General features: G+C 38.2%; 2 protein-coding genes across 3 annotated transcripts; both read right to left on the reverse strand.

Moving 5' to 3' along the window:
* Positions 1-14,010: 14,010 nt before the first annotated feature.
* Positions 14,011-42,866, reverse strand: SAMD9 (sterile alpha motif domain containing 9). Of its 2 annotated transcripts, XM_058525596.1 has the most exons (3): positions 42,687-42,866; positions 39,908-39,995; positions 14,011-21,784 (listed from the first exon to the last, which is right to left on the reverse strand). In XM_058525596.1, exon 3 carries the CDS (start codon positions 21,774-21,776, stop codon positions 17,010-17,012), a length of 4,767 nt encoding a protein of 1,588 aa, XP_058381579.1. In that variant the 5' UTR covers positions 21,777-21,784; positions 39,908-39,995; positions 42,687-42,866; the 3' UTR covers positions 14,011-17,009. The 2 variants fall into 2 exon arrangements, with proteins under 2 accessions (XP_058381579.1, XP_058381571.1); XM_058525588.1 differs by lacking the exons at positions 39,908-39,995; positions 42,687-42,866 and adding an exon at positions 29,407-29,562.
* Positions 42,867-51,880: 9,014 nt separating this feature from the next.
* SAMD9L (sterile alpha motif domain containing 9 like) lies at positions 51,881-67,663 on the reverse strand. The gene is made up of 3 exons (XM_058525608.1): positions 67,514-67,663; positions 64,169-64,358; positions 51,881-56,978 (listed from the first exon to the last, which is right to left on the reverse strand). The coding sequence occupies exon 3, from the start codon at positions 56,954-56,956 to the stop codon at positions 52,193-52,195; it is 4,764 nt and encodes a 1,587-aa protein (XP_058381591.1). The 5' UTR covers positions 56,957-56,978; positions 64,169-64,358; positions 67,514-67,663; the 3' UTR covers positions 51,881-52,192.
* Positions 67,664-72,089: the final 4,426 nt, after the last annotated feature.

Below are 72,089 nucleotides of genomic sequence, written 5' to 3' on the forward strand. Positions count from 1 at the left end.
CAACCTACCAAAACTTAAGCGTGAAGAAATAAAGAATCTGAGCAGACCAATAATGAGTAAGGAGATTGAGTCAGTAATCAAAAACCTCCCAACAAAGAAACGCCCAGGACCAGATGGCTTCACTGGTGAATTCTACCAAACATCTATAGAAGAATTAATGCCGATCCTTCTCAAACTCTTCCAAAAAATTGAGGAAGAGAGGACACTCCCAGACTCATTTTATGAAGCTAGTATTACCCTGATACCAAAGCCAGATAAGAACACTACAGGTCAATATTTCTGACGAGTATAGATGCAAAAATTCTCCACAAAATACTAGCAAACAAATTCAACAGCACACTAAACGAATTATACACCATGATCAAGTGAGAGTTATCCCTGGGATGCAAGGACGGTTCAACATACACAAATCAATAATGGAATACAGCACAATAATAGAAGGAAAGCTAAAAATCAATGACCATCTCAATAGATACAGAAAAACATTTGACAAAATTCAACATCCTTTCATGATGAATACTCTCAACTAATTGTGTGTGGAATGAATGTACCTCAATATATAGTAAAGGCCATATATGACAAGCTTACAGCTAACATCGTACTCAGTGGCGACAGTTTTCCCTCTAAGATCAGGAACAAGGCAAGGGGGCCCACTCGCACCACTCTTATTCAACATAGAACTGGAAGTCGTAGCTAGAGCAATCAGGGAAAGAAAAGAAATAAAAGGCATTGATTATTCTTTTTCTCTCCTATGTCTTTGGATATCCTTCCTACATGCATTTAAATGTTTTCAAGCTTGTAAATCATATTCCCCACTAGAATATAATTTCCATAAGGGACATGTCTTCATCACTACTTTATCCTTAGGGCCTAGAATAATGTCTGGCACGTAGAAAGTGCTCAGTTATATTTGATGGAAGAGTTAATGAGTGAAGAGGTAGCATGACCTAGCAGAAAGTATACAGGTTTTGATCTGGAATCAAATCTCTGCTAAGCCACTTACTAACTGTGTGACCCTTGCAAAGTACTTAACCTCTCTGAGTGCTGTTTGTCTCATCTGTATAATAGAAAAAGTGTATCCACCTTGTGAGATTTGAAGTTAGATACAAATATAGGACAGGAGATACCTGACTTTTTAAGAGTTCCTGTGAGGGGCCGGCCCGGTGGCTTAGCGGTTAAGTGTGCACATTCTGCTCGCTACTGGCGGCTCTGGTTCAGATCTCGGGTGCGCACCGTCGCACCACTTCTCCGGCCATGCTGAGGCCGCGTCCCACATACAGCAACTAGAAGGAGGTGCAACTATGACATACAACTATCTACTGGGGCTTTGGGGGGGAAAAAAAAGGAGGAGGATTGGCAATAGATGTTAGCTCGGAGCTGGTCTTCCTCAGCAAAAAGAGGAGGATTAGCATGGATGTTAGCTCAGGGCTGATCTTCCTCACAAATAAATAAATAAATAAATAAAGACTATTTAAAAAAAAAGAATTCATGTGAAAAAGATGGGATGTTGTAATTGATTCAATATCAGTCAGGATGATGGTGTGTAGTGACTGCTAAAAAAGAAGGCAGGTGTAGTCTTGGGGGCATTTATCAGTTTAATGTCTTTAGCAAGGTAGTCAGTGGGTTCAACTGGTCAGAACATTGGTCTCCTGAATTGCGTTCTATATGGAGCATGAATTTTAAGAATGAAGTGAAAACTGGAACACAGCCAGGAAAGGGCTACAAGCATGGTGAGGGGTCTGGAAGCTATCAAATGTCCTCAATGGAATAGTTTTAGATCTGGTGGTAAGGAGGATTTTTGTGGAGAAACTAAGTGAAGACATGATTACTGGTGGCTAATATTTGAACTGTCCTGTAAATAGGAAGGGACCTGTTCTTTGTTCCAGAAGGAATGCTTGGCACTAGCTCGGGTCATGCACAGAGACATGTATTTTGATTTAATATATCGGAAAACTCTATTACAGGTGGAGTGCCTGACAAAATAAGGGCTTACCTGTTACCTGAAAGCATTCAGGTGTTTGAATGATGACTTGTCAGGGAAATTAGAACAGGGCTTCTAGCAGGAAAGGGATATTGGGCCAAGTGACCTTGACAACCCCTTCCAACTCCAAGTTTCTGTGGTTCCATTACTCACAAACTGGAAGCCACTAATTAATACCAGATGGTAACTGCTGAAGGCTGATTACCACTTGGCCTGAGAGGGGTTCCTAGAGGAAGATAAAAATAATTAGATAAAAATTGACTCAGCTGGAGATTGGGATTTGCAGATATCCAAGGAGGCATCCGTGTTGACAAAGAAACAGATCTTCAGAGGTTTGTGGCTGTTCATAATAAGCAGCCCCTTATGGGGCATAATTTGAAATACTTTGGGCTGGAATAACCCAACTCTAAAACTCGACACTGTTACCAGTTCTATTTCTACTGTTACCTGAAGTTCTACCATTAGAGGTTTCATTTTGAATCTTAAAGAGTTTTGATTTGTCAGTGGTTACCTATTAAAGTGAATTAAACCAGTGCTTAACAATTTTTAAATTGGTGGAATGAAACATTTTTTCAAATAAAATTCTATATGAGATGATAGCATATAAATTTAAAAAAATGAAAAGTGTTCTGGATGAAATGGGGGCCAGAAAGCTCCCCCTGCTGATGCTGTCTTCATTTTTGCTACACTTTGTTCCCCAAAGGCCCTCCACCAAAATTTTGGGTTCTTCAGGGCAAAGTTTACAAAACAATCCACAAAATTACTATTGGCAGTCAGTTAAAGGAGGGTTATCCACAATGTCTGACCTGAGGGGAGGGGAAGAGGAAAAGGGCCAAATGCAAATTCTTCCTGTTCCCTTATTTTGGTGAGCCTGAGGCTCTAGGTTTCCTAATACCAAGAATGAGACTTTTCTTCAAAGTTTGCATCCCTTCTGGAATTGGCTACAGTCATTCTAAATTAATTACATCCAGCCACTAGGTGATGCTTCAGGGCAAAGTATAGAATATACACGCATCAGTCGGGTCCCAGCAGGAAATAGATGACACATGCAAATTAGGATAGTTTAAGGGAGATTATTAAAGGGAACATATACAAAGGTCTGAGTATAGGGAAACCATAAGCACTGTCCTGGAGTTAGCGGCAGCAGAGCTGTTCCCCTTGAGTTCCAAAGAGATGAAGACAGGGAGAGGTTTTGGAGCCCAAAAGGAGAGAGAGTTTTGTCAAGCATGCTCCCTAGAAAGAAACAGTTACTTTTAGTCAGAAACACAGTCAGAAAGGTGATTTTGCAAAGAGGAAGCCAGGGTAATAAATATTTTTACTCTTCTCCTTCCCCCCAGTTTCTTATTGAGACATCCTTAAGGGCCAAACTGGAAGCCAGAGAGGAAGAGGAGTCCTGTTGACGTGATCCGCATAGGTGAGCATCTTGGGCAGAGAGGAGGGTGGCGAAGAGTGCAGAGTTGACCTATGGGGCAATTGGAAGCTATCAGAACAATAAAAACACTTGGAGAGTATAATCTACCAACAAATAAATATGTTTCAAATGCTGGCTAATGCAAAATAATGCACTAGATACAGAGTAGAAAAGGAAACGATTCTTCGTTTTTCTAAAACCTTCAGCAATGATTCAGATTAGAGAATTGCTTGGCCTTGGGGTGATGGACAGTGGAATTCAGCTTATATGACTCTACTATGACTTGAGCGTGTCATTCTCTCTTCATTGCATCAATAGAGCCTAGCAACCACCAACTAATTCTGCAAGCTTCACAGTTACTGTTTTCAAGTGCCAGGGGTATTACACAGGTGCATCTCCTTCCCACTGTATCCCATCCAAATGTACCACAGATGAAAGTCTTAGTACTGCGGTGCTATGGCATGCCAGGGGCTATTAACAGTTGTTATTTTAATCATGTATATTATTTATACATATATTTCATGTATATTATATTTATGTTATACACATATATTATGTGCATATACTTATACATTTATTCATTTACTCAAGTTTACTTAAGTTATAGAAAACTTACAAAATTGACTAAAAAAAAGTAAGGTTGAAAAGTCCTATTACTATTAAGGAAATTGAAACCACGGTTTTAAACCTTCCTGTAAAGACAACATAAGCCAAACAGATCTATATACAATTTCAGGAAACTATAAATAATATATATATATATGAACAAATTCATATATATGAATAAATGCATATATATGTGAATAAATTTGTAAATGCAAATTCATATATACGAATTTATTAATTTACTTATTTTCAAAGTTGTTGGTATAAATTATTGGTAGTATTCTCCTACTAACTTTTTTAATTAAAAAACTTTGGAGGGGAAGATTGTAGATTCAAATGCAGTTGTAGGAAATAATACAGAGAGACCCAGTGTATCCTTTGCCTAGGTTCCCCCACTGGTAACATCTTGGAAAGCTACAGTATGAAATCACAAGCAGGATATTGACATTGATATAGTCAAGATACAGATGATACCATACCTACCAGGATCACTTTTATCACCCTTTTATAACTACATCCTTCTTTCTCTCTACTTCCCCAGACCCGGACTTAACTCCTGGCGACCAATAATCTGTTCTCCATTTCTATAATTTTGTCATTTCAAGAATGTTATATGAATGGAATCACTCAGTATGTAAACTTTTGGGATTGGATTTTTTTTTCTACTCGGCCAATTCTCCAAACATATATCCAAATTGTTGAGTGTATTAATAGTTTGTTTCATTTTATTGCTGAGTAATATTTTATAGTATGGAGGTTCCATAGTTTGTTTAGCTATTTACCTGTTGAAGGATATCTGGGTTGTTTCCAGTTTTGGGATATAGTGAATAAAGCTGTTTTAAAAATTTATGTACAAGTTTTTGGGTAAACATAAGTTTTCATTTCTCTGGGATAAATGCCCATCTGTGCAAATGCTGGATCGTATAATAGTGGCATGGTTAGATTTTTAAGAAATTGACAAATTATCTTCCAGAGTGGCTATATCATTTTATATACCATCTGCAATGCTTGAGTTTCTTTGCTTGCTGCCAAAATTTGGTATTGGTACTATTTTTTAATGTTAGCCACCACGATAAATGTGTAGTGATATCACATTGTGGTTCCAGTCTGCATGTCCCTAATGGCTAGTGATGTTGAGTATCCTTTCACGTGCTTATTTGCCATCTGTATGTCTTCTTTGATGAAATGTCTCAATATCTTTTCATGTCCCTTACCCATTTCTAATTGGATTGGGTGTTTTTCTTCTTCAACGGTTGAGTTTTGAGGGTTTGTTTATATTCTGGATATTAGTCCTTTGTCAGATATGTGGTTTCAAATATTTTCTTTCATTCTGTATCTTGTCTTTTCATCCTCACAATAGGATCTTTCACAGAGCAAAAGTTTTTTAAGCTCAGTTTATCAATTTTTCTTTTTATGGGTGGTGCTTTTGGTGTCAAATTTAAGAATTCTTGGCCTAGCCCTAGATACCAAAGATTTTCTTCTATGTTTTGCTTTTCCTTTTTTTTTTTTGTGAGGAAGATCGGCCCTGAGCTAACATCCGTGCCCATCTTCCTCCACTTTATGTGGGACGCTGCCACAGCATGGCCTGATAAGCAGTGCATGGGTGTGCGCCTGGGATCTGAACTCAGGTCGCCAGCAGCGGAGCGCGCGCACTTAACCGCTATGCCACGGGGCCGGCCCCCCCTGTGTTTTTCTTAAAAGTTTTATAATTTCATACAATTAAAAGATTTTATAATTAAACCTAAGCCTGTGATCCATTTTTGAGTTAATTTTTGCATAAGGTGTGAGGTTTAGGTTTAGGTTCACTTTTGACCTATAGATGTACAATTGCTCCTGCACTTTGAAAAGACTATCCTTCTTTCATTGAATTACTTTTACAACTTTGTCAAAAATTAGTTGACCGTATTTATAGGTCTATTTATAAGTTCTCTATTCTGTCATATTGGTTTATGTGTCTCTCTCTCTGCCACACAGTCTTGATAATTGTGTAAGTCTTGAAATCAGGTAAGCTGATTCCTTCCATTTTATTCTTCTTTTTAAAAATTTTTAGCTATTCTATTTTCTTTGCCTTTCTGTATACATTTTACAATAATCTGTCTATATCTACAAAGAGTCTTGCTGGGATTTTGATAAAAATCGCACTAAAACTATCTATCAATTCGGGGAGAATGGATACCTTTACTATGCTGCATCTTCTAATTCATGAAGATGGTATGTATTTATTTAGATCTTTGGTTTCTTTCATCAGCATTTTGTAGTTTTCAGTATAAGGGTTGTGCATATGTTTTGTTAGACTTACATTTAAGTATTTCACTTTTTTTCTAGAGATTATAAATGGTATTGGTATTCTATTTTAGTGTCTATGTGTTGCTCGTATATAGAAAGACGATTGATTTTTGTATGTTTATTTTGTATCCTGTGACCTTGCTAAACTCACTTATTAGTGCTAGGTGGGTTTTTTGGTAGATTCCTTGGATTTTGTATGTAGAAAATGATGTCATTTTCAAATGGGGACAGTTTTATTTCTTCCTCTCTGATCCGTATGATTTCATTTCCTTTCTTGCCTTATTGTATTAGCTCAAACTTCCAGTACAAAGTTGAATAAAAATGATGAGAGCAGACATCTATGCCTCTTCTCAATCTTAGGGAAACATCATTCAGTCTTTTATCATTAAGTATAACGTTAACTGTAGGGTTTTTTTGTAGATGCTCATTGTTAAGTTGAGGAAGTCCTCTTCTATGTTTAGTTTTCTATGAGATTTTATCACATATGGATGTTGAATATGGTCACGTGTTTTTCTCTATCTGTTGATATGATTGTGTGGTTTTTGTACTTTAGCCTGTTAATATGGTAGTTGATTGATGTTTGAGTATTGAATCAGCCTTGTATTCCCTGGTATAAACCCCACTTGTGATGGTGTATAATTCTTTTATATATTGCTAAATTCGATTTGCTTGTATTTTTTTAAGGATCTTTGTGATTATTTTCATGAGGGATATTGGTCTCTCCCTACAAGAGAGAAGGCACTCTCTTGGTTTTGGCATCAGGGTAATTCTAGGTTCATAAAATGAGTTGGGAATTGTTCTTCTATTTTCTGGAAGAGATCGTATAGAATTGGTGTTAATTCTTTTTTAATTGCTTTGTAGAATTCTCCAGTGAAACTATCTGGGCCTGGAGACTTCATTTTTTGGAGTTTGAAAATTATACATTCAATTTCCTCAGGAGTTATAGGGTTATTCAAATGATTTATTTCACATTGGATGAGATATAGTAGTTTGTGCTTTTCCAAGAATTGATCAACTTCACCTAAGTTGTCAAAATTATGTGTGTAAAGTTGTTCAAGGTATTCCCTTATTATCCTTTTGATGTCTTCAGAATATGTAGTGATATCCCTGTTTCCTTCCTGATATTGGTAATTTGTTTCTTTTTTCTTTTTTTTCCTTTGTCAGTCTTGCTAGAGGTTTGTAAATTTTATTATCTTTTCTACTTACCAGCTTCTTAAAAGTTGATTTTCTCTATTGTTATTCTGAATTCTATTTCACTGAATTCTGCTCTTATCTTTGACAATAGTACATCTTGGTGTGGTTGTCTTTGGGTTTATTCAGTTGAGGTTTGCTTAGCTTTTTTTTTTTTCTCCATTACTTTATTGAGGTCTTAATGGTTTAAAACACTGTGTAATTTCAGGTGTACATGATTATATATCAGTTTCTGTATAGACTGCATTGTGCTCACCATCAATAGTCTAGTTTTTATCCATCACCATACATATATGCCCTTTTACACCTTTTGCCCACTCCCAGCCCCCTTCCCCTCCAGTAACCACTAATCTGTTCTCTTTATACATGTGTTTGTTTATCTTACACATATGAGTGAAATCATGCAGTGTTTGTCTTTCTCTGTCTGGTTTATTTTGCTTAACATAATACCCTCAATGTCCATCCATGTTGTCACAAATGGCTGGATTTCATCGTTTCTTATGGCTGAGTAGTATTCCATTGTGTATATATACCACATCTTCTTTATGCATTCGTCCCTTGATGGGCACTTAGGTTGCTTCCAAGTCTTGGCTATTGTGAATAACGCTGCAATGAACACAGGGGTGCATGTATCTTTATGCATTGGTGTTTTCAAGTTCTTTGGATAAATACCCAGCAGTGGAATAGCTGGATCATATGGTAGTTCTATCCTTGATTTTTTGAGGAATCTCCATACTGTTTTCCATAGTGGCTGCACCAGTTTGTGCTCCCACCAGCAGTGTATGAGAGTTCCCTTCTCTCCACATCCTCTCCAACACGTGTTGTTTCCTGTCTTGTTAATTATAGCCATTCTGACGGGCGTGAGGTGATATCTCATCGTAGTTTTGATTTGCATTTCCCTGATAGTTAATGATTTTGAACATCTTTTCATGTGTCTATTGGCTATCTGTATATCTTTGGAGAAATGTCTGTTCAGGTCTTTTGCCCATTTTTTAATTGGGTTGTTAGTTTTTTTGTTGTTGAGATGCATGAGTTCTTTATATATTTTGGAGATTAAGCCCTTATCAGATGTATGGTTTGCAAATATCTTCTCCCAATCGTTAGGTTGTCTTTTCATTTTGTTCATGGTTTCCTTTGCTGTGCAGAAGCTTTTTAGTTTGATGTAGTCCCATTTGTTTATTTTTTCTATTGTTTCTCTTGCCCAGTCAGACATGGTGCTTGAAAATATGTTGCTAAGACCGATGTCGAAGAGTGTACTGCCTATGTTTTCTTCTAGAAGTTTCATAGTTTGAGGTCTTACATTCAAGTCTTTAATCCATTTGGAGTTACTTTTTGTGTATGGTGTAAGGTAAGGGTCTACTTTCATTTTTTTGCATGTGACTATCCAGTTTTCCCAACACCATTTGTTGAAGAGACTTTCTTTTCCCCATTGTATGTTCTTGGCTCCTGTGTCAAAGATTAGCTGTCCATAGACGTGTGGGTTTATTTCTGGGCTTTCGATTCTATTCCATTGATCTGTGTGTCTGTTTTTGTGCCAGTACCATGCTGTTTTGGTTACTATAGCTTTGTAGTATATTTTGAAATCAGGGAGTGTGATACCTCCAGCTTTGTTCTTTTTTCTCAGGATTCCTTTAGCTATTCGGGGTCTTTTGTTGTTCCATATAAATTTTAGGATTCTTCGTTCTATTTCTGTGAAAAATGTTGTTGGAACTTTGATAGGGATTGCATTGAATCTATAGATTGCTTTAGGAAGTATGGACATCTTAACTATGTTAATTCTTCCAATCCAAGAGCACAGAATATCTTTCCATTTTTTTGTGTCTTCTTCAATTTCTTTCAGCAATGTTTTATAGTTTTCCTTGTACAGCTCTTTCACCTCTTTGGTTAAGTTTATTCCTAGGTATTTTATTCTTTTTGTTGCAATTGTAAATGGGACGGTATTCTTAATATTCCAATCTATTTCTTTGCCGAAACTTTCTATTTTTTCATTTGTTTTAAGTGTTTTTGTAGTTCCTTATTAAAGCATTTTAATTATAGCTGTTTTAAGTCTTTGTTAGAGCATTCTAATCTCTCTGTCATTTTTGTGTGGGCATCAATTAATTGTATTTTTTCATTCTTGTTGAGATTTTCCTGATTCTTGGTATGATGAGTGATTTTTTTAATGAAAATCTTGACATTTTGGGTATTATGTTTGAGGCTCTAAATCTTATTTAAACCTTCTGTTTTAATTTGCTTTTGTGATACCACTCTGTCACAGAAAGAAGGGGTGTCCCTTGCCTCATTACTCCCAGGTGGGGATAGAAATCAAGCTAACCCACTTAGTTTCCATTGAGTGGGGGCGTTACTACTGAACAAGGGTGACAGTTCTGGTTTCCCAATAGATGCTGATAACACCCGTCGTCATGTTGTTTCCTTGATCCCTAGGTCTCTAGTTAGTTTACCTTCCTTTCTCTATGTTTCAGAGCCATCTTTTGTACTTAGGGAAGGAATAGGGAAAGTAGGTTTACTCCATCTTCTCAAAAGAGGAAATCTATCTTTTTAACTTTGATTTTGTTTCTTTTTCCTTCGTTGTATCTTTAATTATGTTTTTGATCAGTCATGTGAGAAATTTGCCTATTTTATTTGTTTTTTTGAAGAACCAGTTTGTGCTTTATTGAGCTCTTCTGTTTTCTTCTTTTCTATATCATTATTTTCTGCTTTGATCTTTATTCTAATAATATTATAATCTATCTTTTATTTTTTTGACTTTATTCTATTTTTTCTAACTTCTTAAGCTTATACCTAATTGATGAAATTTCATTCTTTTTTATTATCTCGAATAAGCAATTAAGGCCATACATTTCTCTCCATGCAACACTTTTGCTGCATCTCACAAGTTTGGAAATGTAATGTTTTAATTTTTATTCAGTTATAAGCACTTAAAAATTTTCTTTTTGATTTTATCTTTAGCTTGTGAGTCATTTTTTGTTTTTAAATTTCCGAATATATAGGGGCATTTCTATTTAATTATTTTTATTATTCATTTCAAACTTCCTTGCATTATAGTCAGAGACTGTGAGTCTCTATTATGCTTATTACTTGAAGTTGATAAGACCTCCTCTCTAAACAATAAATTACCTCAAACTCAACCAAATAGTAGCCCTAATTGCAACTACCTTGACAGTTGCGGCATCTTTGCTAGAGAAGATTAAAATGACCACAGGTACATAGTATGAGGCCATTGTTTTAGCCAATGTTTTATATTCTAGCCCTATCAGAAAAAAGGATCAGAATGGACACCAGTATGCAATCATAGTTTTGTCCCAGGACTTGTAAACTCTGTCATGATACAATTACACGTATCTGGACATCCTGCAGAACATCACTGTGATCCCCTATGCTGATGACATCACGCTAATCAAGTCAGATGAGCCAGAAGTGACTAGCATATTGGAAGGCTTGGTAAGAAACAAATGCCCCAGAAGAGGAGAGAGAAACACAATGAAGATTCAGGGACCGGCCATATCAGTTAAAAGTGTCTGAGACTGTTTTCAGGAGAACACGAACTGCAACAGGGTTTATCATGAGCTCTAAAGATACTTGAACTATTGATGTAGTATTTAATGCAGGCTAAAGTAAATTAAAAGAACATTTTGCTACCTTTCTGCTTATTTTTCTATTGCTGATCCTGTGTTTGGATTTGTTTATAGAACCAATGAAATTCTAAAACCCTACTTCAGATTGCGGAATATTTCTAACACCACGTGGAACACACTATGAGAATGAAGTAAACAGCCCATTTCTGAGAATGGCTAATTTTTCTTCTTTTATATAATCCTTGTCACCCTATTTCTAGTCGTTAGCATGGGCCAGTGAACCTGAACTACGTGCAGATCAACTTCTTTCTTCCCCAATAAACTAGCTATATTACTTTTTTCCTGTATCATGATTTTGGATTAATGATAAAAAATTTTAAAACACTCAGCTCACTTAGAGTTTTCTATAGAGATAGTTATAGACACAATACATCTCTTTGCATAGACATTCAAAGACCAAATTGTCTTAGTTTAGTAAACATGTTCCATTTTTATCTAGAACTTGGAACTGTTTTAATTTTGTTTTATTTGTGTTTGATGCTTGTGCCAGCCAAGGGAATGCCCTTTGCCGGTCTCTAACTGCAGGGAGCTCAACTGACTGAGGCCCCTTGCTGCCGGGCTTTGAAATCCATTTGGTCCCTTGCGTCAAGGCAAATTCCACGAGCTTCTCCCAGCCGATGACTGATCACAACAAGGACACTAAGCGAGGCTGGTTTCTGGGAGATATGAGACTCCTCCGATGGCTTATTTTTGGTTCAAGGACTGTATTAGTCACAGCTCTCCAGAGAAAAAATACCAAGAGGATGTGTATATAAAAAAGTGTATACACACATATATAGAGAGTGTGGGTGCAGTGTGTGTGTATGTGTATGTATATATATACATATATATATATATATAGAGAGAGAGAGAGAGAGAGAGAGAGATTTATTTTAAGGAATTGGCTCATGTGATTGGGGGGCTGGGAAGTCCAAAATCTGCAGGGTAGGTCAGTAGGCTGGAGACCAAGGGAAGAATTGATGTTGTAGCTTGGGTCTCAAGGTAGTCTGAAGGCAGAATTCCTTCTTCCTCAGAGGACTTCAGTCTTTTTTCTCTTTTAAGGCCTTCAACTAATTGGATGAGGCTCACCCATATTATGGAGGATAACCTGCTTTACTCAAAGTCTACTGATTTAAATGTTAATCTCATCTAAAAAAATACCTTCACAGCAACATCTAGCGAGCTCTTTGATCAAATATCTGGGTACTGCAGCCTAGCCAAGTGACACATAAAACTAACCATCACAAGGACTCCCTGATGGAGTTGCTGTATCTTCCTTAGATTGCACAGTAGTCAAGGGTGCTTCTCCCTAAGCTTCCTTCCTTCTCTCCTTCATTTGGGGTCAGACTTGCATCACAATCTGATGGCTCAGCCTTACCAGATGCCATCCTCCCCACCCCCATTTTCTCTTATAGGCTTTCCCCCCAATAAAATCTTTGCACTTTCAAGCCTTCCTTATTGCTTCTTCACCTTTTGGCTAAGATCAAGTGTAATCCTTTCTTGGCATCTGTTTCTTGGGGGACCTGGTTTAACAGAGTTGTTTTTCTTTTAACCTAGTGAAAAGAGGAGATAAAGTGTTAACCTCGGAATTTTGTTATAGCATCTTCAAGGGAATGGGAAACTTTATCTATAAACTTAAAACAACAACAATAACAATAGCAAGCATTAGTGCAAAAAAGGCAGTTGACATACAAGAGATAGGACCTTTCTCCTCACTGACCACCTCAGTCAGTTTCTATACCATGTTCATACATGTCTGGAAACATGCCATGTGGTGCAAGGGATGATTGAAAGTAAAGGCTTTCCTTTGGAGCTTGAAGCTCTTCTGCAACATACAAAACTTCTATAAATTGGAAACAGGTAGGTGTTGGAAATGATACTTAAAAACAAAGACAAAATTAAATCCATTCCCAAGCATGTACCCATTAACTAATTCCACTTGAAGGCCCCTCAATTGCTTTATGGACAAACAGGAAGAGGATTAGATGAATGGGTGAACACCAGAACCAGTTTAGATATCACTGTCATCACTAAGGAGTAGTGAAAGAAATTTACTCTTTAAGGTGATGTGTCAATGATATTTAAGTTCCAAACATAAACAGGTATTAGAGATGGTTGTAGGAATTAAAGGGTTTCATGGACATGGTGCTGGTTGTCTTGTTTGTCCCTCTACTCTCTCCTCTTTTCCATACCCTGTTGACCATTATGGATTGTACCATTGGGATCCCTTGTCCTCTGGCTTCTGGTTGGATTTGGGCCAATGGGAAGCACAGGCAGGAGATTGGCGGGAGGAGGGGAGTGAGGTCAGGGTGTTTCCCAGGGCTCTCTCCTTGCTAGGTGCCTCAGGATGGCTGCATCCCTCTACTGAAGATTATCGCTCCTGGTCGGCAGTCTTCTCCATGTGGTGTGCTCTCTTCGTCTCCCTCTCAAGGTTCTGCTAACAGGTCCTCTTCTCTTACCCCTTCGAGTTTAGGAATAGTAGGCTCTCCTGATGTAATTAGCAAGCGGGTATTGCTTTTATCTCTACACCCCACTTACACTTTTGTAAATACTTCCTCTGTTAAACTCTCTTCAAATGACTCCTTTTGAATGTGCCTTCTGCTTTATGCTGGTACTTACACTTGTAGATTATTATTTTAAGTGAATCACTAAAATATGTGCTTAAACTATATTTCTTGCCACTAGGAAAAGATGATGACAGCATCTCGCTAAAAGGTAGATTTCTGGATTTCAAACTGAACAATTTCCTCCTTCCACTAATGAAAGGAAATGTACTTTTTGACTTACTTGGAATGTTTTCAGTGGTGACGCAGGGCGCTCAGAAGATAAAAGCTGCCTTAGAATTGGAAACTTGGCTACAATATTATGATGATAGTGTACATACATATTTAAGTTTTAAAAATACAGAAAGGAACAGAGAATAATAGTATACATATTTTAATTGGAGCTGGGATTCTTGACAATAGAGAAGGTGAAAAAATAAAATATTTCAGTGCATATGAACTCTTTTCTAGTATGTTCCAAGTTGTGCAGCAGGGAGACCTTTGGAGGAGCAAGGGTTATAAAAATAAGTGAGAAAATAAAGTAAAATTAAAAAAAAGAAATAAGTTAGTCTGTTTAATAAATGATCTTCCCTTTGGTATTACTTTCTGAGAGCTTTTTTGCTAATCCACATTCCAAATAGCCGGAAGCAGAATTTCATACAGTTTCCAAAGCTCATTTGTTCAGGCCACCATTTGTTTTGGGAGTGTTGATAAGCATTTTCTTTTGAACACTGAGTTGGGAAACTGCTGTATTACAATGATCTAATCAATGATTTTCAAGGGGACAGTTTTTAAAAATTCTGATTACTTTCTCATTCTAGGCTGTATCTGAATTGGGAGATACAATATACAACTTGGAAAGACCTCTTGGGGGGTTCTGTTCAATTGAGAACTGCTGGCCTATGGAAGAGTAAATTATTAATATTTAAATCTCACATTCCAAATTTCTGTTTTTGAAGACCAAATTCCATGGACCTAAGGAAAATATAAAGCTAAATAGGTAAAGAGAATTATGATAGATCAATGTTTGTCAAATTCATCCAGCATAATTTGGCTATATTTTTACCTGCAAAAGGAAAACTCACACACATTTATTACTCTGCCATTCCTTGGAAAAGTGGACCTGGATTATTATAAGATGAAAAATAGATTTTGTGTGTTAAAAGGTTGTTAAATTTTAACTTTAGTCCTAAAATGATAGAAATCAGATATCAAAATTAGGTGATAAACAAAAATGCATATTTCAAAGTAAATGTCCGTGAACCAATTAGACAATTAGTTCTTAAACAAAGACATAAAAGAGTTGACAGCATACAGCAAGGGTAGGCAAACTTTTTCTGTAAAAGGCCAGATAGTAAATATTTTAGGTTTGCGGGCTCTACGGTATCTGTTGCACCGACTCAACTCTGTTGTTGCAGTGCAAAAGCAGCCAAAGCCAATACTTAAACAAATGAGCATGGCTATGTTCCAACAAAACTTTATTTAAAAGACAGGCTGGATTTGGCCCACAGGCTGTAGTTTGTCCCCCACTGGCATTGAGAAAGAGTGGGTTTATGGAAAAGTTCTTTCGGCAAAATTTCTCCCAATGACCACGAGAACATCATCTCCAGGCTAGAGAGAGAGGGGCTTGAAGAGGACCACTTGGAGTGCCTGACCTGTGTCCTCCTGACGTTATAGGGCATGCTGTTCCCCAGACTGGAAATTAGCTGCAACGCCTACCAATGGTAGAACAAACATCCATCAGTGTTTCCCGTGCATCCTAGGAAGGTCATGGGAGAGAGAGCACCTATACAAGTTGGTCTAATTTGAGTTCAAAAGAATCACCTGGAAAGGCAAGAGGACTCCAACAGAGATAGTTCTGTATAAAGTAGACTGAAATCTGGGACAGAGTGGGAAGTGGCCCCAGAGAAAAGTGTGACTAGACACTCTCATTTGTAGATTGAGACTGTGTCACAGCATTTTTTTTAACCAAGAGTAAGCTGATAAGTTATGGAGCTGAACTTTCATGCAGGAGCCAGGGAAAAATCTCCCTCAGTGAAAAAATTTGAATGGAATTGTGAAGATACAAACAAACTGCACTTTTTGTTTTACAAATGTTTTATAACAGAAAATTTCAAAAACACAGTCCAAAGAAGAGAGAAAAGTATAATGAACTCCCACGCACTCATCATGCTGCAATTGTTAACTCAGCTATACTGCCCCTCCACTCTCCTTTCACCATCCCCATACCCCACACATGTAATTACTTTGAAACATATCCAACATCTGTATTTCCTTTAAATTGGAAGTAAGATCCAGAGCCTTGATCAGATTCAAGTTCAATTATCTCATGGGTGATGTGTGCACTCCTACAGCACTTCCAGGCCAGAAAGTCTGGCTCTCTCTCCGCAATGTTAATATTGATCAGGATTTAGGACAGTCTGATTCATCTGTTATAAAGTTCTTTATCAGCTTTTTATCAGTTTTGGCAACCATTGACAATTGCCCATATCCATAATTTCATTAGAGAAAATTACATTTTGATTACAGCTCACTGACTGTGCTTGTTCAACGCATATGGTTATATAGGTTGTATGTATACTTGCTAGTACGTAGGGATCTCCTGGACGGGGGACTCATTAGTCTTTTCAGAAGAGTCCTTTTTGTTCATTAACCTTGGAGTTCGGGTGTATTTTTGCTTGTTTGTAAGTCTATAAGCTCATTAGCTGTAGAGACAAATTTCACTTTTGCTCAACTGCCTCCTACTGCATGAAAAGGTAGTCTAATTCTCCAGCCTATTTTGGTAAGATCTGCTGACTTCTATGGATATGACCTTCAGAGAATTGGTTGGTCCTCTTCTTTGAAAGACTCTTGAGTGTCAATTACATGGTGCATTTCTGTTCTGCCTGGTAAGAATAAATGTTGCTTGGCAGTTGGAGAGGTTTTCACTTTTTTTGTGAAATAGTTTCTCAGATATTGTAATGTCTTGGAACGATAACTATTTTTTCCTATTCTGAAAAATTTTCACATTTGAGAAGAAAGTAGACAATCTTCCTCAATCTATGCCTTGGTTGGGTAATTGGGAGAAGTGGTGGGGTTCTGTGTGGCTGAATTATTACATTCTCCTCTCTTAATTCCATCTATATTCTTATCTTGTCATAAATGGTGTTATCCAAACCAAAGAAGATATTTGATACTTTCCAAATCTCTCACTCTTTCCTTTTTCACCACAGTCTGTGTAGGACTCATAACATGCTTAAGAGGAAATACAAATATTGTGTTACAGGGCTGAAAAGCCAGGGGCTGTACCTGTAAATTTGCCAATTTAAAGTATAGATCTTGGGTCTAAAAAAAATTAGGTGCTACTGAGACCACATTCTTGGAGGGAGATCAGGCTCTTAAATAATCTCAATGTCATAAGCAAGTGGGCCTCCAATGGAAAACCCCAAGTAAAAAGACACTTTCTCTATGCTTCTGCCACTTCTAAGTTGACCGAAGAAAGCAGGTGTGATGGGTATTGTGATATTTTCATTGATTCCATATTCTATGTATAAACAATTATTTTCAGCTCGTCCCTTTAAACGAAGCAAAAGCTCTTGAACTTTTTTCTCCTTCCATACATCTCCACTCTGCCACAAGGAATTAATATCAGGTGTCTTTCCAAAGCATTGATCAATTTTTCCTTTGTGAACAAGTCTGTTCATATTGTTACCTTTCCCAAGAAAAAAATATGCAATTGGCTGCTTTGTACGAAACAAATGTTTATATTGCCCCTTGAAAGAATTTTCCAATGACCGAGCATACTTTTCCATTTGTTTAGAATCTTGATCTAGTTGTTGGTTTTCTGGCCAGAATAAGAGGGAAGCTAGGAAATAAGGTTCTGAAAATCGATAAGTCAGTCCTGTTTGTTGCAAGACTTCTCGAAGGTGATCTTTCAGTTTTCTAATTGGTGTCACTATTTTGGAGGTAGGTTTAATACAGTAGAGAATGATATTAGCCAAGATGAAATTTTGCTTTTCTTTTGGCTGGATTTTGACAGTGCATTGTTCAGAGAGAAAAGTATATTTGTTCACTATATCTTCCATGGTCCTTATAACATCTTCTTGATTTTTGATAAGATTTTCCAAGAGCCCAGAAAACTTGTCTGCTTTTAAAACTTCTAGGCTTCTCCGACACAGTTCTACTTGAAGTGGGGAACTAAGCTTTGATCCGAGATCTTTCTTTTGTGTTTCAACTGAGGGACCAAATATATCTGCATACTTCTTAAAATATCCAGCCACCTTTCTCCGAGTTCTCGCCTCTTCATTTTGCTTAATGTTGTTCCTGGGTTTTAGAAGGACAAAATAATCATCAAAAAAATCAAAGGACTTTTTCAAAGAAAATTTCAAATTAGTCAAATAGGGAATAAAGTTCTTGAGGGCTAATTTAAATTCGTTGTTTGGATCCCCAGGAATATCACTACTTCCTGATATAAAATTGATCATATCTCTTTTAGACAATTCATTTTTACAGTCAAAAAAAGGAATGAGCTGAAGAATCTGGATTGTGTAGAGCCCAACTTCTATCTCTCCGTGATAACCAGCTAAGTTGTAAGTATCATACCGCCTTTTTGACGTCTGATAAAACCTTTCCTTCCCTTCATACTGTCTATCTTCACTTTGCTGTTGAGATTCTTTGAATGAATTTGCAGCATGTACTGCTAAATCCAATAGATCAGTTAGATTATCAGCTGAAATGTTCCGTTTTTTTCCATTATCCTCTATCCACCATCTTATTTTACTTTTGTAGACTTGGCCCAGTGTATCTGAGATATAAGAATTGTCTGGTTCTTTCTTTTTTGCTTCATTTGCCCATTTGAGAGCATTGCTAAAGTCCTTCTCTTTAAGGTAGAAATGTCTTGCTAACGCTTGGCAAATGAATGCATTTGAGCTGAACCGATGAATACCTTCAAGCAATACATCTTTAACTGCCACATTCCCTTCATCTCTATGTAACGCTTCAATGAAAGGGGAAAACAAAGTTCCTGTTTCACCTTCATGTTCATTGCGCTGTCTTGTGAGCAGCAGTGTTTGTATATCTTCTAAAAACTTGCTTTTTCCTATACCAGTTTCATAGAACAAATTTTCTGTTAGCATATCCAGTATAATTTGACTTTTATCCAAGTGATAGCTTATCCTCAATTCTTCCAGTGAGCGCATGGCAATCAAAGGGTGAATAATGCGCACTCCACAGTATTTCCCACATTCCACCACCTCTGTTCTTATCAGAATTGTAGAGTAGGTGCCCATCTTGTCCTCAAGTTTTTCTGGTCCCCAGAAAACCTTCTTGTTTGTGATTCCTAAGAAATTTTCACACTGTGATAGTGAAATGGTGGTATCAGGCACATATGAGTTAAGAAGAGCTAGAAAAGAAAAGAGCTTTGCTTCCTTGGTGGAAATATTTTGTCCTTTCAGGATATTCCTGACGACATTTTTTATGTACTCTTCATTAAAATTGGTTTTCATGATCATGAAGGAATAAAAATCTTTAAAGTTTTTATGTTGCTCTTCAATTTCTTTCAATTTAAGCTCAAAAGCTCTCTGCTCTTTGGGAGACAGTTTTTGTATTAGGGCGATACTGTCTGAAATCTTTGCACTTTTTTCAGGATTCTGTGATCTCATGCAATTTAGGATGATCACTAGAGGTTTCTCATATCGAATGTACTTATTAGCTATAGCTGTTTGAATAGAGACCTGCAGAAGATAGACATTTTCTTGTTCTGCAAAATCGTCAACAAGGAGCAGTACAGGTAAGTATTCCTGATGGTTTGTTGCTCCATAGGTGATTAAATTAGCCACTTGTTCTCCGATTTCAGAAAAATCCATTGTCTTGTTTTTCAGCACAGCACATCTGAATTTCTTTCTTAGTTCCCAGAGAATATGCATAGCCAAGGTAGTCCCACCACAGCCTGGATGATGATATAGATGAATAATTTTGACACATGTTGGTTTAGAAGAATCTGCCCAGTTTTGAATCATTGCTTCAAGTCTTTCATATTTATCCCTTTTGACAAAAGATGAAGAATAGTTTTCAGAAGAAAAGTAGAAGTTCCACCATGATACTTTACCACCTCGATAGAAGTCTTCCTCTTTTGATGCCTTGAATTCAAGTAATTTATTTTTGTCTTTCTCTAAGAGTGTACCTTCACATTCATTTTCACAGAGAATTTCCAGAGCAGTCATGATATCTTCTTCCTTTTTCAGAAGGACAGTAGATGAACCAACAGATGGCAAAAATCTCTTTGAAGATTGAGTCACAGATTTTAGTTTAAGAATAGTGCCATTTATCTCTTCAAGACTTAAAGCAGAAATACATTGGTTTGATAATTCATCTTGCTGTTTTGTTAATCTTGCTTCAAGTAGATCTTTCCATCCCTGACATATGTGTGAGTGTGCACAAATACACAATATATTTTCCATTCCTTTGAGATCTTGGTAGAAAGCACAGAAGGTCTCAATAAGGGGGTCTCTTGGGTCATCCACGGAGGAGAGTAATAGAAACACCACCAAAAACTTCCCTCTTGGCATTATGTCTTCCTGTGTAAGAAATGAAATCAGTTTCCTGACTTCAGATGCTTTTTCTCTTTGCCAGGAACTTGGATCTAGGGGTTTATATTTTTCACTGTCAAGGTCTACCCTGCCATTGCAGAAAATCCAGCTGGGTTGTTGATAAAGATTCAGACTAGCAATCTTCTCATTTGGTGTGGTTTTCCCCTCCATGTATAAACTTGGAAAGTGAAGGTTTGCCACTCGGTTTTCTTTGTAAGCTTTGACTACCCCCTTGCTCTCAGATTCAGGATCAAACTCCAACACAGCAAACCATTGAATTTCCTGTAGGAAATCTAAGTGTTTTGTTTGATTTGGATGGCATTTATTTGTTACAAGAATGTACCAGTCATAGGATGAATTATCTAGCAAATCCTGATTTCCTGTCAACAATTTAATGAGCTTTGGTCCCTCACTCTCTTTTTTGTTTGTTTTTACTCTGTATCTTTCTTCTGCCTCTCTTCTAGACTCTGCCAGTGTTTTTAAATCTAATTTAAATGATTTGAAATCTGCATTATTTTTCACTATGTCTTTGGAGCTGGCCCCATCTCGCACAAAGACTGAGAATTTTGAACTTTGTGTCCATGTTTTGTTGTTGTAATTTTGCATTTTAATCTGGAAATAATCATGTTCACATTCAGAGTATTTTGGAATGACATCCACTTCAATAACAAATCTATCAGATGGCGTACTGTTTGGCAGTAAAACTTCTACAAATCTTGGCTCTCGAATGCACTTCTTTGCTTTTTGGACCTGATGGTCTTCAAAATACTGGCAGATCATCAGATTGAAGTGGTCAATGAGGGTTTCCTTGGTCACACTGGTGACTTTCACGCCAACAATTTTTCCGTGGGGCTTGTCTTTGACTCCAAAATGAATGGTGCCATTGGTACGTGAATTCATACAAGCTGAAGCAAATCGGAAAACCTCATTGCTAAATTTCATCTTAACATCCTCTTCTGTGGCTCTTTCTGTATTCGTGAATGCTTTGAATTCATGTATTGGATCAATGAGATTGAGTGGTCCTGTTTCAGGCTGTAGACTAAAATTTAATTTGTAACGATACGGATCACTGAATTCATCAAAAGGGTATGAGATGCATGTTAGTTCTATGGATGGCTGCTTTTCCTTTGTGTCATCTATTTCATCTTCTGTGAACTCAGTTTTTAGTGACTTAGATTCTTTAGTAACTGTACTCTTTGTAGAGGCATTAGCCGTATCTGATTTCTCTTTATCCTTTTGTTTTTGCTTTGAAGTTTCCCCATTTTCCTCTTGCGTCACAGTTTGTGTTTTAGGAAAATTTTTACTGCCTTTTTTCTTCTTACCTGTCTGAAGAGAATCTTCAGAGGATGCTGCCTGCAATTCTTTGAATAGCTGTTCTATTTGGATAGCTGGTCCATGTGTTATGCCCATCTCAACAAGGTGATTTTTAGTTAACCACTTCAAAATTGCTCCACTCACATCTTGTGCAATCAAGATTTCTCTGTGTTTTTGGTCAATTTTATGACTTTCTAACCACCGATTTACATCCTCTTTTGTCCAGTCATCTGTATTTTTTGGCAGATTCAGTTCCACTGCCATTCTGATACCTATATATAGAAAAAGAAAAATGACTTAGTACTTTTATAAGTAAATTTTTAAAATAATTAGTTAATTCTTCAATAGATAATATATACGTGTCTTATAAAATTTAAAAAGTTCAAAAGGATATACCTACTATGTAATTATCCTCCTGAGAGGAAATTACCATTACTAGTTTCTTCTGTATTCTTCTAGAGAAATACTACCAAATACAAATACATAACATTTTCCCCCCACATGAAGGCAACATACTATACACAATTCTAGTCACCTTGCTTTATTTACTAACTGTATCTTAGGGATGCTTCCAGTCAATATATGAAGAGATGTTTCATCCTTTTTTTTTTTTTCTTGGTGAGGAAGATTAGCCCTGAGCTAACATCTATTGCCAATCTTCCTCTGTTTGCTGAGGAAGATTGGCCATGGACTAACATCCGTGCCCATCTTCCTCTACTTATATGTGGGATGCCTGCCACAGCATGGCTTGACAAGCAGTGCGTAGGTTTGTGCCTGGGATCCAAACCCGCAAATCCCGGGCCACTGAAGTGGAGCCCACAAACTTAATCACTACGCCACCGGACCGGCCCCTGTTTCACCAATCTTAATAGTTGTTTGCTATAATATGTATTACTTGTATTATTTAAAAATATCCAATTCTGCTATAGAAAATAAGAGAAACAAAGGAGGATATATAAAACTAAATAGAGAAAGATGTATGAAATAAGGAGGATATATGAAACTAAGCATAGAAGCAAATAGTTTGTGAAATATGATAGATGTTGCTAAAGTAAATAGAGCATCTGAGTGTTAAACATAGCTAGGAAGAGACAGAAGGGCCAAATAGATATTAAATATTCATGAGACATACTTGAAACACTTGATATTTTTGAGATCTTAATTGGTCACCCTTTGTGACACCCATTCTGATCCTTTGTGTCCTCTACTCAAGAAACATAAATAAAATCCAGAGTAGCTTATCAGGCTAATTGATGAGCCATAGCTGTGGTCAGGCATACGTGCCCCTCTGCATCTCTCTGATTAAAGCAAGTGTATGTCACTGACCCAGGGTGTCTTCTATCTGTTGATCCCAGTTAGACAGACCTTAACTCTGGGTTCTCAAAATTACACAATCAGTAGAGAATTCTGATATAGCAGAGCAGGAGAGAGAGGCTATATGAACTTGCATAACTCAAGTAATGAGATCTTTCTACCCATCTTGTACCTTATCCAAAATATGTTACCCATCTCTTTCCCTGTACTTTTTGTTGTGTATTTTAATTGATTTAATAAGGCATGTGCCTCAAGCATCTTAAATTGGTCTGTGAGCCATTCTGTTCCATGATTTCTGTGATAGCTTGCTGGGTAGTGAACTTGGAGGCTACTATTATATGAAAGTAATTTTTCATATAATAATTGATAATAGCTGATTCTTAGGCAGTAACAAATGGCATTACTTTTTGGTCTGCAAATGTGCAGACTACTATCTGGAAAATTAACGGCAATCTGGGTTATAGAAACATAGCAATGGTTAGAAAAAATAAAGTCCAAATAATAATAGTCAGCTTTAAGTACTATCCAAAAGTGGCTCCCAAAATATAAGCCATTCCAATGACTCCATCATGGGAAAAATCAAAATAACAGAGGAGATAAGCCTGGGGAATTGTGGCAAACAGCCTATATAGGCCCACTTCCATGAAATAATACACAGGAATATTGCCTCCCAGTGATAGATACAAATTTAAGATTAGGATTTACCCTCCCTTCCAGACATAGAGATGCCAGAGTGATGGTCTAAGGTTAAAACTATTATTTTTTTGGTTAGTAACTCCTATATGCATAGAAAGTGAATAAAAAACATACCTTACAGCTACATTAATATAAAAATAGGCAAAGATATGTAAAATTGGTGGAAACTGTACTCCTCTACAATACTACAACTATCAGAAACTTAGAGGACTTAATGCTTTCTAAAAAAAAGTTAATTAGATGAAGTTTCTTTCAGTAATTTTTCCTATAGAGATTACAAAGCTCAAACTTAAGCTGGGGAGGAAAAAAAAGAGTTGAGGGGGGGAAATTGCTTTAGGTTTACTAATATTTAAAGTAATCCCATTTTGTGGGACTATATCAAACTTAAAAATTGTGCATCAAAGGACACAATTAACAGAATGAAAAAGCAAGCTATGGAATGGAAGAAAATATTTGAAAATCATATTATGACTTAATATCCAGAATACATATAAAAAACTCCCACAACTCAACAACAACAACAAAACAAACAACCCAATCAAAAAATGGGCAAAGGACTTGAACAGACATTTCTTCAAAGATGATCTACAAATGACCAACAAGAACATGAAAAGATGCTCAACATCACTAATCATTAGAGAATTGCAAACCAAAACCGCAATGATATATCATTTCACAACCATCAAGATGACTACTATAAAAAAAAAAACACAGAAAATAACAAGTATTGGTAAGGCTGGGGAGAAATTGGAAAGAATCCTTGTGCACTATTGGTGGGAATGTAAAATGGTGCAACTTACCCTAAAGGAATTATTCAAGGAATTTCTCTAAACAGAAAGGAAATAATAAGAGAAGGAACCTTGGAACCTTGGGAAGTAAAAAAGAACGTGGTAAGCAAAAATATTGGTAAATATAATAGACTTTCTCCTCCTCAGTTTTCTAAATTATGTTTGATTATTGAAGCTCTGTCTGATATGGTTCTAAACGTATGTAGTAAAAATATTTAAGATCATTATATTATAAGTGGATAGAGTAAGGGGATATAAAAGGAAGTAATATTTCTACACTTCACTCAAACTGCTAAAATAACACCATTAGACTATTGTAAGTTATGTACATATAATCTAGAGCAACTACTAAAAAAAGTTACACAAAGTGGTACACCCCAAAACACTGTAATAAAAGTGGAATTGTAAAAAATTTTCAAGTAACCCACAGGAAGTCAGGAAAATAAGATAGAGAAATGAAAAACAGACAGAACAAACAGAAACAAAAAGTAAACTGATAGAGGTAACTCGTAAAATATCAATAATTACATTAAATATAAATGGCCTAAATACAGAAATTAAAAGACAGAATTGGTAGAATGGATTCAGAACATGATCCAACTATATCCTGTCCACAAAACACTTGCTTGAAATATAATGATATAGGTAGGTTGAAAGTAAAAGTATGAATAAAGGTACATAGCACAAATATTAATCAGTAAGGGCAGGAGTAGCTATATTAATATCAGATAAAGTAGACTTCAGAGCAAAGAAAATTACCAGAGACAGAGGGGTATTATATAATAATAAAAGGGTTAATCCAACAAGACAACATAGCAATCTTAAAAGTGTATGCACCAAACAAGAAAGTTGCAAAATGTTTGAAGCAAACACTGATAGAACTTTTCAGTTTTAGACAAGTCTACAATTATAGCTGGATATTTCAACATCTTTCTCTCAAAAGTTAATAGAACAACTAGACAGAATATTAGTGAGAACAAAGAAGAATTCAACACCATTAACCAACAGGTTCCAAACCACATCCAACATATCACTTCAAACCCTGTAGACATCAAAAGGACAATAAGGGAATACTATGAACAACTTTACACACATAACTTTGACAACTCAAATGAAATGGACCAATTCCTCAAAAAATACAAACTTCCACAACTCACTCAATATGAAATATATCATATAAATAGTCTCATAACTTCAAAGAAAACTGAATTTTTAATTTAAAAAAAATTTCCCCCAAAAGAAAATCTCTAGGCCCAGACAGATTCTCTGGAGAATTCTACCAAACATTTAAAGAATTATCACTGATTCTACACAATCTCTTCCAAACACAGTAAAAGAGGGACTACTTCCCAATTTACTTTATGAAGCTAGTATTATCCTGATAGCAAAGCCTCTGTGGACCACCCTTCAGGTGGGCTCCCATGGACCCCACTCCTGCCCTGCCCCAGTGTGAGGCCAGTCCCTGAGGCCCCAGGCTTCAGGCAGTCTCCTGCAGACCCAGGCTTTCACCTTACCCTGGTGCAGGGCCAGCTCCTGTGAACTCAGGTTCTCTGCTTGCTCCAGCACTGAGCAGGGCCCTATGGACCCATACTCCATATTGGCTCCTGCAGACCCAGGCTCTCGGCCTGCCTGTACCTCCAAGCTGGCTCCCAAGGACACAGGCACATGGCTTGCCTCAGCACCAGGCTGAATTCCAAGGACCCCAGCTCCGGGCCAGCCCCTGTGGCCCTAGGCTACAGGCTGACCATTGCAGTGCCAGGATCTAGGCCTGCCCATATGGACCCAGGTCTCAGGCCCACCACCATCACCTTAGGAGCCAAGACCACCCCATCAACCCAAGTGCCAGCCCACCTCTGTGGACCTAAGCACCAGGCCAGCCCACCTGCTGACCTAGGCACCATATCTGCCTGCTCGAGGACTCCAGCAACAAGCCCACCCTGAGACTCTACCAGACAGCTCACCAGAATCTCTGGACAAGCTAAGTGGTGAAAGGCTTTCCCTGCCTAAGCGAGTCTGTAAAGACCGAAGAGGTGCCTATTTCTTCAAATGTGCAGATAACAATGCAAAGACACAAGAATCATGAATAATCAAGGAAATATGACACCAAAAAAAGAAACTAATAAAGCTGTAATAAATGATCCTAAAGAAATGGAGATCTATGAACTGTCTGACAAAGAATTCAGAATAATCCTTTTAAAGAAATTTAGTGAAGTACAAGAAAATACAGATAGACAATTAAATGAAATTAGGAAAATAATGCATGAACAAAATGAGAAGTTTAACAAAGAAACAGAAACCATTAAAAAAAACAAACAGAAATCCTAGCATTGCAGAATACAATGGTTGAATTAAAGATTTCAACAGAGAGCTTCAATAGCAGACTCATCCATGCAGAAGAATCAGTGAACTTGAAGACAAGACAATTAAAATTCTCGATTCAATGGAGCAAAAAGAAAAAAGAATGAAAAAGAGTGGATAAAGCCTATATGAATTATGGGATACCATTAAAAGTAGCAATCTATACATTATTGGAGTCCCAGAAGGAGAAGAGAGGAAGAAAAGGACAGAAGGCTTATTTAAAGAAATAATGGCTGAGAACTTCCCAGATCTGGGGAGAGATTTGGACATCCAAGTTCATGAAGCTCATAAGTTCCCCAAAAGTTTCAACCCAAAAAGATCTTCTCCAAGACACATTATAATAAAACTATCTAAAATCAAAGACAAAGAGAGAATTTTAAAAGCAGCAAGAGGAAAAGAATTCTTCACATACAAGGGAACCCCTAGAAGGCTATGAACAGATTTCTTAGCAGAAGCCTTATAGGCCAGGAGAAAGGAAGATGATATACTTAAAGTGCTGAAAGATAACAACTGTCAACCATAAGTACTTTACCCTGAAAAGTTGTCCTTCAAAAATGAAGAGGAGATAAGGACTTCCCCAGACAAAAGTAAAGCTGTGGAAGTTCATCACTACTAGACCTGTCTTATAAGAAAAGCTAAAGGGAGTTCTTTGAGTTGTAATGAAAGTATGCTAACAAAATGAAAAAATATTAAAGTATAAGACATTGTAAGGGTAAGAATATAGTCAGATTCATAATACTTTAATACTGTAATGGTGGTACATAAATGACTTTTAACTCTGATATAAAAGTTAAAAGACAAAAGTATTAAAAATAACTGTAGGTAAAATCATGTGCTAATAGATACACCATATATAAAAGATGTAAATTATGACATTAATAACACAGAATGTGGTGAGACAAGTTAAGTTAAAGTGTAGAGTTTTTGTGGAAGTTGTTATCAGCTTAAAATAGACTGTTATATCTGTAAGATGATTAATGTAAGCCTCCTGGTAACCACAAATATAAAACCTGTAGGGGCTGGCCCTGTGGCATAGTGGTTAAGCGCACGTGCTCCGCTGTGGCGGCCTGGGGTTCGGATCCCATGTGTCGACCAACACACCACTTGTCAAGCCATGCTGTGGCAGCGTCCCACATAAAGTAGAGGAAGATGGGCAGGAATGTTAGCCCAGGGCCAGTCTTCATCAGCAAAAAGAGGAGGATTGGTGACAGATGTTAGCTCAGGGCTGATCTTCCTCACACAAAAAACAAACAAACAAACAAAAACCTGTAGTAGATATACAAAAGGTAAAGAGATAGGGCCAGCCCCATGGTCAAGTGGTTAGGGTTCCACGCACTCCATTTCGGTGGCCCAGGTTCGTGGGTTCGGATCCCAGGTGCAGACCTGCTCCACTCATTGGCCATGCTGTAGAGGCATCCCATATACAAATTAGAGGGAGACAGGCACAGATGTTAGCTCAGCTGGTCTTCCTCAAGCAAAAAAAGAGAAAAACTAGCAGTTCTCCTCACCAAAAAAAAAAAAAAAGGTAAATAGAAAGGTGCCAAAGTATAACACTACAAAAAAAAAAAAATCATCAAATCACAAAAGAAGACAGTAAGAGAAGAAAAAAGGAAGAAAGGAATTACAAAATGGCCAGAAAACAATGACAAAATGACAATAGCATATCCTTACCTAACAATAATTACTTTAAATGTAAAAGGATTAAATTCTCCAATCAAAAGGCATAGAGTGGCTGAATAGATAAAAAAATAAGATCCAACAACACGCTGCCTACAAGAAACTTGCTTTAGATTTAAGGACACACATACACTGAAAGTGAAGGGATGGAAAAAGATATTCCATGAAAATGGTAACCAAAAGATAGCAGGGGTGACTATATTTATATCAGACAAAATAAACTTCAAGTCAAAAACTGTCAAAAGAGGGGGCCAGCCCAATGGTGTAGCGGTTAAAGTTTGCATGAACCTGGGGTTCGCTGGTTCAGATCCTGGGTGCAGACCTACGCACCACTTATCAAGCCATACTGTGGTGGTGTCCCGTATAAAGTAGAGGAAGATGGGCATGGATGTTAGCCCAGGGCCAATCTTCCTCAGCAAAAAAGAGGAGGATTGGCAACAGATGTAGCTCAGGGCCGATCTTCCTCACACACATATGGAAAACTTTCAAAAGAGAGAAAGAAAGTTACTATATAATGATAAAGGGGTCAATTCATCAAGATGATATAACAGGAGGCGGAGTCAAGATGGCGGCGTAAGCAGACTCGGAACTCACCTCCTCCCGTGGACACAGCCAATTTACAACTACTCGTGGAAAAATTACCCCTGAGACAGAACTGAAAACTGGATAAGAGGAACTCCTGCAACAACGGACAATCCCAACTGAGGTAGAAGAGGCAGAGACTCCCTTCTGGAGAGGAAAAACGCCGCCTTTACAAGCCGCCAGCTTCACGGCCGCCGGGAGCAGCTCACAGGTACGCAGCCTCCCTGGAGGCGCTGGGCCCTGAGCCGGGGAGCGCCCCCGCTGTGGGCATTTTGTGGACCCAGCACAATCGAGACCAGTGGCATAATATCTGACTTTGCTTGCTACTAAAGCATTGGGGAGTACCACCAGAAAAGCTGGTTCACAAAGAAACTAAAACTGGCTCTTAAAGGGCCCGCGCGTAAACTCACCCATTTCAGAAAGCATCCTAAAATCACCAGAAAGAAAGGTGCATAGTGCTGTGGTGAAAAGAGACTCACCTAATAGGCCCTGAGTGCATCTCGGTGAGGGGTGAGACGTCTCCAGGGACTGGGACATTGGCGGCGGCCATTGTTGTGGCCTGGTGTGGGTGTGCTGACACAGACGCCATTGGAGTTCTCCCTGAGGCCTGCTAGCCCAGGGTCTGCCCCACCCGCTAGAGCACCGATTTAATCCAGCTCAGCCAGGGCAGGCAGCCCACCCTAGAGACTGGCCCCACCCAACAACAAGCCCTCAGGCAACTTGTGGGCCTGCATAGATTGGTGACTGGATTCTCTGCAGTCTGGCAACTGAGCCGACTTGAGTGGGGCAGGGTGTGCACAAGGAGCGGGTGGAGAGCGTGGGGCTGTGGCGGAGTGTGTGGGGCTCCCGCCGTGGAGAGACTGGGTCCGCTTGGGGAGGTCGGGGCGCTCACACGGGGCAGGACTGTGTTGACTGTGTGTGTGGACCTGTGGGCGGCAGGGTTTGTCAGCTGCAGAAGACTTGTGCTTCTCAAAGACCCACATAGGAGGTTTGCCCCACCTTCCAAAGCCTGAAACAATTGGGTGCTCCTGTGCCTGAGGCCAACCCCACCCAGCTGCAATCCTCAGAGAGCTGACAAGAGACCTAATAGGCTAGAGGCTTAGAGCAATTGTAAGGCCCTGAGCCTAACAACCTGCCACACTGGGGGCCTACTCACTTAAAAGAAATACTGCAACACAAATGTGGTATTAGAACTTGTAGCCAACTGTGCTGGGGCTTCCCACACCTGATAAAGAGACTGAAGGGCCCACAACAACTACAAGCAGCTGAGCATTACAACAGCTGACCAGGAGCATAACTCAGCCTCTCTGGGCACCTACAGGGAGAGCAAACAGGCCACAACAGAAGGACACACGTAGCCCACATAGGGGTCACCCCTGGAACATTGAGAACTGAGGAAAGCACACTGGAAGCCTGCTAAGGCATCACTTACATAAGGTCACCTATCCAAGAGCAGGAGACGTAGCTGACCTACCTAATACGTAGACACAAGCACAGGGAAAGAGGCAAAATGAGGAGGCAAAAGAATACATTCCAAGTAAGGGAACAGGACAAAACCCCAGAAAAGGAACTAAGTGAAACAGAAATGAGCAACCTACCCGACAGAGACTTCAAACTAAGAGTGTTAAGGATGCTTACTGATCTGGGGAGAAGAATAGATGAACTCAGTGAGAATGTCAACAAAGAAATGGAAGATATAAAAAAGAAACAATCAGAAATGAAGAATACAATACTGGAAATGAAAAATTCATTAGAGGGACTCAAAAGCAGAGTAGAGGATACAGAAGAATGGATCTGTGAGCTGGACGAAAGACTAGAAGAAATTACCCAAGGTGAACAGGTAAAAGAGAAAAGAATTAAAAAGAGTGAAGACAGTCTAAGGGACCTCTGGGACAACATCAAGCGCACTAACATCCGTGTTATAGGTGTCCCGGAAGGAGCAGAGTGAGACAAAGGGGCAGAAAATCTATTTCAAGAAATAATAGATGAAAACTTCCCTAACCTAAGGAAGGAAACAGACATCCAGGTACAGGAAGCACAGAGAGCCCCAAACAAGATAAACCCAAAGAGGCCCACACCAAGACACATCATAATCAAAATGTCCAGAATTAAAGATAAAGAGAGAATCCTAAAAGCTGCAAGAGAATGTCAAGTTACATACAAAGGAAACTCCATAAGGCTATCAGCTGACTTCTCAGCAGAAACCTTACAGGCTAGAAGAGAATGGCACGATATATTTAAAGTGCTAAAAGGAAAAAACTTACAGCCAAGAATACTCTACCCAGCAAGGTTATCATTCAAAATGGAAGGAGAGATCAAAATTTTCCCAGATAAGCAAAAATTAAAGGAGTTTGTCACCAAGAAACCAGTGCTACAAGAGATGTTAAAGGGACTGATTTAAGGGGAAAAGAGAAGACCACAAATAGGAAAAATTATCTATTTCCATGATTAGAACGTAATGGATACAAATACACAAAAAAGAGGTTAGATATGATATCAAAAACATAAAAGGACGGAGGAGGGGAATTAAGAGTACAGCTTCCAGACAGAGGTCAAACTAAAGTGACCATCAATTCTGTATAGAAGAAGAAAGGAACAGAGAAGGACTACTAAAACGCTGAGGAAAAAAAAAAGTTAAAAAATGGCAGTAAGTACATACTTATCAATAGCTACTTTAAATGTCAATGGACTAAATGCTCCAATTAAAAGGCATAGGGTCGCTGACTGGATAAAAAAACAAGACCCATATATATGCTGCATACAAGAGACACACTTCAGACCTAAAGACACTCACAAACTGAAAGTGAAGGGATGGAAAAAGATACTCCATGCAAATGGCAATGAAAAGAAAGCTGGGGTAGCAGTACTCATATAAGACAAAATAGACTTTAAAACAAAAACTGTAAAAAGAGACAAAGAAGGGCATTACATAATGATCAAGGGAACAATCCAACAAGAGGATATAACACTTGTAAATATCTACGCACCTAATGTAGGTGCACCTAAATATATAAAGCAATTATTAACAGACATAAAAAGAGAAATAGACAGTAAACACAATAATAGTAGGGGACTTTAACACTCCACTTACACCAACGGATAGATCATCCAAACAGAAGATCAATAAGGAAACATTGGCCTTAAATGACACACTAGAACGGATGGACCTAGTAGATATACACAGAGCATTCCATCCAAAAACCGAAGAATACACGTTCTTTTCAAATGCACTTGGAACATTCTCCAGGATTGATCACATATTAGGCCACAAAACAAGTCTCCATAAATTTACGAAGATTGAAATAATACCAAGCATCTTTTCTGACCACAACAGTATGAAACTAGAAATCAACTATAGGAAGAAAATCAGAAAAGCCACAAATAAATGGAGATTAAACAAAATGCTTCTGAACAATGACTGGGTTAACGAAGAAATCAAAGAAGAAATCAAAAAATACCTGGAGACAAATGAAAATGAAAATACGACATGCCAGAATTTATGGGATACAGCAAAAGCGGTTCTAAGAGGGAAGTTTATAGCGATACAGGCCTATCTCAACAAACAAGAAAAATCTCAAATAAACAATCTAACAATGTACCTAAAGGAACTGGAAAAAGAAGAACAAACCAAGCCCAAAATCAGTAGAAGAAGGGAAATAATAAAAATCAGAGCAGAAATAAATGAAATAGAGACCAAAAAAACAATAGAAAAAATTAATAAAACCAAGAATTGGTTCTTTGAAAAGGTCAACAAAATTGACAAATCTTTAGCTAGACTCACCAAGAAAAAAAGAGAGAAGGCACAAATAAGTAAAATCAGAAATGAAAGAGGAGAGGTTACAACAGACACCTTGGAAATACAAAAGATTATAAGAGAATACTATGAAAAGCTATATGCCAACCAATTCGACAATCTGGAAGAAATGGATAAATTCTTAGAATCATACAACCTTTCAAAACTGGATTAAGAAGAAGTAGAGAATTTGAATAGACCAATCACCAGTATGGAGATAGAAACAGTAATCACAAACCTCCCCAAAAATAAAAGTCCAGGACCAGACGGCTTCCCTGGTGAATTCTACCAAACATTCAAAGAAGACTTAATACCTATCCTTCTCAAACTCTTCCAAAAAATTGAGGAGCTGGGGAAGCTCCCTAACTCATTCTACGAAGCTGACATTACCCTGATACCAAAACCAGACAAGGACAACACAAAAAAAGAAAATTACAGGCCAATATCACTGATGAACATCGATGCAAAAATCCTCAACAAAATACTAGCAAATCGCATACAACAATATGTTAAAAAGATTATACACCATGATCAAGTGGGATTTATTCCAGGGATGCAGGGATGGTTTAACATTCGCAAATCAATCAACATAATACACCACATTAATAAAATGAAGAATAAAAATCATATGATCATCTCAATAGATGCAGAGAAAGCATTTGACAAGATACAGCATCCATTTATGATAAAAACTCTGAATAAAATGGGTATAGAAGGAAAGTATCTCAACATAATAAAGACCATATATGAGAAACCCACAGCTAATATCATCCTCAATGGTGAAAAACTGAAAGCCATCCCTCTAAGAACAGGAACCAGACAAGGATGCCCACTGTCACCACTCCTATTTAACATAGTGCTGGAAGTCCTAGCCAGAGCACTCTAGCAAGAGAAAGAAATAAAAGGGATCCAAATGGGAAAGGAAGAAGTGAAACTGTCACTATTTGCAGATGACATGATTTTATATATAGAAAACCCTAAAGAATCCACCAGAAAACTTTTAGAAGGAGTAAACGAATATGGTAAAGTTGCAGGATACAAAATCAACATACAAAAATCAGTTGCATTTCTGTACACTAACAACGAAGTAGCAAAAGAGAAATTAAGAATACCATCCAATTTACAATTGCAACAAAAAGAATAAAATACCTAGGAATAAACTTAACCAAAGAGGTGAAAGATCTGTACACCGAAAACTATAAAACATTTCTGAAAGAAATTGAAGAAGACACAAAGAAATGGAAAGATATTCCGTGCTCTTGGATTGGAAGAATTAACATAGTTAAGATGTCCATACTTCCTAAAGCCATCTATAGATTCATTGCAATCCCTATCAAAGTTCCAACAATATTTTTCACAGAAATAGAACAAAGAATCCTAAAATTTATATGGAACAACAAAAGACCCCGAATAGCTAAAGGAATCCTGAGGAAAAAGAACAAAGCTGGAGGTATCACACTTCCTGATTTCAAAATATACTACAAAGCTATAGTAACCAAAACAGCATGGTACTGGCACAAAAACAGACACACAGATCAATGGAATAGAATCGAAAGCCCAGAAATAAACCCACACATCTATGGACAGCTAATCTTTGACAAAGGAGCCAAGAACATACAATGGGGAAAAGAAAGTCTCTTCAACAAATGGTTGAAGAAAACTGGTTGGGAAAACTGGATAGCCATATGCAAAAAAATGAAAGTAGACCCTTACCTTACACCATACACAAAAATTAACTCCAAATGGATTAAAGACTTGAATGTAAGACCTGAAACTGTGAAACTTATAGAAGAAAACATAGGCAGTACGCTCTTCGACATCGGTCTTAGCAACATCTTTTCAAACACCACGTCTGACCGGGCAAGAGAAACAATAGAAAAAATAAACAAATGGGACTACATCAAACTAAAAAGCTTCTGCACAGCAAAGGAAACCATCAACAAAACGAAAAGACAACCTAACAATTGGGAGAAGATATTTGCAAACCATACTTCTGATAAGGGCTTAATCTCCAAAATATATAGAGAACTGATGCATCTCAACAACAAAAAAACTAACAACCCAATTAAAAAATGGGCAAAAGACCTGAACAGACATTTCTCCAAAGAAGATATACAGATGGCAAACAGACACATGAAAAGATGTTCAAAATCGCTAACTATCAGGGAAATGCAAATCAAAACTACAATGAGATATCACCTCATGCCCGTCAGAATGGCTATAATTAACAAGACAGGAAACAACATGTGTTGGAGAGGGTGTGGAGAGAAGGGAACTCTCATACACTGCTGGTGGGAGTGCAAACTGGTGCAGTCACTATGGAAAACAGGATGGAGATTCCTCAAAAAATCAAGGGTAGAACTACCATATGATCCAGCTATTCCACTGTTGGGTATTTATCCAAAGAACTTGAAAACACCAATGCATAAAGATACATGCACCCCAGTGTTCATTGCAGCGTTGTTCACAATAGCCAAGACTTGGAAGCAACCTAAGTGCCCATCAAGGGACGAATGGATAAAGAAGCTGTGGTATATATACACAATGGAATACTACTCAGCCATAAGAAACGATGAAATCCAGCCATTTGTGACAACATGGATGGACATTGAGGGTATAATGCAAAGTGAAATAAGTCAGAGGGAGAAGGTCAAATACCGTATGATTTCCTTCATTAAGTAGTAGATAATAACAACAATAAACAAACACATAGGGACAGAGATTGGATTGGTGGTTACCAGAGGGGAAGGGGGGAGGGAGGAGAGTGAAAGGGATAATTCAGCACATGTGTGTAGTGATGGGTTGTAATGAGTATTTTGGTGGTGAACATGATGTAATCTATGCAGAAATAGAAGTACAATGATGTACACCTGAAATTTATACAATGTCATAAACCAATGTTACTGCAATAAACAAAAAATTAAAAAAAAAAGATGATATAACAACTGCAAATATATAAAGCAGTCAACTTCAGACTACCTATAAATATATGTACAGCAAATATTAACAGAACTTAAGGGAGAAATAGACATATATGATAATAGTAGGTGACTTCAATATCCCTCTTTCAACAATGGATAGATTATCCAGACAGAAAATCAATAAGGAAACAGCAGCCCCGAACAACAGTATAGACCAAATGGACCTAACAGACACATACAGAACATTCTATCCAATAGCAACAGAATACACATTCTTTTCAAGTGCACAGGGAACATTCTCCAGGATAGATCATATATTAATTCATAAAACAAGTCAACAAATTTAAGAAGCTTGCAATCATATCAAGTATGTTTTCTGACTACAATGATATGAAACTAGAAATCAATAATAGAAAAAAAAATTGAAAAATTCCTCAATAGGTGGAAATTAAATGACACACTTCTGAACAACCAATGGATCGAAGAAGAAATCAAAAGGGATATCAAAAATATCTTGAATCAAATTGAAATGGAAATACAACATATTAAAACTTATGAGATGCAGCAAAAGCAATTTGAAGAGGGAAGTTCATAGTGATATATGCCTACATTAAAAAGAAAGAAAGTTGCATATAAACGACCTAACTTCACACCTCAAGGAACTAGAAAAAGAAGAACAAACTAAACCCAAAGTTAGCAGAGGGAATGAAGTAATAAAGATCAGAGCAGAAATAAATGAAATAGAAACTAGAGAAACCATAAAAAGATCAATGAAACTAAGAGATGGTTTATGAAAAGTAAATAAAATTGGCAAACCTTTGGCAAGACTAAGAAAAAAAGAGAGAAGATAAATAAATAAAATTATAAACAAAAGAGGAGACATTACAACTGATATCACAGAAATACAAAGGATCATAAAAGACTACTATAAGCAATTATGCACCAACAAATTGGACAGCCTAGAAGAAGTGAGTAAATTTCTAGAAACATACAACCTACCAAGACTGAATCATGAAGAAATAAAGAATCTGAACAGATCAATAATGTAAGTAAGGAGATGGAATCAGTAATTGAAACCTCCCAACAAAGGAAAGTCCAGGACCTGATGGCTTCACTGGTGAATTCTGCCAAACATTTAAAGAAAAATTAATGCCAATCCTTCTCAAACTCTTCCAAAAAAGAGGAGAAAACACTTCTAAACTCATTTTACGAGGCCAGCATCACCCTGCCAGATACCAAAGCCAGATAAGAACACTACAAGAAAGGAAAGTTACAGGCCAATATCCGTAATGAAGATAGATGCAAAAATCCTCAGCAAAATACTAGCAAACCAAATTCAACAGCACATTAAAAGGATCAGACACCATTATCAAATGGGATTTATCCCTGGGATGCAAGGATGGTTCAATGTACATAACTCAATAAACGTGTTATACCACATTAAGAGAATGAAGGAGAAATATCATATGAGCATTTCAAAAATCCAGGAAAAGCATTTGACAAAATTCAACACTGTTACACGATAAAAACTCTTAACAATTAGGTATGGAAGGAATATACCTCAATATAATACAGGCCATATACGACAAGCCCATAACTAACATCATACTCAATGGTGAAAAGCTGAATGCTTTTCCTCAAAGATCAAGAACAAGATAAAGATGTCCACTCTCATCACTTTTATTCAATATCGTGCTGGAAGTCCTAGCCAGAGCAATTAGCAAGAAAAGGAAATAAAAGGCATCCAAATTGGAAAAGGAAGAAGTAAAATTGTCTCTGTTTGCAATAATATTATACTCAGAAAACCTTATAGACTCCACCAAAAAATTGTTAGAACTAATAAACAAATTTGGTGAAGGTACAGGATACAAAATCAATAAACAAAAATCAGTTGTATTTCTATACATTACTAGCAAACTATCTGAAAAAGAAATTAAGAAAACAATCTCATTTACAATAGCATCAAAAAAATGCTCAGAAATAAATTTAACCAAGGAAGTGAAAGATGTCTACACTGAACACTATAAAACAATGACGAAAGAAATTGAAGAAGACACAAATAAATGGAAAGATATCCTGTGTTCATGGATTGGAAGAATTAATATGGTTAAAATGTCCATTCTACCCAAATCAATCTAGAGATTCAATGCAATCCCTATAAAAATTACAATGGCATTTTTCACAGAGATAGAAAAAACAACCCTAAAATTCATATAGAACCATAAAAAACCACAAATAACCAAAGCAATCTTGAGCAAAAGAAAAACCCACAGGACTAGTGGCATCACACTACCTGATTTCAAAGTATACTACAAAGCTATAGTAATCAGACAGCATGGTGCTGGCGTAAAAACAGACGTACAGACCAATGGAACAGAAAAGAGTTCAGAAATAAATCCACACCTTTACGGTCAATTGATCTTCAACAAAGGTGCCAAGAACACACATATGGAAAGGACCAGTCTCTTCTTTAGATGGTTTTGGGAAAACTGGTTTTTCACAAGCAAAAGAATGAAATTGGACCCTTATCTCTCTCCATATACGAAAATCAACCCAAAATGGATAAAAGATTTAAATCTAAGACCTGAAACCATAAAACTATTAGAATAAAACAGAGAGAAAAATTTTGACATTGGTCTTGGCAATGACTTTTTGGATATGATCCCCAAAGCACATGTAATAAAAGCAAAAGCAGACAAATGGAATTGCATCAAACTAAAAGGCTTCTGCACAGCAAAGGAAACAATCCACAAAATGAAAAGGCAACCTACAGAATGGGAGAAAATATTGGCAAACCTTGCTTCTGATAAGAGATTAATATCCAAAATATATGAGGAACTCAAACTACTCAATAGCAAGAAAACAACCCAATTAAAAAATGGACAAAGGTCCTGAGTAGACATTTCTCAAAAGGAAACATACAAATGACCAACAGATATGTGAAAAAGTTCTCAACATCATTTATCATCAGGGAAATGCAAATCAAAACTACAATGAGATATCACCTCACACTTGTTAGAAGACTACTATCCAAAAAACAAGTGATAACAAATGTTGGTGAGGATGTGGAGAAAAGGAAACTCTTGTACACTGTTGGTAGGAATGTAAATTGGTATAGCCATTATGGAAAACAGTATGAAGTTTCCTCAAAAAATTAAAAATAGAACTACCATATGATTCAACAATTCCATTTCTGGGCATATATCAGAAGGAAATAAAATCAGTATCTTGAAGAGAGCTGCACTCCCATGTTTATTGTAGCATTATTCACAATAGTCAAGTTATGGAAATGACCTAAGTGTCCATTAGTGGATGAACGGATAGAGAAGATGTGGTATATGTATAAAATGGAATATTATTCAGCCATGAGATATAAGGAAATTCTGCCATTTGAAACAACATGGATGAACCTGGAGGACATTATGCTAAGTGAATAAGCCGGAAAGAGAAAGACAAATACTGTATGATCTCACTTACATATGGGAAAAAAAAAAAGTTGAACTCCTAGAACAGTGGTTACTGGGGGCTGGAGTGTGGTGGGGAGATGGGAAGATGTAAGTCAAAGAGTACAAATTTGCAGTTATGTAGGATGAATAAGTCTAGAGATCTAATGTACAAGCATGGTGACTATTCTTAAAAATACTGTATTGAACACTGGAAACATGCTACGAGAGTTGATTTTAGGTGCACTCACTACAAAAAAAAATGGTAACTATGTAAGGAGATTATATGTTAATTAGCTTGACTGTAGTAGTCATTTCACTGTGTATATACATGTATATCAAATTATCATGTTGTATATCTTAAGTACATACAATTTTTATTAAAAATATTGCATTTGAAAACTTGCAAGATACAGTGTCAACAATAGTTGGAGAGATATTTATAGCCTTAAGTGCTTTTATAAAACTAGAAAAATGACTGAAAAGCATAAACTAAATATCAATTTAAAAAGTTCAAAGAACAACAGAATAAACCTGAAGTAAGTAAAAGGAAGGAGAAAATAAAGGTAAGAGTAGAAATCTATAATATGGAAACAAAGTTACAATAGAGAGAATCAAGAAAGCCCAAAAGTTGTTCTTGATAAAAAATAATAAAATTGACATATCTTGGAAAAAGTAACCAAGAAATAAATGAGATGGCACAAACAAACAATATCAGATGCTACAAAAATTCAAAGGATTAGAGGATATTTTAACCAACTTTCCATGAATAAATTTGAAGACTGAGGCGAACTGAACAAATTCCTTGGAAAATATAACTTACCAAAACTGACTCAAGAAGAAATGGAAGGAGTCCCACTTCCCAAGGTGATGTAGTAGATCACAGCAGGCCAACACTCCCACTGAAACAACTAAAAAAAAATTCAGATAATTACAAAACATATTTTTGAAGTTATCACAGAGTCGTAGGTGGACTTGATGACAAAATTCCAGGGAGGGAAGATCTTCCTGGGTAAGCTTTGGGGCATTTGCTGATTCTGGGTTGGGGTTGAGGACCAGACGTGGCTTACCGGGAGGAAGAGAAACCAGTGGGGCTTTTGACAGTCAAGTGGGTGGATGTGATGGGTAGGAATCTAGAAGTGTTCCAAAATCTGTAGTCATCATGAAAATGCAAAGTGAAACTATAATGTGATAGTACTACATACCCAGCAATATGGCTAAAATTAAAGACTGATGATAGAAAATGTTGGCGAAGATATGGAGTCAATGGAACACTCGTACACTGCTTAGTGGGAATGTAAATTGTTTTGGCCACTTTGAGAAACTACTCAGCCGTTTTTATAAAGTTAAATGTATACCTACCCTATGATTCAGCAATTCTAATGAAAAAGATTAAAGTGCTGATATAGACAACAACATGTATGAATCTCACATATGTAATATTGAGTGGAAGAAGCCAGTAACAATAGAAAATATACTGTAGGATTCCATTTATGTGAAGTTCAAGAACAGTCAAAATTAATCTATTGTAGTAGAAGTCAGAATAGGGGTTTGGCATGGAGATATTTTCTGGGAAGGGGCACAAGGAACACTTCTGGTGTGATAAAAATATTTTATATCTTGATCTGGTTAGTGGTTACACTAATGAATACATACAAAAATTTCATAGAGCTGTACCCTTAAGATTTGTTCATTTCATATAAATTATACTTCATTTAAAAAGCCAATGATGCCTCCTAAATACGTGATAAAATAAATAGATGAATAAAATAAAAGAAGTACTTGCATAGAAAAAGATGATGGTGTGTTACCAATCAAGGATAATGGTAAATTCAATTCTTGGCATCCGAGTTTCAAGTTTTACTAGAGATTTATTACAGCAGCCTCAGATTATGGGATTAGCTTTTGGTTTTCACATCCCAGTGTTGATTCATACTAGTTTTATAGTTATCTAAAAGCTGATCGCACCCTCCTCTAGTAATTCGGCTATCTAAGTCCTTTTCGTGTGTCCTGCTCAGTCCCACCTACTCTACCCTGTAAAAGCACAGCTCACTTCTGTTGCACCCACACTACCGTAACACATAAGGCCAGAGGCACTCTGATCATTTTGCTGCCAGCTGTGCTCGGGCTCCCGAGCCCTCATATCTGGGGTTCTCACGACCCATCTCTTGTCCCATCCTACCAGAATACTTCCCTTGGAGTCTCTCTTGTTTCCTCCATCAGCCAGGGCCTTTCACAGTTTTACAAACTCAGCCCCTGCCCCCTAAGTGATATATCACAACCCAGATTATGAGGCTGAGTGGTGAATTTGATGGATTATTTGATTTATGCATGAGCTGCATACTGTATACGTATAAAAACACGAAGTCAAGTTCTCAGATATGGCTTGGAGGGATGGGGAAGTTAGGCCTGAATGTTTGGTTGGGAAAGTGAGCAAATAAAAAAGCAATGACTTTTGACTATTTTCTCTACCAGATTACGGATCTCCAAATCATGATTGAACAGCTTTCACTCTTTCTCTAAAGCCTTTGTCAGAGTCTTGATATCTGAGCCTTTCAATAACTTACTTTTTAAAAACTGTTGAAGATGCCACTTTTGGAGAATGTACACTAGAGGAATGACTGTTATCTAACACCTGTGTTTTCCCCATTTATGCCACTGTTCACAGGTATTTCACATCTTAATAATTTCTTTATACCCTCCCTTGTTCCAAGACGGTTTTTAGGTAATTTAGAAAGTGATACAAGATCACACATATATGAAAACTCTTGAGTAAATAAATCAGAGAGAAGGCTGAATACGGGTAGGAGGGGAAAAAGGTGAAGCCATGGAGTAAAGTTAGCGCCTAATATAACTGTTTTCAGTTCTATATACTTTACTAGAAGTGGCCTGAAAATTGGTTCTGAGCTTCTTAGCAACCACTATAAAAAAGAAAACACGATTGGTTACACAACTGAGCCCACAGACATTTAGCAACTGTAGGGTTTCTTAGCTTTCCTAAAGGAAGTTGAAGCTCAGGGCTTTATTCAGAAATGTAATCCCCCCCCCACCCACCCATTTTGTATTACCTTGTTCCTTGCTTTGGGGGAAATCAGACACAAACCTAGGATTTTTACCAAGAAATAAAAGTAATAAAGCTGCCATAATTTCAAGGATTTCCTGTAGTAGTCTGTCTGTCTCTGTCTCTCCCTGTCTCTATCTGTCTCTTATCTATATCATCTGACACTACTATCTGAGAAGCACCTGGGAAGTTTTATTTTCTGGCAGCTTTTTGGAGTAGATGGTGGGAGGTATCTTTGATTGATGTAAAGTATATCTTTAAATTTTCATTATATGTTCTTTCTGAAGATGCTATTAATGCCTTGGGGGATTTCATCAATAAAAGTGCCTCTAGTTTTCAACTGCATCTTTTATCTTTTTCAACTAATATAAAGCAGACTCCTGTCACAGCTCACAGCAACGAACAGTCCAGAATTTCTAGGCTTAAAACATTATTTTTTGTTTTGGAATAAATTTAAATTTTCTAATTGAAAAGTAGATTTCTTCCTATTCAATAAAAGGCTATAGATGGTAATAATATTAATAGTAGAGATTGTACTTACCCAGATTTTCTTGCAAATTTCTTATACATAAATGAGAAAACCATGTTTTGCCGTGCAGAAAACATCTGACGTCTGTGTTTCCTTCCTCTTATGATGTTAGAGAAAAATGTCTTCTTCATTCTGGTTTCTATGAAAGTTTATCTTCTGCTTCCACTTCCATCCGAGCTCTAATTGGCTCCTGAACAGCAGGGTGTTTCTCAGAAACGGGTGTGCCGACACCGGCAAGCCTGCAGGTTTGAGTTGAGTTTCATTTTCCCGGATCTGCGTTTACGGAAGTGACTTTTCTCTCTGAAATGCTTTTTTTGTAAGACATTACTCTGCCACCTTCTGGTCTCTTTGCTTAGAATCCAAAGGTTTAAAATCTGTTCTTTGCCTGCGAGTTTTGAGGGCTGCAGAGAGCCTTGTTGTCTTAGCCACAAACTCCGGGATTTTCTGAATGGATCCCTTGGGAACGCTGGTTTTCACTGCTGCCTGGAGCCTTGTGGAGCTATGTTGGTATTTCACTTGCCTTCTGGGGTGGACTAACCATCCATCCCTATTTTCCTCAAGTCTAAAGGAATGGCTTTCAGGGAATTTTTTGAGCTCCTTGTAAAATCTAAAGGCCTCTGGGTTGGTGCTGTAGGGCAGACCAGCGTTAGGGGCCCCAGGGCCACACTGCAGGGATTTATCTTTTCCAGGGTCAGTGTCAGGGCCAGGTAGGGAACTGCCTGAGTGAGAATGACAAAATAGTTAACATTTAAAAAACTAACAGCACGTGCTAACATTTATTGTGTGTGCTCAATTAGCTTTTGGTTTCCACATTCCACTGATGATTCACACTGGTTTTATATATATTTTTTTTATTGAAGTATAGTTGACATACAATATGTACGTTGAAATGGGTGTGGTTCTGTTTCTCCGGAGAACCCTGACTAATACAAACGGGTTATAAAAATTAACTTCTGGTCTGCTTTCCATACTCAGTTTTATTCCACTAGCTTATCCAGTTGCTCAGAATCTCTGTGAGGCCAGCATGAGCAATCCTTCTTTTCTATCCTGTCTCTCTCCTGCTGCCTCTCTGACCACCCAGATCAGTGCCTCTCCATTTTAAAAATTCCGTTATTGACCCCTTAAGGAGGGACATTTTTAAAATTTATTTTTATTTTTTAATTTTTGGTGAGAAGATTAGTCCTGAACTAACATCTGTTGCCAATCTTCCTCTTTTTGCTGAGGAAGATTGCCCTTGGGCTAACATTCGTGCCCGTCTTCCTCTACATTATAAGTGCAATGCCTGCCACTGCCTGGTTTGATAAGTGGTGCATAGGTCCACGCCTGGGATCTGAACCTCCGAATCCCAGGCCCCCGAAGCAGAGCACGCAAACTTAACCACTAGGCCACCAGGCCGGCCCCTAAGAAGGGACATTTTTAACCTAGTTGTCTCCCTTCCCTTGAAATTTTAATACCACAGATATATCTGTGCTTCATACATTAAAAAAGCCCAACATCATATGTCGTTAGGGAATTGCAAATTAAAACAACGATGAGATACCACTATACATCTGTTGGAATGCCAAAATTCAGAACACTGACAACACCAAAGGCTGGTGAGGATATGGAGCAACAGAAACTCTCATTTATTGCTGGTGGGAATGCAAAATGGTACAGACACTTTGGAAGACAGTTTGGTGATTTCTTACAAAACTAAACCTACTCTTACCATATGATCATCAATCACACTCCTTGGTATTTACCTAAAGCAGTGGAAAACTTATGTTCACACAAAACCTGCACACAGATGTTTACAGCAGCTTTATTCATAATTGCCAAAATTCAGAAGCAAACAAGATGCCCTTCAGTAAGTGAATGGATAAATAAACTGTGGTACATCCAGACAATGGAATATTTATTCAGTGCTAAAAAGAAATGAACTGTCAAGCCATGAAAAGACATGGAGGAATCTTAAATGTATATTACTAAGTGAGAGAAGTGAAGGAAAGAAGCCAATCTGGAAAGATTACACACTGTATTATTCCAACTATACAACATTCTGGAAAAGGCAAATCTATGGAGACAGCAAAAGGATGTGGTTATCAGGAGTTAGGGGGGAAGGAGGAATGAATTGATGGAGCATAGACAATTTTTAAGACAATGAAATTATTCTATATGATACTATAATTGTGGATACATGTCATTATATATATATACATATACACAACACCAAGAGTGAACCATAATGTAAACTATGGACTTTGGGTGATAATGATGTGTTCATGTAGGTTCATCATTTGTAACAAATGTGCTACTCTGGTGCAGGATGTTGATGGGGAGGAGGTTGTGTATACGTAGGGGCAGAGGGTATATGGGAAATCCCTGAACCTTCCTCTCAATTTTGCTATGAACCTAAAACTGCTCTAAAAGGTAAAGTCTATTTTTTAAAAAGGCATGATTTATTTTGCTCCCAAGAACCAGTTTTCACCTCCTTGGAGGTGATAGCACCTCAGTTGAGAATGCATGATCTAACCTTGCATATATTGTCTGTCTGACTTTCTCCTTACTTCACCCACGCTGTTGGCTCAGTCCTGCTATTGCGTATGAACCCCTGAGGCAATTGTTCCTGAAATGGTCCTGAAGAAAATGGAAACTGGTTATGCCTTGCCACCTGAGGGTATAGATTCTGACGTTGTCTAGAACCCCCTCTCCTCCTGTCATCTAGGACCTCAGTCTGGTCCTCCACATCAACCCTCTCCTGCTTTGAGTGAGCCTCTGACTAAGCCTGGGTTGTGGCTTGTCTCACTAGAGGACATGCTCAATGTTTGAGGGGAATTCTCTGCTAAAGATGAGGGAAAGTTCCTTCTCTTTTCCAAGACCTTCTTTTAAGCTCTTTGTTGGAGTAAGGTTTTGTTATCTTTTAAAAATTATTTCAATAATCTAAACGGTGAGGATCCCTTTCTTAAGAGAAGATTGTTGAAAGTTAAGCTTCCTGGATACCATATGGTCAATGTTTCTCTTCTAAATCATTTGGGATCTTGGGGACGGGGGGTGGGCAGGGGTCCTCTGTTCTCTAATAAAATTATTGTAATGTAGCAAGCACAGAAAAATTTGTCGTGATCTAGAAAGACTTTGTAGAATATCTCATGCTTTCATTCTTTTCTTTTGTTTTTATAGAAAATTTCTCTTAGGAGCAGAACCACCAAAAGTTTTACATATTATTATATTCCTCTTTCTCGCGAATGAAGGAAGTATTGCCAAATTACAATACCAAGAATCCTCGGAGCCTATATGACAGGTGTTTTGCAAGGGTCCTGGGCACATTTCCCTTCTTCATATTGATTCAGGGTAGTTAGGACCAATACTCTGTGTTTTTGGCTGTTATTCTTGGTTATTTTTTAAAAAGTAACATTTGAGGTATATTTTTCTACTTAAAAAAACTAATATGTGTTCAATTTAAAAAATCAGAAGCAACTAGAAAACAAAAAACATACCTGGATCCCATCCTCCATTCACAATTGTTAACATTTTTGGTATATAATCTCCCAGTCTTTTATGAATAGGTAAATATTTGCCCAACAATAGGCATATGTGCCATATAATATTTTGTTTTCTACTTAGCAAAATATAGCTTCTCTTTTCTCATATCATTAAGTAGACTTTTAGGGCCAGCCCTGTGGCATAGCAGTTAAGTGCGTGCGCTCTGCTGCTGGCGTCGTGGGTTCGGATCCCTGGCACGCACCGAGGCACCGCTTGTCAGGCCATGCTGTGGCGGCGTTCCACATAAAGTGGAGGAAGATGGGCACGGATGTCAGCTCAGGGCCAGTCTTCCTCGGCAAAAAGAGGAGGATTGGCATGGATGTTAGCTCAGGATCGATCTTCCTCACAAAAAAAATAGATGAATAAAAAATAAATAGACTTTTATAGCATAATTTAAAAAATTTTTTCTTTGGAAAATTTCAAATATAAACAAAGTAAACAGAACAGCATAATGAACCCCCTTGTATCCATTACCCAGCATCAATGCTATTAACATTTTGCTATTCTCTCTCTCTCTCTTTTGCATTTTGTACTCTTGTTTTAGCTATTCCTCCCCTGAGGTAAAATTGGAACACATATATATTAAACGTAAAATTTGACAAACGGTTTGACGAACTGGAGTATCCCACACACCAATCTAGATATAGAATGTTTCTGTTACCCTATGTCCCTTCCTAGTCACTCCTAACTCCCTCCAGAGGAAACCACTCTCCTGATTTTTTTTCACCATAGACTAGTTTTACCTGATCCAAGCGTTCATACACATGGCAGCATATAGTATATACTCTTCTGTGACTGGCTTCTTTTATTCAACATAATGTCATTGAGATTGGTCCTGGTGTTGCATGTATCAGTAGCTTGTTTCTTTTTATCGCTGAATAGTATTGTGTTTTATTGATATATCACAATTTTTTAATCCAATTTCCTTTACATAGACATCTGAGTTATTTCAAGTTTTGGCAGCCATGCATAAAGGTGCTATGACTATTTTTGTGCAGGTCTTTTGTGGACATATGTCTTCATTTCTCTTAGGTAAGTACCTTGGCATGGAATTGCTGGATCAAATAGGTGCGTGTTTAACTTCATAACAAACTGTCAAGCCTTTGTCCAAAGTTGTGCCAGAAGTCATACTCTTTAAGGTGTGGTGAGTCATTGTGTCAGGCCACTGTATAACTCAAAATGAAATAAGAAACTGGTGTCTAGGAAGTTTGGGAATAAAGAAATAATGATACTGAGCATATCAGTATCAAGAGTCTGAGGCTGCCAGGCATCACAATTGTATCCCACCATATCTGTGAGTAGCAGATGTTTTAGTTTAATTGGTACCCATAATACCTGGCCTGATGTTAGAATTGTCTAATATGTTCTCACCATCTTAGGAGTGGTCAGATGTGGCTCCCATTAGTGAGTGTTTATATTTTTACAATATCTGTAATGAACATCATTTCAGAACTCCCAAGATGAGCCCGCAAAATGAATCTGCTTTATATATATTGAATGGGCAGTTAGAAATTTAATACAATTGGTTGAAAAAACAGGAAAGTGACATTATGAAGGTCACATTTGGATATTGTATACTAGCAGGCAGATCTTGCTCCTTTGCACACAATTGATATCCCTTTTACATAACAGCAGACTACATGGATATTTCCTATCATCTCTTCAGCTATTACTAATTTTTCTTTCTGGATGGACCCCAAAATTGTATGCTGTGACTCATTGTGAACACTACTTTCTACTTTTCCAGGACTGTAAGAACAAGTTGAACCTTCCTGCGGCTATTTATACCCAATACACATCTTCAGTCTTTTTAGACACATGAGGCTCCTTGAGGAGCTGACTCCCTTAAGGAACTGGCTTGTGCCCTATGAGTGTTAGATACAATATTGCCAACTGTCCACTCTGGAAGGCCCAACTTTCCCACAGGGATTAGGCACGTTTGGACAACAGAGTCTCTATTCCACAGAATGTTAAAAAAAAAAGAACGATTAGACTCAGAACATATTGGTATGCTTTATTTACTCAAGGCCTATTCAGCTTTAAGCAGAGACCTTTGATGTTTGACTCCTCTGAAAAAATTTCTTCCATCTTATTACATTTCTCTTTGTTAAGAGTCTATTGGGTAAGTTCAAATACTATTCACATGATTATAAATTCCACATTGGGTGTGTATTTCATATCATAGGTATTTCCAAACTGATATACCAGTTATGTCTTCAGGGTGATACCAAGCTTAATGTAAGTTTAATTTTCTCTAATCCAGCCTCTTTGTTTATCTAATCATATGTTTTGAGAAAATATTGAGAGTATTGTTAATATGGGAAAATAGAACGATTATTCCCCAAGGGATTTGCTGATCAGAAGGGTCCATATTTATCCGCTCCTCACGAGGTATTGTGCTCAGTATTCACAGAGCTCAGTAGAAACCAACCATGTTTAAAGATTTCTGGCGCTTAGATCACTCATGTGTATTTGATACTCAGGGATAATATTTTCTTTCTCAAATTATAATGAAAAAATAAAACATTTAAAATTGTGTGAAGAAATATCCTGGGGTATAATTTTTTTTTTCAGTTCATACTTAACTTGGGCATGAGTAATTAATTAAAAAATCTATGGATTTGTTTTTTCGGTTCATTTTCATCCAAGTGTCCATTTCCCTGTTTCCAACGTGATAGTTTTCCACCTACTGGGGAAATATTGTTTTTATTTAAAATCGTATAAATTGGTATACTGCAACATACCTACATGTGAAGACGAGTATTGAAAAAGGGTAAACAATATAGTGTGAGAAAACTAAGTTTGTGTGGTTAGGGGAAGGGGCTTGAATTTGAGTATCAGTGAATAAGTTCCCTTAACCAAAGACTGGAGTGACAAAGAGAGCTAGTATTTAAATTTAAGAAGACCTAAGCAAACTTGGTAAAATACACCCATCTTAGATCAATAAAACAATATTCATTTAGTGCTTCATAAAAATAAATTGCCTTTCATGACTGGATAAACAAAATATAGTATAACTATACAATGGAATTTTATTCAACAATAAAAAGGAATGAAGTCCTGATACATGACACAATGTGGATGAATCTTGAAAACATGCTAAGTGAAAGAAACCGTTCACAAAAGACCACATACTGTATAACTCCAATTAGAATTATGTCCAGAATAGGCAAATCCGTAGAGACAGAGAGAAGATTAGTGGTTGCCAAAGGCTGGGGGAAGGGGTAAACGGTGATTGACTGCTAATGGGTACGGGGTTTCTTTTGGGGTGTTGAGAATGTTCTAGAGTTGATTGTGCTGATGGTTGCACAATGAGGATATACTAAAAACCATTGAATTGTATACTTTAAATGAGAGAATTTTATGGTGTGTGAATTGTCTCAATGAAGATGTTTAAATTTGCCTCCTAATAGGAGCATACTGAGCGCCAGACACGTAACTTACGCTATCCAATTTAATTCTCATCAAATGCTTGCAAACAAAGTTTACTTTCCTCATTTTACAAATGAGGAAGCCAGGGTTCTAACTTACCTGTGTACACTAACCCGATGAGTGACTGGCATAGTTAAGCTTGCATTGTAAGCCTGTCTATTTTCAAAGTATGAGCTTTTTCTACTAGCTGTCTTGGTTTACTCTGTTTCCAGATGGCTACTGGGGTAACTATTTGTTGTGCTGTTATCAGCTGTGAGTTTATTTACCTACGTGGGTAGGGCTGGTGATTTGATGGACTAGGTGGAGTCCTGAACAGGCTGGAGATAATATGAGGGCATTGAGTCCTCGTGAGTAGGGAGTTGAGGAAAGAGGTAGTAGAATTAACACCTAGTATCACAAACTAATAAATACCCAGTCCAACAATTTTTTTTACTCTCAGTTTTCCCCGATGGCAACTCAGAAAAAAGACAAAAGGGAGGGAGTTTGAAGAAAAGAATCAGTTAAAAATTATCGTTTTTATATTTTAATAGACTTCCTTGAGCAAAAATTGGATCCCAATATTTTTGAAATATAGATGGTAGAAATGGGATAAACTGGAATTTAAGGCTACTATAGGTTTTTCTATTCTTCTATAGGTAGAACACAAATTCATCTTTGAAGGAAGACTAAGCAGTTGTTTTGGGAAAAGTATTTTAACGGGCTCTTTGATTCTAGAAGAGTAAAGAGAAGAATCTCTTCTGGAATGGAGAGTTGAACTTCTCTGCATAATAATGTAAAACTTTGTCCTCATTGTGGGTGGGGTGACATCTCTGCTTATCATAATTCTTTTCAGAAAAGATGTAATTCTTTCTGGGGACCTCAGAGGGTTTGTAACCCAAGCTTTGAGTCAAGGATTCGTGTTTAGGGGTTGTCTTATCTGAGAGAGTTGAGCAAGGGCCACCCTACAACATGGCTGTTGAGAGGGGGGCTGAGGAGAAAGAAGCCCCCTAGAAAACCTGTAGAAAAGCTGGGCCTATGCACTCTGAGGATAGTCATGGGTAGCCAGAACAATTCACAGATTTTCCTCCTTCTATTATAACTTTTTTCTCTTACGTCAAGCCTTTAGTTAAGTCTTGCTAAATGTTGTAGCCCAGTCTTAGCTGAGCTGTGTAGGATTAAGGGACAGGCCTATGTCCACAGTCCTATGAACACTTTTGGGAGTGCAGCCGCTTGGGAGAGCCTGCTACCCAATGGACAGGTGGACTGCAGAAGAAGGAAGCAGCAGTTTGGAGCAGGATCAGCAGCAGATGTGGCTTCTAGAAACAGGGATGTGTTTGTGGATCAGGTGGGCATTCCCCAGAGCTTCATAGAAATACTGATGAAAGGAACCCTGACATGAAATAGACATCTTGATGACAAGAGGAATTACATTTAAAGCCTGGAATATCTAAGTTACATTATAAGGAGATATAAAGAAGTAGATAAATAAACATATATTTGTTAAGTATTCAATTTAATCTATATTAGCATGTGTTTCACTTCATAGGCAATGAATGTCTCTTAAAATCCAAGCTCTAGAATGCTGTTTGAGGCTGTTCTGGCTGGTATAAGTCGAGAAATAGGCTTCAGGGATAGCATTCTTGGTGCTGGAAAGTTGAGAGCACATATTGCCTTGAGGAAGTCATCTAATCAGGCAGGGGTTACAGGGAAGACTTCTTGGTGGAGTTGACTGGTGGACAAATCAGAATAGCTATATGGAAAATATTGGATGAAAATAAAGGAATATTTGACAGAGGGAACAGCATGCATATAGCACGAATTGAGAAGTAAAGAGAGCAAAGAGGGTAGGGAATGGAAAAAAGAAGCCAGGGGAGATGGGATCTAAAGAAAAGGTGGAATAAGACTGCTGACAGGAGGCAAGAATGGCCAAAGAAACAGGTTCATCTGTAAATGGGAGCAAGAGGATGGAGGCAGTTCAAGCTTGCAACTACTTTGTTTTCTGCACTCTTCTGCCTCCTGACCCAAGGAGTTGGGAGAAAGGCAAGGGTTATAAAGAATTGTGTGGGTGGAGGGGTAGATGGAGGATGGGAACAAAATATTTACCTTCCACATATGTTTTTGTTGATACCAAGATGAGGTAAGTGGCACTCTGGTGTGGATCTTTGGGTTTGAGTTCAATAAACTAAGGAGAGTCTTTCTCTCTTCCCTATTCGTCTTATTAAATCTCTGCTTTGACGGTGAAGAAAGAATTCATATTTCAGAAAATTCACAAGTGATACAATTAAAACCCATTTTATTGACTTACAACCAGATATTATGTGACCAGTGGATACCAATTGAAACTTCTTAATTAAATATTAGTCTGAAAATGCACATTTAAAACATTGAACAGTTGACTGCTGTGTGCCAAGCTCTGTGTGTAGATATATTTCCTGCCCTAAAAAAGCCTTATAATTCATTTGGGGAAACAAAAGCAAAATCTGTGATTAGAGGTAAGCCAACAATGTCATCAAAATGCCATAGGAATGGAGAGAGGGAACAAAATCTTAGAGAGATATGAACAAACATATTTGAGTTAAAATCTCATCTTAAATTACTTCTACATCGTATGCTAGAGGGCCTTCCATCGAGAATCCTAGGTAGAAGGATACTCTTTCTATGTTCCTACCACTTCTGAGTGGACCTGAATAAACAGATGTCACTGGTATTTTTATTTTTTTCTCTGTTCCATATTCTATAGAGATTAGCTTGCCTTCAGCTTGACCAATTAGACGGCACAGGAGGTCTCTGACTTCTTTTCTTTCCCACACATCTCCATTCTGCCAGAGCGAATTTGTATTTTGTACTTTACCAAAGTATTGCTCTACCTCTGCCTTGTGAAGAAGACGGTTGAGACCCTTCCCTTTCCCCAGATAGAAAAGTGTGCTTGCCTGCTTGGATCTGCACATGTTCCTGTACTGTCTCTTGAAGGATCGATTTAAGGATGAAAGATACTTTTCCATTAGCTGGGAATCTTCATCTAGCTCTTGATTTTGTGGCCAGAACAGGAGGCAGGCCAAGAAATAAGGATCTGGATATTGATGAGTTAGTCCTACGAGATGCAACACTTCTCGGAGCTGTTTTTTTAGTGAGGGAAGTGGTTGAATGGACTTGGAGGTAGGTTTTAGACAACTGAGAATAATGTTGGCCAAAATGAAATTTTGTTTCTCCTTTGTCCACTGTTTGTTTGGGTTTTGCTGCAATAGGACGGTGTATTTTTTCACTATATTTTCCATAATGGTTGCAGCCTCTTTGTGATTTGGATTAAGATATTCCAGGAGTCCAGAAAACCTATCTGCTCTCAATGCTTCTAGACCTTTCCTGCAATTCTCCTCTTCAAGTAACTGATTCTCTTTGCTTTGTAATGGACCCAAATCCAAATGGCAGAAAAATTGCATGTATTTCCTGAAACAACGACTGATTTTCTTGCTTGATACGATTTCTGCTATTTCTTTTTGGGTATTCCTCATTTCCAAAAGACCCATATAATCAGCCAAAAAGTCAAAGCACCTTTTCAAATCTGATTGTAAATTTTGTAAGTAGGATGTGAACTTCCTAAGAGCTGAATAATATTCACTTTTTGAATTCGTAGGGATAGTCCCCTTTCCTGATAAAAATTCTACCATAGACTTTTTAGATAATACATATTCTTTGTGGAAACAGGGAGTGAGCTGAAGAATCTGAATAGTATAAAGACCAACTTCTATTTCACCCAAGAAACCAGCTGTATTGTACAAGACATATTTTCTTAGAGACTTCTGTGAAAACCAGGCCTCTGTTTCATAGTTTTTCCTATCAGTTTGCTCTTGGGATTTTTTGAAAGCTCTTGAGGCTTTTTCAGCAGTTTCTAGGAAATGTGTTAGATCATTAATGCTAATATCCTTACAGTTTTTGTTTTCATCCAACCACCATTTGATTTCACTTTTGTAGACTTGACCAAGTGTGTCTGAGATATAGGAATTTTCAGGTGCTCTCCTTTGGGCCTGATTTGCCCAATCCAGAGCAGTGTTAAAGTTCTTCTCTTTAATGTAAAAATGTCTTGCTAAGGCCTGACAAATGAATGCATTTTGTGGGAATCGAATACTTCCTTCAATTAAAACCTTTTCAATTTCTTTCTTCTGTAAAGCTTCAATTAATGGAGAAAACAAAGTGTCTGTTTCATCTCCATACTCCTTGCGCTGTCTTGTAAGCAGAAGAGTTTGCACATCATGTTGAAATTTGTCTCTTCCTATTCCAGAATCATAGAATAAATTCTCTTTTAAGATCTTCAACGTAATTTTACATTTGTCCAAGTCATAGCTTTTTTCCAGTTCTTTTAGACAGCAAATGGCAATCAGAGGATGAATGATGCGCACACCTGTGTATCTCCTATATTCTGTGACTTCTGTTTTTATTAGAAGTGTAGAATAGGCTCCCATCTTGTCTTCTAGGCTTTCAGGTTCCCAGGGTGTATTCGTGTACATGATTCCCAAAAATATTTCACACTGTGATACTGAAATTGTAGAATCAGTAACATAAGAGTTGAGTAGAGCCAGGAAAGAAATGAGTTGTGCTTCCTTGCTGTCAGCATCCTGTCCTTTTAGGATATTCCTGACTACATTTTCTATATACATTTCATCAAAATTCCTTTTCATGATCATGAAGGAATAAAAGTTTTCACAGTTCTTGTGTTGCTTTTCAATTTCCTTCAGTTTGGCCCCAAAAGCTCTTTGTTCCTTGGGAGAAAGTCGGTGTATTAGTGCAATACTGTCTGCTGATTTTGCACTTTGATCAGGATTCTGAGATCTCATGCAGTTTAAGATAATTACCAGTGTTTTTTCATATCGCAAACCCTTTTCTGCGAAAATGGACTGAATGGCATTCTGTAGAACACAGACGTTTTCCGGTTCTTCAAAATCATCTACAAGGAGAAGTACAGGAACGTAATCCTGCTGGCTGGTTGCCTTATAGGTAATCAAATTGGTCACTTGTTCACCAATTTCTGCAAAATCAGTTGCTTTGTTTTTTAACACAGCACATCTGAAGTTTCTCCTTAGGTCCCAGAGAACATTCATAGCCAATGTAGTACCCCCACAGCCTGGATGATGATAAAGATTGATGATTTTTGCAAATGTTGGCTTAGGAGACTCTGCCCTGCACACTATCAGATCTTTAAGGTTTTCATAACTGTCCCTTTTGACGAATGGTGATGAATAATTTTCGGAAGAAAAATAGAAGTTCCACCAGGATACTTTGCCACCCCGATAAAAGTACTCTTCTTTTGATTTCTTAAATTCTTGGAATTTAAATTCATCTTTCTCTATGTCTGTGTCTCTACACTCATTTTCACAGAGGATTTCCAGTGCAGTCAAGATATCTTCTTTCTTTTTCTCTAAGATAACAGAAGAACACCCACTGGAGGGCAAAAACCTTCTTGATGACTCAGTTGCTGGTTTTAGTTTAAGAACAGTACTGTTTATCAATTCCAAATTTAAAGTGGAAATACTGTGGTTTGCTAATTCATCTGCCATTGTCAATCTTGTTTGCAGTAGATCTTTCCATCGTTGATAAATCTGTGAGTTTACACAGATACACAATATATTTTCCATTCCTTTGAGAGCTTGGTAGAAAGCACAGAAGGTTTCAATGAGGGGATCTCCTGGGCTTTCCACTGCAGAGAGTAATAGAAACACTACCAAGAATTTCCCTTTTGTCATTATATTTTCATCTGTGAGAAACAAAATCAGATTCCTGATTTCAGAAGCTCGTTCTCTCTGCCATAAATGTGGTTCTAAAGGCTTATACCTCTCATCTTTTAGGTCCGTTCTGCCATTGCAGAAAATCCAGCTGGGCTGCTGGTAAAGATTCAGACTAGAAATTTTCTCCCTCATGGGAGTTGTCTTTTCTTCATACTGATTTGGAAAGTGAAGGTTTGTTACTCGGCTTTTTTTGTAAGCTTTGGCCACCCCCTTGCTCTGAGATTCAGGGTCGAACTCCAACACAGCAAACCATTTCATTTCCATTAGGAAATCTAAGCTCTTTGTTTGGTTTGGATGGCACTTATTTGTTACAAGAATGTACCAGCTGTAGTATGAGTTATCCAGTGAGTCTCGGTTTCCTATGAGAAGTTTAACCAGCTTTTGTCCTTCACTCTCCCTCTTATTTGCTTTCATGTCATATTCTTCTTCAGCCTCTTTTCTAGATGTTACTAGGGACTTTAAATTTTTTATAAATGCTTTGAAATCTATATCCCGTTGCTTGATGTTGGCCAGGATATCCTTAGAGCTAGCCCCTTCTCTCACAAACAGTGAAAGATCTTGGTTTTGTTTCCATGTGTCGTTTTTACAATTTTGCATCTTAATATGGAAATACTTTTCCTTACATACAGAGTGTTTTGGAATAACATCTACTTCAATGACAAATCTGTCAGATGGTGTATTGTTCTGCAGTAGGACTTCCACAAACCGTGGCTCCCGAATGCACTTCTTGGCTACCTTGATCTCACTTTCTTCAAAATACTGTTTGATAATTATATTGAAGTGGTCAATGAAGGAATCTTTACTGGTGACTTTCACACCGACAATTTCTCCGTGGGGTTTGTCTTTGACTCCAAAATGGATGGTGCCGTTGGTGCGTGAATTCATACAAGCTGATGCAAATCGGAAGACTTCGTTGCTAAATTTCATCTTAATGTCCTTTTCTGTGGCTGTTTCTGTATTTGTGAGGGCTTTGAACTCATGTATTGGGTCTATGAGATTGAGTGGTCCTGTTTCAGGTTGTAGAATATAATGTTCTATGTAACGATGGCTGTCATGAAACTGATCAAAAGGATATGGCATACAAGCCAACTGTTCAGTTTCCAGCTTATTCTTTTTTTTGTCTTTACCGATCGCTACTTCATTTAATGCATTTTCTTTCATAAGAATCAATTCTTGTTCTTTGGTATCTCTGGTGTCTCTGAGATCGTGATCAATATTGGAGGACATTGATTTTTCCTTTTCCGATTTTGGGTGACATTGTTGTGGCTTTTCTTTGTGTTCTTTTTTGGAGGGTTTTGTATGATCTAATTGCCCAGAATCCTGACTGCTACTTTCAAGGGAACTGTTATTCAATTTGTTATAAGAACGTTTTATCAAAATTGCCGGACCCCGTGGTAGCTCCATTTCTATAAGGTCCTTCTCAGTTAATTCCTGCAGGACTAATCCTGTCACTTCTTCACGGAGCAGAATCTGCCCATATTTCTCATCAATCTTAAGGTCTTTGGTTACCCATTGTTTCACATGCTCTTTGGTCCAGTCTTTGGTCATTTCAGGTAGGTTTACTTGTTCACTCATATCAAAGCTGCAACTTTCTTCTCTGGAAAAATTAATATAAGAAGTATTTTAGTATTATACTTTATCATTGAAATCACAGTCAATTATGTCTATAATTTCATATAAATAACATATATAAAATATTGTTCAAAGCTGACTCTTAAAACTGCTTTATAATTATTTTAACTGTTTTATAGTCCCAATTAGTGCCCTTGTTTCCTAGATGATTATAATTGTGATTATTAAATAAGCAGTAGCTGCTAACTAGGATGACACACCCCTTTATCTTTATAATAATTTTCCCTTTTAGGCTTAACTTGGTGAAAGTTGGGTTTTTGTAACTTAAAATCAGAATCTTAAGTAATGCAGAAAATGATTCCCATAGCTGAATATTTCAAATAAACTTCAAAATCTGAAACTGGGTAAGTGTAGGTGGTTCGGGGAATAGGAAACTCTATTCACAGCTAGGAAGCTTGCCATCTTAGTTACACAGTAACAAAGCAATTAGTTAACTCACCACCTATTGTCTTTTGGAACTCAAGCTGTTAGGCCATCAGGGCTGGAGCTTTGGGGGACCTGGTAGCAAAATGTTACGATAATTTATTTGGTTGGCTAATTCTTGTAGCTCTCAGAGGTACCAAAAGAGTTAATTGTAGTTCAGACTGGCCTGACCTACCTGAAATTAGGCAAGGAACATATATGAGTTTTTAACTTTGTTAAAACCATTTCGGCCTAAATTATTGGTATGAGACTAATGAAGGTCCTACAATTATGTACTTTGCTGAATTGCAAGAGATGAACACCCTGGAACCCCCTAGAGCAGGGGTTCTCAACCATGGCTGAACATTAGAATCACCTGGGGATCCACATTCTGAGACTCTGATTTAATTGGTTGAGGGATTGGGAGTGGAGTTCAGGCATTAGTACTTTTTTTTTTTTTGGTGAGGAAGATTGGCCCTGAGCTAACATCTGTTGCCAATCTTCCTTTTTTTTCTTTGCTTGAGGAAGATTGTCCCTGAGCTAACATCTGTGCCAATCCTCTTCTGTTTTGTATGTGGGTCACCTCCACAGCTTAATAAGTGATGTATGCCTGTGCCCGGGATCTGAACCCATGAACCCGGGCTGCGGAAGGAAAGTGCTCTGAACTTAACCACTACGCCACCAGGTCGGCTCCATTAATACTTTCAAAAATTTGTCTGGGTCACTCTATTGTGCAGATAAGGCTCAGAGCAGTTCTCAAAATTAGTCTCCAGATCAGCAGCATCTGCATCACTTGGAAACTTGCTAGAAATGTACATTCTCAGGCCCCACCCCAGACCTACTGAATCGAAATTAAAAAGAGGAATCGATAAAGTGATTTAAATAAGGGAAACAAGAAAGTGAAAGTATTATAAAGATAAATAGACTAAATGCATTAAGGATCAAACAAAACAAAAATATTAAAATAAACTACAAAGAGAGAAAATACAAACATTTAAAAAGATTTGTAATTTTTTAAATCAAAGATTTAAGGAACCTGGTTTTTTAAAAAATTTAGTGTATAACAAGTCACAAAGTCTAGCCAAACTGCAAATTTGACCCATCTATGTTTGGAGTGTCTTGTGAAAGCTTTCCTGGAAGCTCTCCTTGAGGTCAAATGAGAAGGATGAGCTAAACTGAAGCCTAAGCCTGCAGCCCTGTGATTGGCCAGAGAAGAAACCCATGCTAGTCATTTGTGGTGTGAATACCACAAGTACACCTGAATGATTTATCCTGTCTACAAGCACCCAACCACTGGGCATAGCAGCTTCTACTTGACTGGATAAATCCTTTCCTGGTGACTTAGTGTCTTGAATCCTTGTAGTTACTCTGGCTTCAGTCTGCAGGACACATCTAGTCCTGAGCTACTTAGCAGAACCATTAGCAAATGGCACTATGAATATTACCAACATATTTCAGATGATCAATTCTGTTAACTTACAGTGTAGATGGAAGAGGTCTTAAAGGTTCCACAAGAGTTAGTGCACGTTGTAACCAAAGATAAGTATTATTTTATCTTAAATTGTATCATTTGTTTACTCAACAAATATTTACTGAGCACCTATTAGGCACCATGCTCAAGAAAAATAGTGGTAACCAAAAGAGATGTGAGGTTCTTTCATGGTACTTATAGTCCAATGGAGAAAATTAAAAAAAAAAAAGCCACACAAAAATATTCACAGAAGTTTATAGTGACAAATTGTGATAAGCGTTTTGTGCAAGACACAGTAAGGGGCAAAGGACTGAGACCTGTGAGGAGGAGAGAGTATCACTAGGAGGAGAGTGGGGACATTGGATTGGGCACGTGACTTTAAAGGGGGCTGCTGGAGTAGGTGGGAGGCAGGTAGAGGGAGAAAGTCTGGGGGACAGAGTTAAGGGAATAAGGAATAGTCTACCTGGTGGACCTTCCACAGGCCTATGCAGTGGGTCTAAGGAATATGAGTGTGATTGCACTCCAGCAGTGGGCAGTACCTGCTCCTGCTCCCAGAGCCAGGGACTGTTCTTGCCAAAGAGAATTCCTAGGCAAAGGGAATTATAGACCAGTGGATGACTCCTCAAACCTGGGAGCCTGGGAAGCTCATCCCTGATCCTCCTGTCTCCTCTGTAGAGGCCCTAAATGCCATCTCAGGTAAGATTACAGGGAGGGACTCTGCCTTACGTGTTTACAAGCACTACATGGAGCCAAAAGTGTAAGCAGTTATTAATAAACGTATTCCTAATGAAAGATTTTTTTGGAGAAAAGGCTGAGTCAAAAAATATGACTACCCATTTTATTTTAACCTTGAGTCTTAAAATATTTCATACTTTGAGAATTTGCTGAATACTTGCTTTTCATACATTTTAATATATTTTGACCTCCTTTCTGTTAGGCAGCTGAAGGGAAGAGGCACGCATGCCTTCAGACACTATTCCTGTCATAATTTTTGGTGACTCAATAGACATGTAGTTGATCCTTCCATTGGCCTTACACCCTCTTGACTGCCTCTTGTATAAGGATCTTGACTCCACCCATCTCCACTCTCATGGTCACACCATTGACCTTATCATAATTGTTATGTGTTGAATTGTGACCCCTCCCAAAGTTCATGTGTTGAAATTCTAGCCCCAATACCTCAGAATGTGACCTTGTTTGGATATAGGGTTGTTGCGGATTTAACTAGTTAACATGAGGTCACTAGAGTGAGCGCTAATTCAAGATGACTGGTATCTTTATAAGAAGGGGAAATTTGGACACAGAGGTACACACATAGGGCGAACACCATGTAAAGATGAAGGCAGAGACTGAGGTGATCCTTCTACAAACCCAGGAACATCAGAGAGTGCCAGCAAACCACCAGAAGCTAGGGGAGAGGCATGGAACACAGTCTTCCTCACAGCCCTCAGAAGGAACCACCTCTGCCAATACCTTGATCTTGAAGACTTCCAGCCTCCAGATCTGTGAGACAATACATTTCTGTTATTGAAGTCACTCAGTTTGTGGTAGTTTGTTACAGCAGCCCTTGCAAACTAATAGAGTCGCTAATAGCTACAAGCCTTTCATCACCTCAGATTCAAACATCTCACTCTCACTACCATCTCCCACCCCTCAGACTCATTACCTTTAGTGCTCAAACTCCAATATTTCTTTAACACAAGATCTTTAATCCACCCATCTTACTACTTTCTTGCTTTTCCTCACCTCCTCCTCATGTTCTCACTACCCCCAACCCCGGCCCAGTGACTAGCTTGATTTTATTGTTCATTCATTATAATCATTCGCTTTCTCCTCTCTCCTCTTATACCACAATCCACCACTCTACCTATGTCAGCTTAGTGGGACATGGCTGGGCAATGACCCTCCACACCCCGACTGGTCTCACTTTAAAGTCATGACCACTATCCTCCAGCGGGATGTTAATGCTCCCAGCTATCACACTAGATTTCTCTGTTTCATTCTCTCTCTCACTGTCCTAAATGACTGTTTCACACTTTCTCCTCTCTCATCAAATCTCCAACACTTCCTCACCATTGTCACTTTCAGCTGTAATCTTGCTTCCTATTGAAGGAATTGGTGAGGAAGTGTTGGAGATTTGATGAGAGAGGAGAAAGTGTGAAATAGTCATTCAGGACAGTGAGAGAGTAAATAAAGCAGAGAAATAGAGCATGATAGCTGGGGAAATTGAAACAATAAGAAAAGAGCCTCCCTGAGCGCCTAAAACCATGTCTATCACCGATCTGCTTCTTGACTTTTCTTCTGTTACTAGGTCCACATTTTCTATCTTAGGTTCTGTTCTCTGAACGGACTGTCCACACTCCCTGTGAGATCATCCTCTCCACTTGTGTACTAGCCCTCTCATCTCTCTTTTCTACTCAAGGATGTTTCTCCAGCAATTCTCTTCGCTCTATCTGGCCTCCTCAGTCTTTCCTTGGCTACCAGATCTTCCCCTTCAGCATACAAATAAACTATTTTTTTCATGTTAAACAAGACTTTCGGCTCTATTACTGCCCCATATTTCTCTTTTGCTTCCCAGTAGTACTGTCTATACTTGCTATTTCCTGTTTTTCTTCTTTCATTCCCTTTAAAACTCACTCTAATCAGGTTTTAGCCTCACTACTCCACTGAAACTGCACTTTGCTTTGCTAAAAAACAATTCTTGACCTGTCTGCAGCACTTAAAACAAGTGATTGCTCTTTTTTCCTTGAAATACTCTCTTCCCAGGCTTTTGGGACACCAAGCCTTTCTAATTTTTCTCCTCCCTTTCTCGCTGGTCCTTCTCAGTTTCCTCTGCTCTTTCCTTCTTAACTCTCCATTTCTAAATGCTGGAGTGCCTCTCAGGCTTAGCCTGTGGAAGTCTCTTTTCTATCTAGAGTTTCTCCCTATGGATTTCCTCCATCTTATATTTAAACACAATCTGTATGTCCATGAATGCCAAATTAATATCATCAGCCCTGGCTTCTTCCATGATCTCCAGATCATATATCTAACCACCTTTTTCCATGTGTTCACCTGAATGTCTAACGTCCTTTTAAAATTAACATGGCAAAAAGTGATTTCTTGATATCTGCCCCTCCTGCCCCAAAACTGCTCCTCCCACAGTCTAACCAGTTAATGGAACTTGCCAATTGTCTAAGGCAAAAACCTTGGCAGCATCTTTGACTCTTCCTTTTGCATACACCTCTCATTCACTATATTTGCAAATGCTTTTAACCCCACCTTCACAGTATATCCAGAATTCCACCATTTCTCATTACCCCTACTGCCACCGCCTGGGTCTAAGCCATTATCTCTTCCTGTATTGTTTTAATAGTTTGTTGCCTGGTCTCTCTGACTCTGGCTTTGCCCCCGCCCCCATTCACTCTATTTTCAACACAGCAGCCAATGTTATTCTGTTGAAATGTAAGTGTGATCATGTCACTCTGCTCCAGATCCTCCAATGACTTCTCATCTCACTTGGAGTAAAAGCCAAAGTCTTTACATAAGGTCCTATGTGACATGCCCCCTCCACTATTTTTTTGACCTCATCACCTCCACTCACTCCATTCCAGCCACCTGGGGTGCCTTGAAACTACATGCCAGAGACACTGTGTGTATGCGTGTGTAATGTGGGATGGTGGGAGGTTTGTCTTTGTGCCACCTCACAGGGAGACAGCTTCTTCTTGCTTTCTCCTTTATTGTTTGAATTCTGCCAGGAACCACCAGGGAGATGGAAGCACTCTTCTCAAATAGGGGAATTGATATTTGTCCTCCCCAAGCCTGTCTTTTTATCTCTACCTTGTCTCAGAGGTTCCCCCATTGTTCAAAGATGACCCTCTATAACATCAAAAAATTTTTCAGCTGCCCACCCCTATGATGTGATCTGAGAAGATACATAATGATTTGAAGCTCCTATATATTTGATAACACTTTCGCATGAATTTTGCACTCTGTCATGTATAAGAGCATCTTATATGGTCTATGATCCATATTTGGCTGGAGTTATATATTTAATTCAAGGTGACAATGATTTGGGCAAAAAAGTTTTAATAGTTCTTTGACAGAACTCTTTGGCCCAATCAGCGTCTTCAACTTTATTTTGGGTGATAGTTTGTTTACATATGTATATAACTTTAATATACTTCACTGTTCTAGGGCTTACAAAGTCTTCTCATGAACATTATCTGATTGGATTTACATCCTGGAGTATTGGCATATTTTTAAACATGAGGGACTTTTATGTTTGGCAAGAAGCTACACAATGTAAATAAATGGGGAAGAATTGTGATCAGGAAAACTGTGTTGTGATTAAACCATGTCTGCTCTCAGCCAGCCTGTTTTCCCATTCACAGTACAAGGGAAGTAGACCAGAACCAGTGTTGTCTTGGTGATTGTTTGCTTTTGTTCTGCTTCTTCAGAAGAAAAGTACATTAAACCTCTAAGTCGAAAATGGATAAGGGTGTTGCTCCAGTCAGAGCTGGGGAGGAGACCTCCATCTTATCTCCTTTATTGTGTTCTGGGAAAGTTTTGAACCTCAGGAAACCCGCAACTTCCAGGGCAAGCACCTGTGCCGACCCCAATCTCTAGGAGGCTGGGCCTCGGCAGCCCGCAGTATCTTTGCCTCCAGGAAAGAAAGATCGCAGTGCTGGCAGGAGGCCAGCAGGCCCACGCCCTGCTCTGAAGTTCTTCAAAACAAACTACACAGCAAGTTAGTTTCATTTTCTGGAAGTGTGCGCTAAAATTATATACTGCTTCCTATAGTCTCTGTACAAGCTAGTTGTGAAGGAAAGACTTAAATAAAGTAATAATTAAACATTGGCGATTTTAACCTTTAACTAGATGTAAACTTTTGACATGGTCTTGCGTTCTATAGGACAGAGTTTGGCATAGCTGCACACGGCTACAATTTTCTCCAGTTTAGTGTGCTTCAATTCTTGATCTTCTGATCTACATTTTACTTAGCTCTTCTAACCTCCTCCCCAGAGCCTACCACCTCCAGCAGAAACACTCTCTGCACTATGCTTCCTGGAAAGTTTCTTTCTTAAAGAATTCTGCAGTCAGCATAAGTTACGTCTAGCGATATATGTATAAAAGCATTGAGATTTCTCATCCCTTTTAGAATCATTTCATTAGAAATAGCTTATGTGCACTTGAAAGTATATTCATTTTCGAAGTTCTGCTTTAGTTTTTAGAATTAGTTTTTAAATTTAGCTTTTAAAGAAAGTTGATGAAACAGATATCTTTAATGATTAGAAACTTACCAGGGCTTTTCTGAAAACTTCCACTTTTTATATCAGCAACTTGAAATAAGTCTTCATGAGGTTCTTTGATCTCAAGCAGTTAGATTATTTGCCTTTTCTTGAGAGCTTGCAAGAGTCACGTCCTCGAAAGCAGCAGCTACAAGGAAGTAGAGATGTAGGAAGACCAGACCTGGTCTTTTTCCAGTTTTGCCTGAAATTATATTTGTTGAGAATCTATTACATCAAAAAAAAATATTGCAGCAATTTAAAATACAAATTGATTGGACTGTTGTTTAGAAACTCTTTATGGACAGATTTTCACCCTGATTTTCTACTATGAAAATTTTCAAACATATAGAAGATTTGAAAGAATAGTGAAAGGCACATCCTTCACCTAGATGGCATCTCTTCCTATATTGAAATACTTTATTAATAAAATAAATAAACACCCAAAAATATGTTGCAGGCCCCCTTTCTCTTTCTCTTCTTCCACGTTCCACATTCAATGTGGAACAAATCCTATAGGTTGTACCTTCAAAACATGTCCAGCGTCTGACCACCGGCCACCACGTCCACCACTACCACCTGGTCCAAGCCCCCTTCTTCTCTCTCCTGGATTGTAGGAGTAGCTTCCTCACTGGTTTCCCTCTTGCTGTCATTGACTCCTTTGAGGACTTTTCAAAATAGCAGCCAGAGTCACCTTGTTCAAATGTAAAATCATACCAATATTCTGTTCAATCCCTCTAGTGGCTTTCCATTCGACTCAGAGTGAAAGCTGAGCTCCTTATGAACTAATAGGCCTCACGTGACCTGGCACCTTGTTAGCCTTCTGATCCTACATCTTACTTTTGTTTCTCTAGATCTGGTCTAGCACCCTGACTTCCTCATTGCTTTGCAGGCAGCACCCGCTTCTGCTGCTGGCCCTGCACTTGCTTCCTCTCCTGGGAGTGTCCTCGGATACCTGCGGGCTCTCTCGCACACTTCCCCCAGGTCTTTTGTTGCATGTCAGCTTCTCACTGACGCACTGCTTGGCCAGCTTCCTGAAAACATTCTCTCATCTCCCAGCATTTCCTATTCCTCCTCTGGCTTTTTTTTTTCAATCTACTTAGGATTTATCACAATCAAATTTGCCATATATGTCTACCTATGTATCTTGTGTTTTTTTCTGTCCCACCATTATTCTGTGTACTTCGTGAGGACAAGGGTTTGTATATTTTGTTCACAATTTTACAGTGCTTTGCACACAGCAGCTTCTGAACAAAAATTTGTTGCATGAATAACATATTTTCTTAAAGTAGTTAAAAATAATGAATTTTTAAAAACCCTTGAGTTAGCAATGTCTGTGGGTCAAAGAACTTTGCTCATTTCTCTAGGGTGGTTATTTCACTTGGCTTGAATCCCAGACAGAAATCTGGGTGCTGCTACTAGTAAGGCCAGAACAAATTCTAGCTTCAATCACCTGGTCACAAGAATAAAAAAGAAGTTTTGTCAAAAGGAAAAGAAAATTAAGAAATGTGTTTTCTCTTCCAGTCCTTCCAGGTACCCCAGTTTCACAATACCTGCATCAATGTTCTGCTATGTCACTCACAGTCCCCAAATGAGGCCATTTCTCATACCAGGTTTTCCCCGCTGGAGGTCCCTTACTACTCCAGGTCGTCAGGGTCAGAGCCTCAGCATCTCTGCTGTTTTCATCTGCTGTCTCTGCTCTGGGAGGCTGATCTGGTGAGGGGCTTACCCCTTGCCACAGACACCCTCTGTTCAGGTCTGACGCAGTACCTTCTCTTAGCCGGAGTCCCCCTTCAGTAATTTAACCATCTACACTCTCTCTGGATATAGTAAGACTGAGAGAACAGACTCCAGATTCTCTCTTTTGCTTTAGCCAGTAATTACAAAATTCCAATAGGGCTCTACGTTCTAGAAATGAAGCAGCACATCAAGAATTTCCCTCTGCAGCACATCCCTTCTTCTTACAGCTCTTTGGTGTCTACACAGCCAGCAACTCACTGCATGCTGTGTCTAGTGTAGGGGATGCTGCAAAGGACACTTCGTGCACCTAACAGGTGACAGCTTTCTCTCACTGCCTTTTGTTCAGATTCTGCTAATAGATACCAGGGAGATAGAAATATTCTTCTCAGATAAGGTCACTGACACTTATTCCCTAAATCTGGAGTCTCTTCTGTTAAATGGAAAAATTGGCAATACCTTGTCTCAACATGATATACTAAACACTTCAATAACATCCTCAGACCTATTATAAAGTCAAAAGTTTCTCAATCCCCCCCTCCCCCTACAGGATAGCAGTTGTGAACATATAATGATTTGAGCTTGTTATATTCAGTAATGCTTTTTTAAAAATCGTTTGTACTTTAGCAATTTTAAGAGCATCTGCATATATATTGTTGGAGCTAAGTAAAGATCAAAATGACTGCTGTGGACAAATTTTGAGAATGCCTTGACAACTCTTGGCTTCCTAGGCTTCCTTCCCTCATCTTCCTGTCTTGAAACAATTGTGAACACAAATCTTCTTATCAATAGTGACATTAATTCCCGGCAAAGGAGCTACAGGATGCCATTCTCAAGTGACTACTACAATTTTCTCTTTAGCTTTTGAACAAGAGGTACCAAGTCAGCAGAGCTCTTAGGGGCAAGCACTGATGCCCACCCACCCTCATCTCAGGGGGGTCCTCAGCAGCACCCCAGGTGTCCATGCCCTGAGAAGTTGTTCTGCTCTGAGCACTCTTAGAGCTGATAGTGGGGGAAAGGCACTTCAGAATCTCGGCTCTAGCCCGGAAGGGCTACACACACCCTCCTCTGATGGTCTGACGAACTGAAACCAAACACAAGCAAGCTGAGTTTCATTTTCCTGAAGCTAAGTTTCACTTTCCTGCGGTTTTAACCAGGTTACTTTATGAGATAGAGGTGAAGGAAACACTTACATGGAAAAATAGCTAGCCTCTGGAGGGTGTATCTTTGATTAAACGTAAAACTTCTCAGAACATCTTAAGTTACGGAAGACAGAATTTTGCAAAATTGCACATGACTACAGGTACCTTTACAGTATCTTATGCTTAAATTGCTGAACTTTGCGTTGTTTCTCTATCATCTTTCCCACCACCCTGCACGACCAGAAACATTCTCACCACGATAAATACGCTTCTTTTCAGGAGAGCATTTACAAAGTTAGCCTCAGTTAAATGTACTGATATGTATTTAATCCATCGATATTTCTAATTACTTTCAATATTTTTATAAGTCATAGTTTATGTACAAACACATGCATTTCTATAAAAACCACAGTTGGAGTTTTTAAAAATAGCTGTCTCCTCATAGGCATAAAAAATAAAGTTTAATGATTCAGTAACTTACCAGGATTTTCCTGAAAACTTTTTATATCGGAAACTTGAAACAGTTGATTTTAACCTTTGCTTTCTTCTTCTTCTACTGATGCTAGGAGACATACGACTGAAGGATCCTTTTTAAAAGCTAAGCCTTTAAGTTGTGAAGTGTTCTGGTCTCCCTGTGCTCTGACTCTTCCTTAAAGTGTGTGAGATATGAAGTGCAGAGGGAGAATGAGGAAGCAGAAATGCAGAAAGTTTCAGTTTTGCTTGAGAATGCATTTATTTGGGCTTGGAATGTTGCAAAATATTAAAAAATTAGCATCACAGAAAATTACCACCAAAGTTGAACCATTGCTTAGAAACTCTTCCCAGGCAGAATTTTAAGTCATAAGAGTTAAGCAATCACTGGGGGATGGGGTGGAGAGGTGAGGGGCACCTATAGAAAAAAATAAAATAGAAATACCGGGGAGAACATTAAAATCTCAGTGTGATCTCAGTGCCTGTTATGGGCTGCATTTGCTCCTCCAAAATTCAGGTTGAAGTCCTAACCCTCAGTACCTCAGAATGTGACTGTATTTGGAAATAGGATCTTGGAGAGGTAGTTAAGTTAAAACAAGGTCACTAGGGTGGGCCCTAATCCTACCTGACTAGTGTCCTTGTAAGAAGAGGTGAGGATACAGACATACGCACAGAGAAGACCGTGAGAGGACACAGGGAGAAGATGACCATCTGTAAGCCAAGGAGAGAGGCCTCAGTAGACAGCAACCCTGCTGACACCGTTATCATCTCAGGCTTCTAGCCTCCAGAACTGTGAGGAAATAAATTTCCGATTTGAAGCCACCCAGTCTCTGGTAGTTTGCTATGGCAGCCCTGGCAACTAACACTTCTGTGTGCTGGGTCACCATTTATTTCATTACCTTTTGAAAATTAAAATGTTATTTTTTCTATTATGAATATAATAAAAGTTCATTTTCAAACTTAAGAAATACAGAATATACAAGGAAGGAGGGAAAAAAATCATATTATTCAACCTCAGTTTCTCAATATCTCTCTCCGTTGTTTACTTCCTTTCTTTTCTTTCTATATATACCTTTAAAAAATATAAATTTAATATTTGAGAAATTTTACCAAGCCCTGAAGCATATAACTTCAAATAGGCAATGTACCTTGACCAGTAGTCTACGGCTCTTTATTAAACTTCATCTCCCTCTCTCAATAAGCATTGTTTCATAGAATCTCCACTTCCCACACTCTGAAAATTTTGAACCCCATCACAGTGTGAAGAGAGTATCCACCTGCAGGAGTAACCCAGTGTGGGGAGTCAGAGCCTGAAGGGGATGAGGAGGGTGTACAGGGGGCAGCCTGGTGTGGGGTGTCAGAGCCCAAGCAAAATAAGGAAGTGGCCCTCTGGGAAAGAGGCCTGAAATAAAGAGTGTCAGAGCAAAAATTGCACTGGACAAAGTTAAACAGGCAAGGAAGACTTTATTCAAGACTATGGCTGGGGCCGGCCTGGTGGCATAGTGGTTAAGTTCGTGCGCTCCACTTTGGCAGCCCAGGGTTCATGGGTTTGATCCTGGGCATGGACCTACTATGCACCACACATGAAGCCATGCTGTGGCGGCGTCCCATATACAACATAGAGGAAGATGGGCACAGATGTTAGCTCAGGGCTAATCTTCCTCAGCAAAAAGAGGAAGATTGGTAACAGATGTTAGCTAAGAGCTGATCTTCCTCACAAAAAAAATAAAAAGAGAGACTATGGCAATAGGGAGAGAGAGACTGAACTCAACTCCACTGAAGCAAAAGGTGAGAAGGTCTTTAAGCCCTGAGTGAACTAGTGGGAAAGCACTGGAGGACTAGCGGGGAGGTTGGTCAGTGGGATGCGTGGAGCATATTGAGTTACTCCTGAGTTTGCCCATGTTTTTCTCTGTGATTAGGCCATTTGGTTTTGCTAGTTGGCACCCATCTAAGTTAGGCTTCCACCTTCCCACATAAACTGGGAGACAGGGGTGCTATCTCCTTTGATGTCTACATTTCAAAGACATTGTTCCCTGGTGCTTAGAGAAAGACAGTTCTGGGTTGTAAAATTGGCAACAGGCTGGGAGAAGATTTAAGTGCATTTTAAAGGGGCAGAGAAAGAATTTACAATTATAGGCAAATTAGAGTAAATTAGGAAATCGGAGTAAATGCTCTAAGAAAAGAGAGGCCTTTAGTCAGGGGCCTATAGTTAGGAACAAGGCCGTCCAAAGTTTAGTCAATCTGAGGGGATCATTAAGGCTATCTTGGTTAAGAGTCAGATCTGCGTGGGAAGAGGAGGGCGTCTGTGCTGGGCAGGGAATAGCACCATTTGGACAGAGGAATTGATCAAATAAGGAAATATGTAAAGAAATGAAAGGGGGATTTCTCACAGTTGGAGAAGTGGGTTACAAATATGGAAAGAGAGTGACGTGGTATGGAACTACAGTTGGAGGTATCTGTGTGAACTCATGGTGTTCAATATATTTAGATACAGGAATAAATATAGCTGGGAATGTATTGTCTAGGATTACTAGGAGAGACACTTCAATAACAACAAACACAACTAGCACCCAGAGGTTGGCCTGTAAACGTTGTCTTTCTCTATAAAGAACCAGGGAACCTTGTAAAGACAGCTGATGCCAGGGAAAGAGAAAATATAAACTTGGAACATCTTTTGTTCCAGAAAGCAAAGAAGTGCTCAAAGAAAGATGAGGACATGTCAAAAGCTCCCATTAGCCAAATCTGGGACAATTTTATCATCAAAATAAATAGTGTAGTAACAGATTTTAATCCACTGAATGAAATAGAAAACCATGAGTCCATACAGATAAAAACAAATAAATGGGGCCAGCCCCGTGGCTTAGCGGTTAAGTGAGTGCGCTCCACTGCTGGCGACCTGGGTTCGGATCCCGGGCACGCACCGACGCACCGCTTCTCCGGCCGTGCTGAGGCCGTGTCCCACATACAGCAACTACAAGGATGTGCAGCTATGACATACAACTATCTACTGGGGCTTTGGGGGGAAAAATAAATAAATAAAATCTTTAAAAAAAAAAAAAAAAAAAAAAAAAAAAAAAACAACAAATAAATGAATAAATGAAAAGTTCAGTGCGAAATAGTATATTTACAATGTTTCAAATTACCTCCCTACAAAATCCTTACTAATGACAAAGTGGGGAAAGACTAACATTACAGAGGAGAAGCCTGGTCACTATGCCGTTTTTCAGGGATATTTTCAAATCATTAAGGTGAACATCATCAATATGGGACAAAAGAGAATCATGCGCCACCTGATGGGATCCAGTGAAAACACAGCATCACTTCTGTGATATTCCTGCCAAGACGCATAGCTTAAATCTAATAATCTTGAAACACCATACAAACCTAAACTGAGGGACATTCTACAAAATAACTGGCCTGTAATCTTAAAAAGTGCCAAGATCACAAACATCACAGACTGGAGGAAACTAAATGCAACATGTGATTCCAAACTGGGTCTTTTTGCTATAAAAGACATTATTGAGACAATTGGTGAAATCTGAATGAAGTATGAGGATTAGATGAAAGTAACCAACATTAACATCTAAGCTAACATCAGTGTTGACGTCCTGATTTTGCTGGTTGTGGTTATGTTTCCTCGTAGTGATTAGAATTTCCTCATTTACTGAAATACACACTAAATTATTGGAGGAGGATTGGACATTTTACTCAAATTGTTCATTTAAAAGTGTTGTCCTTGCATTTCCTACTAATCTGTAAGTTTGTGATTAGTGGGTTACAAGTTTGTGATTATTAAAAATAAAAAAGGAATCATACAGTTAACACCTGTATAACAACACTCCCAACCCCCAATAAAAGAGAAAAGTAATCCTCTGAAGTCCATTCCTCTTCTTTATTCTCAGGGACTTACCTCCAACAGTTTTCCTTCTTATATTTACACTTTCAATTTCCCACTTTAAATGGCATCTTTCCCAACAGTATACAAATGGGTTTAGAGTCCCTGGATTTTCTATGTATATTTTACCATCTACGAATGTATCCCTAAGCCATATACTGCTTAGTTTTGTCTATTGGAACTGGATTGTACGTATTCATGCTCTCAGCATTGTTTCTGAGATTCATCGACGTTGATGTGACTGTAGTTAAATTTTTTCATTGCTATTTAATATTCCGTTGTACGAATTTGCCACATCTGACTTATTCATGCTTCTGTTGATGAATATTTGGCATAATGCAGTTCTGAACATTCTTATCTGTATCTTCCGATGCACATGAACAAGAGCTATTCTAGAGAATATTGCCTGGAGGGGAAGTGATGGTTGTAGAGTATGCACATGGCCACCGTTCCTAAATCACGCTCAAGTGTTTCCCAATGTTGCCATACCAGTTTACACTCCTATTAGTGGTGAATTAAGGGTTCCCCTTACTCTACATCCTTGCCAACTCTTGGTATTAGGAGACTTTTCAATTTTTGTCCTTCAAGTGGGTGTGAAATTGTATCTGGTTGTGGTTTTGATTTCCATTTCCCTCATTACTAATGAGGCTGAAAATCTTTTCATATGTCTAGGGCTATTTATGCTTCATCT

This window comes from Diceros bicornis, chromosome 3 (genome assembly GCF_020826845.1).
Source record: "Diceros bicornis minor isolate mBicDic1 chromosome 3, mDicBic1.mat.cur, whole genome shotgun sequence".
NCBI classification, from domain to species: domain Eukaryota; kingdom Metazoa; phylum Chordata; class Mammalia; order Perissodactyla; family Rhinocerotidae; genus Diceros; species Diceros bicornis.

What these genes read in the sequence shown, in the direction of transcription:
- SAMD9 (XM_058525588.1), bottom strand. Translation starts at nt 29,464, where the DNA reads ATGTCCCAGTCCCTGGAGACGTCTCACCCCTCACCGAGATGCACTCAG. An exon ending in ATGCACTCAGGGCCTATTAG is followed by an intron (nt 21,785 to 29,406) that starts GTGAGTCTCTTT and finishes TTCTATATATAG; the next exon opens with GTATCAGAATGGCAGTGGAA.
- SAMD9L (XM_058525608.1), bottom strand. Translation starts at nt 56,956, where the DNA reads ATGAGTGAACAAGTAAACCTACCTGAAATGACCAAAGACTGGACCAAA.